Source organism: Dama dama, chromosome X (genome assembly GCF_033118175.1).
Source record: "Dama dama isolate Ldn47 chromosome X, ASM3311817v1, whole genome shotgun sequence".
NCBI classification, from domain to species: Eukaryota; Metazoa; Chordata; class Mammalia; order Artiodactyla; family Cervidae; genus Dama; species Dama dama.
In genome coordinates, this window is record NC_083714.1 from 164,461,887 (window position 1) to 164,533,633 (window position 71,747).

General features: G+C 50.2%; 1 protein-coding gene across 4 annotated transcripts; it reads left to right on the plus strand.

Moving 5' to 3' along the window:
• The first annotated feature begins 2,151 nt into the window (after window positions 1-2,151).
• On the plus strand, window positions 2,152-33,033 carry MXRA5 (matrix remodeling associated 5). Of its 4 annotated transcripts, none has more exons than XM_061137135.1 (7): window positions 2,152-2,299; window positions 5,879-6,100; window positions 8,842-8,971; window positions 9,745-10,135; window positions 13,076-18,043; window positions 23,020-23,920; window positions 29,969-33,033. In XM_061137135.1, exons 2-7 carry the CDS (start codon window positions 5,892-5,894, stop codon window positions 31,872-31,874), a joined length of 8,505 nt encoding a protein of 2,834 aa, XP_060993118.1. In that variant the 5' UTR covers window positions 2,152-2,299; window positions 5,879-5,891; the 3' UTR covers window positions 31,875-33,033. The 4 variants fall into 4 exon arrangements, with proteins under 4 accessions (XP_060993118.1, XP_060993115.1, XP_060993116.1 ...); XM_061137132.1 differs by having other exon boundaries at window positions 2,157-2,299; window positions 5,882-6,100; XM_061137133.1 differs by lacking the exon at window positions 2,152-2,299 and adding an exon at window positions 2,446-2,526.
• The last annotated feature ends 38,714 nt before the right edge of the window (window positions 33,034-71,747 follow it).

Below are 71,747 nucleotides of genomic sequence, written 5' to 3' on the forward strand. Positions count from 1 at the left end.
AATGAACATTGGGGTCCATGTATCTTTTTGAATTATGTTTCTTTCCCCCCCCGCCCCCGCCCTGGGTGGATGCCCAGGAGTGGGAATGCTGAGTCATATTCCATCCACAGAGGGATGGGTAAATATGTGGTGATGTGTGCTAAGTCGCTTCAAGTCGTATCTGACTCTTGGTGACCTCCTGGACTGTAGCCCGCCGGGCTCCTCTGTCCCTGGGGCTTCTCCAGGCAGGAATACTAGAGTGGGCTGCCATGCCCTTCTCTGGGGGATCTTCCTGCTCCAGGGATCGAACCCAGGACTAAGTCTCCTTAAGAGTCCAAAAAGAACCTGGAGCCTTTAAAGAAGCTGACAGGCAGGTTCTTTAGCACTTTTGCCACCTGGGAAGCCCAAAAGCAACTAATGTGTGTGTTAGTTGTTCAGTTGTGTCCGACTCTTTGCGACTCTTTGGGACCCCGTGGACTGCAGCACGCCAGGCTTCCCTGTCCATCAGCAGCTTTACGCCAATCCAATGAAACAACTATGCTTCAATACAAATTAATCAACGAAAGTAGCCTGATTATACACCCTCCCTTCTCAGATGGAAAAAAATGAGTTCAACTACACAGTATGACTCTGCTACAATATCACCTCTTTCCTGATCCCAGCGCTCTTCACTGCTTTCTGAGACCACGCCCAGGGATTTATGTTTAAAACCTGTGGCGCATGTATGCAATGGAATATTACTCAGCCATGAAAAAGAAAGAAAGAATGCCATCTGCAGCAACCTGTAGGGACCATAGAGTATCACGTCGTCGCTCAGTCGTGTCCGACTCTTTGCGACCCCGTGGACCGCAGCACGCCAGGCCTCCCTGTCCATCGCCAGCTCCCGGAGTTTACTCAAACTCATGTCCATGGAGTCGGTGATGCCATCCAACCATCTCATCCTCTGTCGTCCCCTTCTCCTCCTGCCCTCAATCTTTCCCAGCATCAGGGTCTTTTCTAGTACATCGGCTCTTGGCATCCGGTGGCCAAAGGATTGGAGTTTCAGCGTCAGTCCTTCCGATGAATATTCAGGACTGATTTCCTTTAGGATGGACTGGTTGGATCTCCTTGCAGTCCCAGGGACTCTCCAGAGCCTTCTCCAGCACCACAGTTGGAAGGCATCCGTTCTGCAGCGCTCAGCCTGTCTTTCTCTCTTCCCAGTGACTGCCCGTATCCTGTCTTACCTCTGCCCAGGTGGCCTCACTGGTGACAGTCCTCACCTGACCTCTTGCCCGTTTTTCCCAGTTCTCCTTCCTCCTGGAAACCAACACAGGTCCTTCTCTCCCCGCTTCCCCTTCTGCGTTACAGACATCAGGGTCCTCTGCAGCCTCGATTTCCCCAGCCCTCCCCTCCAGTCCAACATCACACTTGCCCCAGCCAGTACCTTGGGGCTCCCCAAAGCGCTCATTCCGGCGCAGCCCCTTCAGGCTTTCCAAAGGGGGACGAGGGGAAAAAAAAAAGAAAGAAAGCATTCCACCTTTTTTTTTTTTTTTTTGGCAGGAGGATTCAGGCTGGAGGAGGGATGGTGGCTGCCAGGAGCCAGAGGAGAGGCGGGAGGGCGTGGCCCGGGGCTCGGGTTGCAGCCTCGCCCGCGGCTCCTGCGGAGATGCCGGCGGGCGCCCCCGGCTGCCTGCAGCCTGCGCTCGGGGTCCGGAGGCGCCGCCAGAGAAAACTCTAGCCCGCCTGGGGGAGCGCAAGTCGTATTCCTTCTCTCTTCCCCCGCCCTGAAAGGAAAGACAGTCTTCCTCCCACTCTTGCTGGGAAGGGCGCTCCGGGCGCAAACCTCGGGAGCTGTGCGCTCCCGGGTTTCTCTCCATCTCTCGGGTACCCCCCGGAGTTCCTCTCGGGAGTGAGGGGGCCCGGATACTTCCCCCCGCCCACCCCCACCCCGCACCAGTCCTTCCAGCTTCCCCCAGCCGGCCGTGTGTGCGCGGGGCCCCAGCGGTTCGCCCCGCCGGCGTGGACGAGGCGTGCCCACCCGGGCCGCGGCGCCATGCGGAGCCGAGAGGAGGGCTGAGCGCGCGGCGGCGGCGCGGCCAGGGTCCCCCGCGCCCAGTCTCCCCGGGGTGGGGCAGGGTGGGGCTGGGCCGAGGCGTGCTCTCGGGGAAGGCTCTCGGCGACGGGAATAAAAGGGCGCCGCGCTGGGAAGCCGAGCCGCCTCGCCTCGCCCCCCGGGAAGCAGGACATGGCCCCGGCCGACCCCCGGCGGTGACTCGCGCGCCCCGGCCCGGTGGACGCTCTGGGCGCACCGCTCCCGTGGGTCGCGGCTTCCGACGGACAGGTGAGGACCGAGGGCTGCCTGGGCGCCCCCGGCGGTGGCTGGGGAGAGGGGCTGGGGTGGGGGTGGGGGGCTCTGTCTGCAAGGGGTGGAGAGAGTTGAAAAGGGGACCGGTGTTGCCTTGGTGGGAGCAGGGGGGCGAGGGCAAAGAAGACTTCTGGAAATGTTTCCTGGCGCTCCGTTAAGGGTCCAGCCGCCATCCAGAACGGGCTTCCCTGGTGGTTCAGCGGGTAAAAGAATCTGCCCGCCATGCGGGAGAACCTGGGTTCGATCCCTGGGTGGGGAGGATCCCCCTGGAGAAGGCAATGGCAACCCACTCCAGGATCCTGGCCTGGGAGAATTCCATGGAATTCCGCGGGGTCGCCAAGAGTCGGACACGGCTGAGCGACTAAGCCCAGCACAGCACCATCCGACACAGAAGCTGAGCAAAATCATCCGGGAAGATGCACAGAGTAGACTAAGGTCCCCTTTCCAAAGTGCCCGCTCCCCGCTCCATCCCTGGTTTCCTGGGAGCCCCCGACCGGACCCTCAAGTGTAACCGGCTGCGCTCCTGCGTTGGTGGCGAGGGGCAAACCACAGTGGCAGGGCTATCTCCCCCGTTTCTCCAGATCCGTAAGACTCTCCACCCCTAACCCCCCGCCCACCGCCTTCTTTTGCCTTGCAAAGCGGGGAGACGCAAAGCAACCCCCTTCCTCTGCCGGGGGACGGGGTGGGGGGGCGGGGGTTGGAGGGGTCTCTGAGCCGCGCGCAAGCTGGGGAAGTCATGGTTTGGGGGAGGGAGATATGCCCTTTGGTGTCCGAGTCTCCGGCCTCGGAGACCCTCGGGGTAACCCGAGCTGCGCTCTGGGAAAGCTAGTTCGTGAAGTTACGGCGCAGCCTGCCCGGGCGCGTCCGGAGCGCGCGCTGGAAGCCGGCCAGGGGCGCAAGGCCGCGTGCCCGGCCCCTCCAGACTCTTCCCTCGCCGGGTGGACCTCCGCCGACCGCCTCGCGCCCCGAGTCCAGCTTCCCGGGGTTCGCCGGGCTTGCCCGGAGATCGTGCAGGCTCGGGGCGGCTTCCCCGCGAGGCCTCGGGATTGGGGTTCCCCGGGGAGGGAGAGCGCGTCCCTGCGGTCTTCTGCGGGGGGCGGGAGAGGGGTACTGGGTGGAAAAGCGACCGCGGGGAGCGAGGCTTCGGGACGCCGCGTTCCAGGTCCGCCTGCGGACACAGGGCCTGGACATGAGCCTGTGTGGAGGGTCAAGCGCGCGGGTGAGGGGCCTGGAGAACCGAAAAAGGCTCTGCAGAAGCCGGTCGGTTCCAAGGCGGAGAGGAGGCGCCTGGAGTCGGTGTTTGCAAAGCTGCTTGCACCGTCAGCTGTTTAGGAGCAGCTGAAAAACGAAACGCGTCAGGGCTTCAGAAGACGTCTGTCCCCAGGTCCCCTAAAGGGCGGGAGACGCTGTGCATCTGGGGTGTCGCTACAGCGCGCGAGCAAATGGAGTGTTTATGCAGAAGTCAGGGTTCGCGCAGAGCAGGGAGCCGTGGGGAACGCGCGCGATTCTCTAATCATGTTTCTCCACCTTCCCTCTGTGGTTACTTACTGATCCATAAACTTCATGCAACAGTTGGCGAAAGTGCGATTTGATGACTGACGCATGAAGAAATAGTCACTGACTTTCTGAAGGATGTTGCGGCTGGTGCAACCTAATTATTTTATCTGATCTTTTCCTTCCCTTTTTCTCTTTTTTTCTCTTTCCCTCTTTTCCTTCTGACCTCCCTTCTTTCCTCTCCTTTCTCCTTCCTTCCTCTCTCTCTCTCTCTTTTTTTTTTTTTTTTTTTGGTCTTACTGACGTTTTTGTCTCTAGATTCCTCGTAAGGCTGTATTCCTTGCCTCTTTCTCTCATGGCAGATTTTTCAGAGGTTTCTCCAAATGTGCTCCCTGGTAAAGAATGATGTTTTGCCCTCTCAACATTTTGGTTCTTCCAAGGGGGGGGGGGGGGAAATTAAGGAGAGGAGACACACCCACATAAATGGAATACATTCTGCTTTAGTGAACATCTCTATAAGCCCTTGAAGATGGTATGAGGAAAACTTTAAGGAATGCCATGAAAAGAAGGAAATACTTCTGGTCATAATGGATTTCCTAAGAAGCTTGTTATTCAGTTATGTACAGCATGTAACGGCTCGAGATAAACATTAGAGGCGGACAGATAACAAGTTACTTTTATGACTTGAAACATGAATGTATCTGTCATCTATATGCGTAGATGTTAGTTGCTCAGTCGTGTCGGACTCTTTGCAAGCCCATGGTCTATATAGCCCATCAGGCTCATCTGTCCATGGAACTTCTCATCTCTCTATATAAGCACAAATATATATATATATATATATATATATATATATATATATATATATATATGTGTATACACATTTATACAAGTATATACTTGTGTGTATATATACATTATTGTTTAGTTGCTAAGTCATGTCCAACTCTTTTGTGACCCCATGGACTGTAGCCCGCCAGGCTCCTCTGTCCATGGGATTCTCCGGGCAAGAACACTGGAGTGGGTTGCCATTTTCTCCTCCAGGGGATCTTCGTGACCCAGGGATTGACCCCTGTGTCTCCTGACTTTCCTTCATTGGCAGGCAGGTTCTTTACCACTGAGTCACCTGGGAAGCCCTTATATATACATTTGTACAAATACATATTTACATATAAGTATATTTGTATATTTGTGTATATATATACATTTTTACAAATACATATTTATGCATATAGGACTTCCCTGGTGGCTTAGACACTAAAGAATCTGCCTGCAATGCAGGGGATCTGGGTTTGACCCCTGGGTCAGGAAGATTCCCTGGAGAAGGAAATGGGAACCCAATCCAGTAGTCTTGGCTGGAGAATTCCATGGACAGAGGAGCCTGGCGGGCTACAGTCCATGGGGTTGCAAAGAATCGGACATGATTGGTTGACTAACCCTTTCCTTTCACCTTTCATACATTTGTACAAATATATATATTTGTATATATACACCCATTTGTGTATTTGTCGGTATGGACAGGGCTTCCCTGGTAGCTCAGCCAATAAAGAATCTGCCTGCAAGGCAGGAGACCCTGGTTGGCTTCCTGGATCAGAAAAGTCCCCTGGAGAAGGGATAGGCTACCCACTCCAGTATTCTTGGGCTTCCCTGGGAGCTCAGCTGGTAAAGAATCCGCCTGCCATGAAGGAGACCTGGGTTTGATCCCTGGGTTGGGAAGATCCCCCTGGAGAAGGGAACAGCTACCCACTCCACGGGACCTGTCAATTTCATACCCTCCCTTACAACCCAGCGGCATTTCCGAGTCGTCAGATCGATGTCAGGAGTGAAGGCTGTCTTCTACAGTAGCATTAAAATGAGTGGCGAACGACGATTAAAAAAAATTTTTTTTTTTTAATTTTTGTGTTGCTCCGTGCACACGCTTTGCGTCACCCAGATATCCCATGCCGACGCCTTGGGAAGCCTAGCACCCTGATGCACAATGCAGGTAAAAAATAAATAAATAAATAACCAGCTGGCGGTCCGGAAGGGCTGTCTGACACCCGCCTCTGCCTGGCTCCCCAGCAGGTGTGCCGGGATGACCCAGCCGGACGCGATGCCGACGACGTGGGCGCGGTGGCGAGCTCTCTCCGTGGTCCTGACTCTGCTCTGGGGACGCCCCCACGTGGCGCTGGCCTGCCCCCACCCCTGCGCCTGCTACGTCCCCAGCGAAGTCCACTGCACGTTCCGCTCGCTGGCTTCCGTGCCCGCTGGGATTTCTCCACATGTGGAAAGAATCAATCTGGGGTTTGTATCACATTCCTTCGAGCGATCTTCAGCCTCCTCGCCAGCCGGCGGGGGCGGGTTTCGTCTTTCGTGTAAGGGTGTGTGCGCGCACGTTCGTGACTGTGAGTGTATACTCTTGTGGGGGTCACCGTGTCTTGCATGATGTGGCCCGAATCAAGAGGACATTTATAACTCTACTGCATGTGGTCCTTTGGGGCTAGTATCTGAGTTAATTCATCAGTACCAATCTCTGTCACAAAGCTTGATTACGAACCATCAGAGACAGCTTCAGCTCCGTGATAAATTTCCGTTGATAACAGTTCTTTAATACACGGCAGATGCAAAATATATGACGCTTGCATAAATATGCCAATAGTATTTGAATAGATTTCAGCAGTTGTTACAAAATAATAAATAGAATAAGTGAGACACATCTTTGACCCTGTAAATTATCAGTATGATGCAATCGTGACTTTGATGAAATAAGAGTTCTTTCAGGTTTTGCCTATTTAAAATTTCACTGTCTTTTAAACATTTTTTTAAATGTATTTATTTATGTGGCTGCATCAGGCCTTGGTTGCAACATGTAGGATCTTTAATTGTCTCATGCCAACTCTTAGTTGAGGCATGTGGGGTCTAGCTCCCAGAACACGGATTGAACCTGGGCCCCCTGCATTGGGAAGGAGCATGAAGTATTAACCACTGGACCATCAGAAAGTTCAAGTGTTAGTTGCTCAGTCTCGTCCAACTCTCCTCGACCCCATGGACTGTAGCCCACCAGGCTCTTCTGTCCATGCGATTCTCCGGGCAAGAACACTGGAGTGAGTTGCCGTGCCCTCCTCCAGGGGATCTTCCAGACCCAGGGATCGAAGCCCCATCTCTTTCATCTCCTGCATTGGCAGGTGGGTTCTTTTTCACTAGCACCACCTGGGACCACCAGGGAAGTCCCCTAAACAAATATTTTAGTGCAGCATTTCAGGTAGAATTTTTATGTTTCAATTTTCTTCTATACCCATATATGCTTTCTATACCCAAGTGTCAATTTCCATGAATTGTAGGTACTCATAAAATTTTCATACTAAACCATGATTTGCACAATTCTAATAGTAAACAATCATCTGGAGTTCTTCAGCAAAATATGCTAGCTACTTCCTCCCACCTATAAAACAATGAAACTATTTAGGGTTTGATGAATAGACATTTTAGTAAGACAAAATGACCGGTAAGACAAAGTCCTCTTTGACTACAGAGCCTCAAAAATTCTTGCCTTTACCGATTAGAAGGTCCAGTAGAAGAGGGCGGTTAAGACTGAAATAAACACTTCAAAAATCCATAGCAATGGACCATGAAATAGCTCTCTCCAAAAAAAAAAAAAGAAGCTTGGCAAACTTGACTGTCTGAAAAAAAATCTAACCACGATGATGATCACTCCACAGGGAAAAGACATTGGCTTTGCCAGAAGAGTGAATAACTGTTTCCTTTTTATAATCTTTAAATTGTTTTACAATTTAAAAACCCGTTTCCTTTTCACAGTCTTCCAATTTATGCAGAAGAGGAGCTGAAGCTGCTTTGAATCAGGGTCGAATGGGCTCTGCGAGTTTGCAGAAAGGAGAACAGAGTTGATCTGTGATCACTTTTGTCTCTCGGGCTTCCCCGGTGGCTCAGCGGTAAAGAATCTGCCTGCAGTGCAGGAAACACAAGAGACGAAGGTTCATTCCCTGGGTCAGGAAGATTCCCTGCAGGAGGGCATGGCCACCCACTCCAGTCTTCTTGCCTGGGGCATCCCATGGACAGAGGAGCCTGGCGGGCCACAGTCCATAGAGTTGCAGAGTGGGACAACGGCTTAGCGTCTGAGCACGCAAACACTTTGCCACTGGAAGCAAAAACAGATATAAAAATGACTCTTTTTCCTCCTTCCGCCAATAGTATCTTGAGATGGTTTTGTGTCATATTAAAGAAAAATAAAAAAATAAAAAAAAAAAAAAACAAGGACGGGTTTCATGGCACCAACACATAGGACGTCCATCTGGCTTAATTTGTAACTTGATTCAACGGGCCACGTTTTTATTGTCTGATTCATGTTGATGTATGGCAGAAACCAATACGATATTGTAAAGCAGTGATCCTCCAATTGAAAATTAAAAAAACCATTAAGTACACATAGTAGAAGAATATCACTCGTCATCTCCCAGCACTGTTTCTGGAGAGTGTTAGTCGTTCAGTCGTGTCCCATTCTTGTAACTCCATGGACGGTAGCCTTCCAGGCTCCTCTGTCCATGGGATTCTCCAGGCCAGAAGACTGGAGTGGGTTGCCATGCCCTCCTCCAGGGGATCTTTCCCACCCAGGGATCGAACCCGGGTCTCCTTCACGGCAGGCGGCTTCTTCACCTTCTAAGCTGCCAGGGAAGTCCAACCTCAAAGGAGAAAAGGAGGCTGGCATGGTGCATTTTGTTGGGAAAAAAGAAAAGAGACAATAGCAATGTCTAATACAGATAGAACTCAGGGTCTGAGTTGCCTGTTAGCAGTCTGCAAAGGGTGGAAAACCCTCGGGGAATGACCGATTATTGGCAGAGCGCTCCTGATTTTCATTCCCACACAGATGTTTTTTTCAGGTTCTCATTCATCACTGAAAGAAAAAGAGTGGCTCTTTCCTGTTTTGAAAGAAAGAGCTGCTCTTTCCTGTTGGGACAGCCCCAAAGATTTTTTTTTTTTTCAGAAATGACTTTCCATTTCAATTTTTTTTTTTCTTTTTTCTTTTCTAGGTTTAATAGCATACAGGCTTTATCGGAAACGTCGTTTGCCGGACTGACGAAGCTGGAGCTGCTCATGATCCATGGCAATGATATCCCCAGCATCCCCGACGGGGCTCTGAGAGACCTCATCTCGCTCCAGGTAAGCCGGGCATGGCGGCTTCCCAGGCGGCTCCCCAGGCGGCTCAGTGGTAAAGAATCCCCCTGCCAATGCGGGAGACATGGGTTCGATCCCTGGACCGGGAAGATGCCCTGGAGGAGGGCATGGCAACCCACTCCAGTCTTCTTGCCTGGAGAATCCCATGGACAGAGGAGCCTGGCGGGCTACAGTCCATAGGGTCGTAGAGTCGGTCACACTTAGCTACTGAAAACAAACAAACTGGACATATATGTCTGACCCTAGTTGCAACCTGTATCACCAGCCGTGGAGAGAAGGAAAACTTTAAAATGCTTTTCTTCACGATGAATGAAATGGCCACTTTTTTAAAACGTGAACCAAACAAGCTTCAGGTCTTTCCTTCCCTGCCCTCTGTTCTGCTTTCTGTTCCTGTGTGTGGTGTTTTTGTTTTTAATTATAAACAGGGCTTCCCTTGTGGCTCAGCTGATAAAAGAATCTGCCTGAAATTCAGGACACCTGGGTCCGATCCCTGGGGTTGGGAAGATTCCCCTGGAGAAGGGAAAGGCTACCCCACTCCAGTATTCTTGGGCTTCCTTGGTGGCTCAGCTGGTAAAGAATCCGCCTGCAATGCGGGAGACCTGGCTTCCATCCCTGGGTTGGGAAGATTCCCCTGGAGAAGGGAAAGGCTACCCCACTCCAGTATTCCGGCCTGGAGAATTCCCTGGACCGTATAGTCCCTGGGGTCACACAGAGTCGGACGCGACTGAGCGACATTTGTCCACCTTCGGTCCTTGCAGGTTTTCAAGTTCAGCTACAATAAGCTTCGCGTCATCACGGGCGAGACCCTGCAGGGGCTCTGGAACCTGGTGAGGCTGCACATGGACCACAACCAGATCGAGTTCATCCACCCGGAGGCGTTCAGGGGCCTGACCTCCCTGAGGCTCCTCCACTTAGAGGGGAACCGGCTTCGGCAGCTGCACCCCGCCACGTTCTCCAGCTTCGCCTTCCTGGACTACTTCCGGCTCTCCACCGTGAGACACCTCTATCTGGCCGAGAACGCCCTCAGCCGTCTCCCCGCCGGCATGCTGCAGAACATGCCACTTCTAGAGAACCTCTACCTGCATGGCAACCCGTGGGCCTGTGACTGCGACATGGCCTGGCTTCTGGAGTGGGACGCCAAATCCAAAGGTAGGAGCCGCGCAGGCGGCCCGGATGGTCGAGTGTCCACCTGCAGTAGGGAGACCCAGGTTCGACCGCTGGGTCGGGAAGATCCCCTGGAGGAGGGCATGGCTACCCACTCCAGTGTTCTTGCCTGGAGAACCCCCATGGACAGAGGAGCCTGGCGGGGCTACAGTCCATGGGGTCGCAGAGAGTCAGGCACGACTGAGCTTTTTCAGGCACGACTAACACTTTTTCAAGAAGAGCGGAGAGGCAGCGTGACTCTTAGCTGCCGACCCTTAACGTTCTGGACAAATAACTCCACCCTTCTGCTGTTGCTTCCTCTTGGGTTGGGTGAAATCACATCCTCCAGTCAGTGAGGCAGGAAGTGTTATAACTGAAATGTCAAGACAGATCCATAGCGTAATTCAGATGTACGTTGTTGTGGTTCAGTTGCTGTGTCCGACTCTCTTGTGACCCCGTGGACTGTAGCCCGCCAGGCTCCTCCGTCCATGGGATCTCCCAGGCAAGAATACTGGAAGGCATTGCCCTTTCCTTCTCCAGGGGGAATCTTCCCGACCCAGGGATCGAACCCAGGTCTGTAGCCTGAGTCTCCTGCACTGGCAAGGCAGATTCTTGACCACTGAGCCACCAGCTGCTGCTGCTAAGTCGCTTCAGTCGTGTCCGACTCTGTGCAACCCCATAGACGGCAGCCCGCCAGGCTCCCCCGTCCCTGGGATTCTCCAGGCAAGAACACTGGGGTGGTTACTTAGCCAGCAGGGAAGCCCTCAAATGCATGTTTACTTTAGTAAAGACGTGCAGTAACTGTCATGAAATCAGTTTTAGACAGTTGAGCACGGTTGCCACAGAATGGATGTCTGGACTATTCTTTTCGACCTTGGGTTACAGCTAGAGGCGGCATTTTCTGTGCATCCGTGTTCTACGGGAAGCATTCAGGAATGCTTCGGGACTGATGAACCTGTTTGCAGGGAAGGAATACAGACACAGACGTAGAGAACAGACTCACGGACACAGATGTGACGAATTGAGAAAGCAGCCTTGACGTATATACAGTGTGCTATGATGTGCTTACTCGCTCAGTCATTTCCGACTCTTTGCACCCCCGTGGACTGTATAGCCCGCCGGGCTCCTCTGTCCATGGGATTCTCCAGGCAAGGATGCTGGCGTGGGTTGCCATTTCCTACTCCAGGGGATCTTCCCCACCCAGGAATCAAACTGGGGTCTCTTGCACTCCAGGCAGATTCTTCACCAGCTGAGTTACTAGGAACCCCCATCTATATGCCACCCTGTGTTAAATAGGTAGCCAGTGGGAAGCTCTCGATAGCACGGGAAGCTCAACTCAGTACTCTGTGATGACCTAGAAGGGTGGGATGGGAGGTGGGTGGGGTGGATGCTCACGGGGATGAGGTTTATAATACTCCAAGTCATCGATGATGGCAGCTTGGCTGGTTTATTTCCAGTGGGAGTGGAAAGAAGGGGGTAGAGGCCACAAAGACTGTCACTATACATCATAGTTCTCCAATCTCCCCAGCGGGAGAGATGCTGGCACTGGTTATGAATACGGAAAGCTCTTCCCAGGTGGCGCTGGTGGTAAAGAAACCCGTCTGCCAACACACAGGATGTAAGAGGCGTGGGTTCGATCCCTGGGTCAGGAAGATTCCCCTGGAGGAGGAAAGGGCAGCCCACTCCAGTCTTCTTGCCTGGAGAATCCCCATGGACAGAGGAGCCTGGTGAGGCTACAGTCCATGGGGTCATAAAGAGTCAGACACAACTGAAGCGACTTGGCACGGATGAATACAGAAAAGCCATGAGATGCTTAGCAGGGAGAAAATATAGTTTGATTCTGTCTATATATAGACATCAGTTTGGGGAGCCTTTGTACCATCTGATGGACTTGTCAAGTAGGGCGTCGAGTGCCTCTCATGGGATGGGTTTGGGCTGGAGAAGCATAGACGGAACTGGTTGTCGGCCAGTAGACGGTAATTGAAACCACCCCCGTGGGCGAGACCCTCCATGACAGGGCAGGGCCAGAAGGGAGGGAGCTTAGACAGAGTCCAGGAATGGTTCATCCATAATGAGTTGGGCAGAGGAATGCTGAAAGAGTCAGTGTTGGCCAGAGACGGACAAAATTCTGGAGGACTGAGTGTCCAGGAAGCCAAGAGTAAGAAAGTGAATCCAAAAAAAGAAAATACTGCCTGAGATGAATAATTGTTGCAAAAGAAAATGTAGTTATGAAAGGTTAGCATGATATGAGTCATGCCAACAGTTGGTCCTCAAGTGTTAGTCATTCAGTCGTGTCTGACTCTGCAACCCCGTGGACCATAGCCCGCCAGGCTCCTCTGTCCGTGGGATTCTCCAGGCAAGAACACTGGAGTGGGGTGCCATGCCCTCCTCCAGGGGATCTTCCCGACCCAAGGATGTCTCCTGCATGGAAGGCAGACCCTTTACCATCTGAGCCGCCAGGAAAGCCCACAGTTGGTTCTAGGACCTGGAAATACGTTCGCGCGTTGCAGAGACTTACGTAGGTTCTCCTGGACCTTCACAAAAGGCAAATTGCATCATGTGTACGAAGAGAGATTCTTTGTCAACTTAAAAATACCTTTTCCTTGCTGCATGTGGGATCTAGTTCCCTGACCAGGGATGGAAGCCCAGCCCCCTGCATTGGGAGCATGGTGTCTTAGCCACTGGAGCACCGAAGAAGTCCCTAAGAGCATCTTTTTAAAAAGTACTCATTGCTCCCTGTCAGGAACTTCCCAGATGCTGGTTAGTTACCACACAATGGGGTTAAATGGATTTAAGCTCCTAGGTGACAATACAGACACAGGTAGGTAAGGTCTTGAATCTTGGTTGAGATGCACCCAGGCGATAAAGATCCACACAGAGGCTTCATCCTCTGTCCATTCTTGGGGTCGTTGACTTAGAGCACATTTGTCTGATGCTGTGTTCCAGGAGTCCTGAAGTGCAAGAAGGACAAAGCGTACGAAGGGGGTCAGCTCTGTTCCACGTGCTTCAGTCCCAAGACGTGGCAGAAACAGGAGCTGCAGAAGCTGCAGGACGTCCCCTGTCAGAAGCCCTCTATCAAGTCCCCGCTGAGACAGAACGGGAGCCGGAGTAGCGAGGAAGATCAGGATGAGGACGAGGATGCCCGGCACCCCTTCTCCCCAGACGGGTTCCAGTTCCCCGCGTGGAACGTGTCCGTGAACATGAGCGACGAGCACGGAAACACGGTCCACCTGGTCTGTGACATCAAGAAGCCCACGGACGTGTCCAGGCTCCACCTGAACCAGACGGACCCCCAGGAGATAGAGATCAACGCCACGGTCGCCTTGGACTTCGAGTGTCCCATGACGCGACAGAACTACGAGAAGCTCTGGAAGCTGATCGCCTACTACAGCGAGGTCCCCGTGAAGCTCCACCGGGACCCCGCGCTCGGCAAAGACCCCAGGCTCGGCTACCAGTACAGGCAAGATGCCGACGACGACGCCACGCTGTACTACACGGGCGTCAGGGCCCACATCCTCACCGAGCCGGAGTGGGTCACGCAGCCGTCCATCGAGCTGCAACTCAACCGGCGTCTGAGCTCGGCCAAAGCGGTGGTGCTGTCCTATTCGTCTCAGCACGACCTGGTCGTGTCCGCCAAGGACGCGAGGCTCTCTCGGAGCAGAAGCTGGGTGATGATCGAGCCCGGCAAAGCCGTGCAGAGAGCCCGGACCGTCCTGGAGGGGAGCCCCTGCCAGCTGAGCTGCAACGTCAGGGCTTCCGAGAGCCCCTCCATCTCCTGGGTGCTCCCGGACGGGTCCGTCGTGAAGGCGCCGATGGAAGACCGTGACGGCAGGTTCTCCGTCCTCACCAGCGGCTGGCTAAAGATCAGGTCGACGCAGCCGTCGGACGCTGGTCTGTACCAGTGCGTCGCTCGGGTGAGGGATGAGATGGACCGGATGCTCTACAGGCTCCTGGTGCAGCCGCCGGTCGTTCAGCCTCCCGATGCGTTCACGGTGACCGTTCACAAGAACCCAGGGGAGCCCGTGACGCTGCCTTGCAAGGCGCTGGCCGTACCGGAAGCCCAGATCAGCTGGATCCTTCCACACAAAAGGATGCTGAATGCGATGGCCAATGCCTCGCACGCCTATGTGCTGGCCGACGGCACTCTTTCCATCCCCAAGGTTCAAGGCCGCGATAGCGGTTACTACAGATGCGTGGCGGTCAACCAGCGAGGGGCGGATCATTTCACGGTGGGGGTCCAGGTGAGCAAGAGGGGGTCCGGCGGGTCTCCGAAAAGAGGCGGGCGCCCAGGAGGCAGGACTCTTTCCGGAGGGCGAGGCGGGATCGTAGAGGATGAAGGCGGATCCGGCATGGGAGATGAAGAGAACGCATCGAGGACAGTCCTCCACCCACAGGACCAAGAGGTGTTAATCAGAGCAACAGACGACGCCGTCGGCAGAGGTACGAAGACCAGGAAAGGGCGCAGAAAGCTGAAACCCTGGAAGCACCCCGCAAAGGAGCCAGAGACCAACGTCGCTGAAGGCCGCAGAGTCTTCGAGTCCAGACGGAGGATAAACGTGGCCAACAAGCAGATTAATCCAGAACGCTGGGCAGACATCTTAGCCAGAGTCCGTGGGAGAACTATCCCGAAGGGAACGGAAGGACCGCAGGTCATCACAGTCAGCTCGCCTTCGCTGACGAGGCAGGACGTGACTCCACCTCTGCCTGCCATCGCTCCCGGCTCAGTGCCCCTTCAGACCACAAGCAGTGCAGAAGAATTCTCAGGAGATACGTCCGTATTTGGCGAGGAGGAGCAGGTTTCCAGTGCTGTCTCCTCCCCTAGGACTGTTCCGCTCCAGCCTGGTCACGACGGAGTCATTGGTAGTGAATCCAGAGTGACAACGACACCCGTGGAAGAGTATATTGAAGAGGACTCTTCTGAGAAGACCCTGGGTACAACTCCCACTGAGGTTGACTCCAACCAGATCCCAGCCACGACACCGTCATCTGTACTTTATGAATTTTCTACTCTGCAGGCCCTAGAAATGGAGCACAAAGGGCCCACCAGTGAAAAGGTAGCCACAGACAGCTGGTCTACCCTCGATGTTGGATCCGTGCTGGAGTCCACATCCCCTGACGATGAATCTCCGATGGACGCCGTACCCTTGGCTGAGTCTGAGACTGTGACCTACTTTTACCCCGATCTGGGGACAAATCCACTACCAGCTGAGCATACCGTGAAAGAACAGGCCTCCGCACACTTCACGCCAACTCCCGTCTCATGGGTTGCCGAGGCCAGGACATCTGAGCCGCTTGAAGACCCCACCTTAGGGGACCCCGACGTCCCAGCTGAAACACGCCTCCAGGAACAGACAGACAGCCCGCAGCTTGTGAAAACTGGTTTAAGCACTCCGGGCCACCCAGTAATTCCTGAGGGCATGAAGGGGACTTCTCAGACGCTGCAGGAAGAGGGTACACTAGAGACACACCCCATGGACTCCCGACACATTGAGGGAAATGGGCAAGCCGTAGACCCGACCACTCCACTTGATTTGACTCTAGAAGTGGTGAACAGCGTCACTGATTTGAAGCATCCCGAGGAGTCCACGCTTGGCGTCGTGTTTGGCAAGGACATGACCACGGCACTAGTGACCACGCCAGCCCCAAAGGACACTTCACCGTCGGCGCTGACCATGCATCCTTCTCGGAAGAGGCCCCATGGGAGAAGGCGATTCCGACCCCACAAATTCCGACACCGCCATAAACAGACCCCGCATACGACGTTTGCCCCGACAGACACTTTCTCGACTCTGCCGACCCAGGTCCCCGAAGTGAAGACTGCCAGCCAAGGGGCGAGTTCTCTGCGTCCTACCACGTGGGCTAACAGCGCCGTGGGTACCCCGGGACGCTTGGACACGGAGGAGCATGCCGAACCCGTATCCAGGGGCAGCCCACGTAGGAAACAGGGCAAGAGACCCAACAGACACCGATACATCGCTTCCACCCTCAGCTCTGCGGCTTCTGTGTCCAAGCCCAGCCTTTCTCCAGAAGATAAAGCTGCGCTTTCCCCTATGATCATCTCTTTCACCACTGGAGACCCACGGGAGATAACCGGCGTGGAAGATCACAGCACAGCCAGCATCAGCAAAACACATTTATCACGTGACAGATTCCGAGAGACCGTTCCCGTCACACGCGAGCCCGTGTCAGACAGAAAGGAAGTGAAGAACCACAGTGTCACAGACCTCGGGGACTATCAAACCGACGGTGTGGTCCCTGGAGCCTCAGTCACTCATGCGGCATCACCTTCTGGGGCCAAGGTCTCCCCTGCGAGAGGATTTAAGGAGGTGTCTCTGACGTCTCCCTTTCCAGAAACGATGAGCTGGGCAAGCCAGCCTGCGATGGAACAGACAGACCCGCCTGTTACCAGCCCTCCAGAAGCGCTTACAGAATCACCCTCTGTGAGAGAGGCAGCGGATCTAGGTTTGCCTACTGAGTTTTCACCTTCAGCAGCGGTCTCTACGCTGTTTCAACCCCAACGGACAGCTCCTTCAACGACTCTCCCCTTCCTAAAAGTAGAGGCATCCTCAAGTCCGGCGGAAACCACCATCCGTGATCAGAGAAGCCGTGAAACCGCTCACGCTACCATCCCTTCTGAAATCGGGCCCCAGAGTCGCGTGTCCACTCCCACCCCGGTGGAGGAGCCAGAATCGCCATTCCCACCCACGACTCTCATATCCTCTGCAGAGACCACCACAGAACCCACACCACCTCTTCTTTCAGGAACGTCCCCAGCCTGGAAAGCTTCCAGGGACCACGTCTCCTTCCATTACGTGGGGACCCCAGAAACCAAAGCGCCTTTGGTGAATAATGAAGTAACTCGGCATCTGGCGAAGCCAGACCAGTTATCCACGCCCTCTTCCAAGCAGGACACGTTTACCTTGACTCCAGAGGAGGTGTTAAGAAAGGAAGCATTTGATGGTACAATGAAAAACATGCTTCCCCGTGCTCCAGATGGTCCAAACGAGGCTGGGAGGGTCCCGGTTTTCCACCAACCAGCCGGAGTTCCCGCCACACCGATCCCGCCGAGAGGAACCGTGAGACCCCCGCACGCAGTCACACAAAGCCCCTTCAGATACTCCGTCACCTTCCAGCCCCCTCATCACCTGACCCGCAAACCGGGAGTCTCCGCGTACCCGTCGAGGGTTTGGCCGGAGGGCAGGCACACGACGACTCCAAGATCAACGAGTTATCCGACAACTCCCGTGGTGGTTTCGTGGCCTGTGTCCAAACCTAGCATTCCGGGTCTGGCGATCGGCCAGGGAACTGACCGATTCCAGGGCAACTCCAGGTCGCTGGGAAATAACCACCTGCCCGATCTAAGAAGAGACCCCGTGGGCAAGCTTCCAAATTCGAGAGCACCTCCTTTTCCCGGTGGAAGATTCCCTTTCTTTATCAACAGGACCCTGTCTTTCCCCCAGTTGGGAGGTACTCCGAAACCTCAGGGACCCAGCTCTCCAGCCCCGGCGTTGAGAGACAGAAAGGTCAACACAGGTCCCTACACTCGGATCCACGCTCAGAGCATCTTCCACATGGACCTGGGGCCCCCAGCGCCTCCCGTCTTGCATCCCCCCAGGACCACAGCACCCCCCTCCATGAATGTACGGAACATCCCCCCGGTCTCCTCCACCCGGAGCTCCATCCCCTTCTCGACGTCTTCCGTCCCGCCCTCCAGAAGCTTCCATCACAGCAGCTCAAAGCTCTTCTCTGCCGGAGGGCCGCCTGCATCCAAATTCTGGACGCTGGGGGAAAAGCCGCAGATCGTCACCAAATCGCCGCAGGCCGTGACCGTCACCGCGGAGACGGACGTCATGTTCCCCTGTGAGGCCACGGGGAAACCCAAGCCCTTCGTGACTTGGACCAAGCTGTCCACAGGTACGGCGTTTACACGTCGGGCATTCTAACCGGGGCTGGTAGGTGGAGAGGGGGAGTTCCTTTAGCCTAAGAAGTCCATGTAGAACCAGAGACTCTCAGGACGACAGGTAGATGGGATGGGAAAGGACTCCAGAGAATCTATTGATGGGTGTATCCCATTACAGGGATGGGGGAGTGAGAAATGAACAAGGGTGTGAAATGAAAAGGGTGCTTTTTTTTAAAGCAGCAGTGGAAACACGTAGCATTCCTAACCGGGACTTAGGGCTTCTCAGGTGTCTCGGAAGTAAAGAATCTGCCTGCCAGTGCAAGAGAAGTGGGTTCCATCCCTAGATTGGGAAGATCCCCTGGAGAAGGTTGTGGCAACCCACTCCAGTATTCTTGCCTGGAGAATCCCATGGACAAAGGAGACTGGCAGGCTATAGTCCATGGGGTTGCAAAGCATCAGATGTGATTTATCGACTGAACAATGACGAGAAACCTGAGGCTCAGAAATATTCCGCAAAGGAACCTCTTGCCTTACCCCAGCGAGGTTCGGTACAGAAGTCATCAGCAAGGCGCGTGGGGCTTGCAGGAAGGGAGGGTGAGGGGAAGTCCCTCCCTCTGCATCCTCCCACTAGCTTGGAAGGTCGCTGGAGTCTGGTCTGAGCTCAGCGGGTGTTGGTTTGTGTTGAACCTTCAGCTGTGATTTCTATGAGTCAGCCCCGTCTGCCATCACTGAGCATCCTACATGGGTGGCTGGAGCAGCCAACCTCTTTTCTGACCATTTGGGAGGTTGGAAGTCCAAAAGTCGCGTGACAGCAGGACTGGTTCCCCCTGAATCCTCTTCGGCGCGTCAACGGCCGTCTCCTCACGCGGCCATCCGTCCTTGTGTCTGATGTCCCCATCTCCTCTTCTCATCAGAACCACGGTCCTCTGGGATCAGGACACACCCTCGCAGACCTCATTTTTTCACCTTCATCCCCTCTTTAAAGACCGTCTCCAAGCACAGCTGCATTCTGAGCCTCTGGTGGCGGGGGGGGGGGGGGGGGGGTCCCAACTCCAACATAGGAATTGATGGTGGAAGGACAAAATTCAGCGCACATAACAAGGGTCCATACAATGGTCTCTACTTGGCAGGCTGGGCTGCTGCAAAGACCGCTTTGCTTCATCCAAAACAACCCATCTGCTTGGATGTCCAAACAGATTGACGGCGACGCGGGGAACTAAACGTGATGACTGCCCCTCTAGGTCATCGCAGAGCACCACGATGAGCTCCTTATGATATTCAGAAGCTTCCCAGTCGTGCTCTATATTTTACACATGTAGGGTATATATATATGTCAGCGTTCCTCTCTGTTCGTGCCAGCCTGTCCTTGCCCCGCTGTATCCACAGATCTGCGTCTCTCTTCCAGCCCTGCAGTCTGTGAGAATGTACCTCCCTTTTCCTCTTTGTCTTTCTGTCTTTCTCAAGCACAGCTGTGTCCCTCAGGCTTGGATTCTGTTCAGAGGGTTGGGGTTTTTTTTTCCCCCTCCATCTGCCGTGTAGATAACCCAGGAAGTGACCGGCGCTATTACACTGGAGACAGCTGTATGTTCTCTGCTGATCTCACACACGCTGGATGTTTTCCAGTCGTGAGAAGAGGCGCTGGGCGCAGGCAGATTACTGACCTCTTTGATAGGCTCCACGCTGGACGCCAAAGACTTCCCTAATGATTTAATGAGGAATTTGCTGGAGAAAGCCAGCAAGGGGGACCCTGCGGGGCTTTTCGTTCTGAAAGGACTCTGCCTCGGATGGAAGCCGTGTCCCCCCAGTGAAGAGACCCCTTTTGCATTCGCCCTTAGCGTCCTCTGTCCCTTGTTCCATCATAGCGTGTCCTTGGGCCACGCCCCCGCCTGGGACCATCATGCATCTTCCTCCACCTGACCGGGATTCTGCTTCTAGCGCCAGCTTTTCCTTGGTTTGGAGAAGGGCATGGCAGCCCACTCCAGTATCCTTGCCTGGAGAATCCCCATGGACAGAGGAGCCTGGTGGGATACAGCCCGTGGGAGTCGCAAAGGGTCAGACACAAGTGATCAACTTACACTTTTCCTTTCTTAGTTAGCTCCGGTTGGGTTTTTTTTTTTTTTTTTTTTTTATTGGAATATAATTGCTTTACATAACGCTGTGTTGGTTTTTAATGTACAACAACGTGAATCAGCTATAAGTATCCATGTATCTCCTTCCTCTTAAGCCTCCCTCCCAGCCCCCATCCACCCCTCTAGGTCATCACAGAGCCCCAAGCTGAGCTCCCTGGGCTAGACCCCAGCTGCCCTCTATCTGTCTATTTCACACACAATCTTGTATATATGTTAGTGCTATTCTCCCGATTCACCTTTGGCCGCTGTGCCCACCTGTCCCTTCTCTCCGTCTGCATCTCTGTTCCTGCCCTGCAAACAGGTTCCTCAGGACCCATCTTTCCAGATTCCATATGCAGGTGTTAATGTGCTCGATATCTGATTTTCTCTTTCTGACCTCCTTCACTCTGTACGACAGACGCTAGGTTCGTCCACATCGCTGCAACAGACTCAGGCACGTTCCTTTTCATGGCCGAGTAATGTTCCACTGTGTGTATGGGTGTGCGTGTACCACATCTTTATCCATTCATCTGCCGATGGACACTTAGGTTGCTTCCATGTCATTACTATAAATAGTGCTGCAATGAACACTTAGGTGCATGTGGATTTTTTTTTTTTTTTGAGTTATGGTTTTCTCAGGGTATATGCCCAGGAGTCACATTGCTGTATCATATGTTAGTTCTAGTTCAAGAGGGTTCCCTTCTCTCCATACCCTCTCCAGCACTTATCATTAGTTCAGTTCAGTTCAGTAGATCAGTCGTGTCCAACTCTTTGCGACCCCATGGACTGCAGCACGCCAGGCTCCATGTCCATCACCAAGTCCTGGAGTTTACCCAAACTCATGTCCATCGAGTCGCTGATGCCATCCAACCATCTCATCCTCTGTCATCCCCTTCTCCTCCTGCCTTCCGTCATTTGTAGCATCAGGGTCTTTTCCAGTGAGTCACTTCTTCGCATCAGGTGGCCAAAGTATGGGAGTTTCAGCTTCAGCATCAGTCCTTCCAATGAACACCCAGGACTGATCTCCTTTAGGATGGACTGGTTGCATCTCCTTGCAGTCCAGGGGACTCTCAAGAGTCTTCTCCAACACCGCAGTTCAAAAGCATCAATTCTTTGGCTCTCAGCTTTCTTTATAGTCCAACTCTCACATCCATACATGACCACTGGAAAAACCATAGTCTTGACTAGATGGACATTTGTTGGCAAAGTAATGTCTCTGCTTTTTAATATCGTTTGTAGGTTTTTTTTTTTCATTGATGACCATTCTAACCGGTATGAGCTGATACCTCACTGTAGTTTTGATTTCCCTTTCTCTGATAATTAGTGATGCTGAGCGTCTTGTCGTGTGCCTCTTGGGGTGCATAGATGGTGGGAAGAAAGAGGAACAGGAGCCCCCCCAGCTATAGAGGCGGGGGTGTCAGGAAGCATGTGTGGGAGCTCAGCTCAGCCACATGGGACAGAGAATGACCCGCCCAACCTCGCTCTCGGGAGCCTGGCCGGGCCAAGGGGGACGGTGACTGCAAACCTGGAGCGTCCCTGCCGCCGACCTGGGCACCTGAGGAGGACCTGAGCGTCCGCTCGGGGAGGCAGGGGCTGAGCAAAGCAGAGCTGCCTCTCCAGTAACGTAAGTGAACAAAGAGGCCACCTTGGGAGACCCTGGGGCTCATGGTACCTTCCAGAACCCTCTCTGAAAACCATACCCGCTGCCCAGGCGGGAAGGTGGCATTTACCCTGATTCGGGGATTTCACGAAAGAGTCAGGAGGAATATCGGAGGTACTGGCGGGGTGGGTCTTTTGCTCTTTGCCGTGTGGACGTAAAGAGAAGTCGATCAATTAAAGGGCTTCACAGGTGACTCATTGGTAAACAACCCACCTGCCAATGCAGAAGACTCCAGTTCCCTGGGTCGGGAAGATCCCCTGGTGAAGGGCCTGGCAACCCAACTCCACTATTCTTGCCTGGAGAATCCCATGGACAGAGGAGCCTGGAGGGCTGCAGTCCATGGGGTTGCAAAGAGTCAGACAGGACTGAAGCGACTTAGCAGGCACGCAGGCGATCCTGGAGGTACTGGGGGTGGGTCTTTTTGCCTTTGCCGTTTGGTGTCACAGAGAGTTGGACACAACTTGGCACGCAGCGCTACGCCATCTCTTTCTTTCCCACTTAAAATGTGTGCATTGAGGAAACAGGATGTTTTTCCCTCTTATAATTCTCCACGGCCTGAGTGTATATTCATGACACCCTGTACGTACACTGCAATGTGAAGAATAGATCTCTAGTGGGAAGCTGTCAGTGAGCCCAGCTCGGGGGTCTGTGATGACTTAGCGGGCTGGGGCGGGGGGGCGGGACGGAGGTTCAAGAGCAAGGGGATGTATCTATACTTGACGCTGTCTCCATATTTCTTGCCTGGAGAATCCCCACGGACAGAGGAGCCTGGCGGGCTACAGTCCACGGGGTCACAGAGCGTTGAACACAACTGAAGTGATTTAGCACACACACACGCGCGCGCGCGCGCGCGAGAAGATTATTGCAAGTCCTGGGGGTTGGGCCTTTGGCTTTTTTGCAGTTTGGACATAAACAGGGGAAATGAGATTAAAGAGTTTCCCTGATGGTTCAGTGCCAATGCGGGAGACTCAGGTTCAATCCCTACATCGGGAAAATCCCCTGGAGGAGGGAATGGCAACCCACACCAGTATTCCCTCCTGGGAGAATCCGATGGACGGAGGAACCTGGCGGGTAACACTCCAGCGGGGTCGCAAAGGGTCGGGCAAGACTCGGCGACTGGGCGGCTGCAGGCAAGAGATGCATTAACTAATCGTCTTTATTCCATCCTTGTGGAAAGAGGCTGTGTGCATCGCAGCTGATGGCAGCTGTTTTTGAATTCCAGGCGCTCTGATGACCCCCAACACCAGACTGCAGCGGTTCGAGGTCCTGAAGAACGGCACCTTCGTCATCCGGAGCGTCCAGGTTCAGGACCGCGGGCAGTACATGTGCACCGCCAAAAACCTGCACGGGGCCGACCGCATGGTGGTCCTGCTGTCCGTCACGGTGCAGCAGCCCCAGATCCTGGCCTCCCACTACAAGGACGTCACCGTCTACCTGGGCGACACCATCGCCATGGAGTGTCTGGCCAAGGGGACCCCCGCGCCGCAGATCTCCTGGGTCTTCCCCGACGGGCGCGTGTGGCAGACCGTGTCCCCCGTAGAGGGCAGGGTCACGCTACACGAGAACCGGACGCTGAGCATCAAGGAGGCGTCGTTCCAAGACAGGGGCGTCTACAAGTGCGTGGCCAGCAACGCGGCGGGCGCCGATAGCCTGGCCATCCGCCTGCACGTGGCGGCGCTGCCCCCGGTCATCCACCAGGAGAAGGCGGAGAACATCTCGCTGCCGCCCGGCCTCAGCATTCACATCCACTGCACGGCCCGCGCCGCGCCCCTGCCCAGCGTGCGCTGGGTGCTCCGCGACGGCACCCAGATCCGCCCCTCGCAGTTCGTCCACGGCAACCTCTTCGTCTTCCCCAACGGGACCCTCTACATCCGCAACCTGGCGCCCCAGGACAGCGGGCGCTACGAGTGCGTGGCCGCCAATCTGGTGGGCTCGGCGCGCCGGACGGTGCAGCTCACGGTGCAGCGCGCGGCCGCCAACGCGCGCATCACGGGCACCTCGCCACAGAGGACCGACGTCCGCTACGGAGGGACCCTCCGCCTGGACTGCAGCGCCTCCGGGGACCCCTGGCCGCGCATCGTCTGGAGGCTGCCGTCCAAGCGGATGATCGACGCGCTTTTCAGGTACGTACGTATGGGGGCGCTCCGGGCTCGCCATCATTCCCCGGGCACCTCCGCGCGCTCCCGGGGACACCTACTAGCGCCGCCTCCGCGGGCACCTACCTATGCCTCCCTTTGGAGTTTTCTTCTCGGGGTACCTCCCTCCGTCTCCCCTTGGAATTTTGTCGCTCAGTCGTGTCCTACTCTGGGACCCCATAGACTGCAGCATGCCAGGCCTCCCTGTCCATCACCAGCTCCCGGAGTTTACTCAAACTCATGTCCATCGAGTCGGTGATGCCATCCAACCATCTCATCCTCTGTCGCCCCCTTCTCCTCCCGCCTTCAGTCATTCCCAGCATCAGGGTCTTTTCCAATGATTGGGATTTGGGGGTGGACACCTGTTTGTGGGGTCGGACAGAAAAGGGAACGACTCCTTGTCTGGAATGAATGGGCTTCCCTGGTAGCTCAGTTGGTGAAAAAGCTGCCTCCAATGCAGGAGAGACTCTGATTCCATTCCTGGGTTTGGGACGATCCCCTGGAGAAGGGATAGGCTACCCACTCCAGTATTCTTGGGCTTCCCTGGTGGCTCAGAAGTAAGGAATCCGCCTGCAATGCGGGAGACCTGGGTTCGATCCCTGGGTTGGGAAGATCCCCTGGAGAAGGGCATGGCAACCCACTCCAGTGTTCTTGTCTGGGAAATCCCATGGACAGAGGAGCCTGGCGGGATTCAGTCCATGGGGTGGCCAAAGATTCAGACACGACTTAAGGACTAAACAGAAACAACAAAAGGATAGATAAAAACAGTTTGCCTTCTCTTTCTATAATCGAATCTCAACAAAACACGTAGGAGCCCCACACGTGATATTAAGGTGTATCCGCAACAGAAGGAAAGGAGGGAAAGCCAAATAACTGAAAGGCATGGTGATACACAAAGGTCACACATCTGGAGTCCTTTAAGTTCATTTTGGCTACAAGAAGAAGCACCTTGCCTTGTTGCCCTGTGTCCGAGTCCCAGGCGTATGAATCTAGAGCAGTGGGTCTCAACCAAGGGGGATTTTGTCCCCAGGGGACTTTGGGCAATTTGGGGAGCCGTTTTTGGTTGATGTGACTTCAGAAATGGGGAAGCGGGGCTCCCGGCATGTGGTGGGTGGAGACCAGGGGTGCCACTCCACACCCCACGGCGTGGAGAATGTGTGCTCAGGATGACCCACGTCAGAGAGTCGTCCAGTCCCAGGTGTCTGTAGTACTGAGGCTGAGAAACCCTGAACTAGCGTGAGAGACTGTCTAATTATCTATCCATACATACATACACACATACATACATCTATCCATCCATCCACACATACATACATCTATCCATCCATCCATATGTCTATCTACCCATCCATCCTTCCATATATATGTCTGTCTATCCATCCATCATCCATCCATTTACCCATCCATCCTTCCATACATCTATCCGTCTACCCACCCATCCATCCATCCACCCACCCATCCATCCATCCATCCACCCACCCATCCATCCATCCATCCATCTACCCATCCATTCATCCATCCATGTCTATCTACCCATCCATCCACCCATCTCTCTATCCATCCATCCATCTCTCAATCTATCTCTAGCTGTGGTTCCAAACCAGGAATGACTTGGCCCTCGGGGGACATGTGACAATATCCAGAGACATTTCTGCTTGTCACACCTTGGCGGGGGCTGCTCCTAGACCTGATGGGTGGAGATCAGGGATGCTCCTCCACACCCCACAGTGCAGAGGATGCCCCACATAAGAGAGTCGTCCAGCCCCCAGGTGTCAGTAGGGTTGAGGCTGTCAAATGCTGACATAGCCTAAGTGACTGTCTAATTATCTATCCATCCATCCATCCATCCATCCATGCATGCATGCATCCATCCATCCATATGTCTCTCTACCCATCCATCTATCCATACATGCATGCATCCATTTATCCATCCATCCATCTATCCACCCATCCCTCCATCCATCCATCCATCCATCTATCTATCCATCCATCCATACATGCATGCATCTATCTATTCATCCATCCATCCAGTCTATCTATCCACCCATCCATCCATCTACCCATCCATTCATCCATCCATATGTCTATCTACCCATCCATCCATCCACCCATCCATCCATCCGTCTACCTATCCACCCATCCATCTATCCATCCATCCATCTACCCATCCATCCATCCATCCATCCATCCATCCATCTATCCATCCATCCATCCATTCATGCATCTATCTATTCATCCATCCATCCAGTCTATCCATCCATCCACCCCCCCATCCATCCATCTATCCATGCATCCCTCCATCCATCCATCCATACATGCCTGCATCTATATCTATTCATTCATCCATCCATCCATCCATGCATCTATCTATCCATCTATCCCTCCATCCATCCATCCATCCACCCATATGTCTATCTACCCATCCATCCATCCATTCATGCATCTATCTATTCATCCATCCATCCAGTATATCCATCCATCCACCCCCCCATCCATCCATCTATCCATGCATCCCTCCATCCATCCATCCATCTAACCATCCATCCATACATGCCTGCATCTATATCTATTCATTCATTCATCCATCCATCTATCCATCCATTCATCCATCCATCCATCCATCTATCCATCCATCCATCCATCCATCTATCCCTCCATCCATCCATCCATCCATCCACCCATATGTCTATCTACCCATCCATCCATCCATCCCTCCCTCCATCCATCCATCCTGCATGCATGCATCTATCTATTCATCCATCCATTCAGTCTATCTATCCATCCATCCATCCATGCATACATGCTACTGTTTAATCAGTACAGACCAGGAGAGCTGCCCCAAACCCTGCCATGCACAGGAGACGCCACCATGGACAGTCATCCAGCCCCTTACATTAGGTGCTGAAGCTGCAAAACCCTGGGTGCGTTCCCCCAAAGCCACTGTCTCTTTATTCAGTGTTTCCAGCTGCAGAGGAAAGAGACAGTGGTTGGCAGCAGGGAGGCAAAGCCACACCCATGACGCCGTGTTGAAACCCCACCCCCTCCCCGGCTCTTCAGCCTCCAGGGCCGGGCGGTTTGGTGTGGGTTCCTCCCCGGGGACAGGACCAAAAAAAAAAAAGCAGCACCCAAGATTCTGTGCGGACACCCAGTTTCCTTCCAATGCAGGAAAAGGTTGCTGTCACATTCTCCCAGCCTGTCTATTTTAACTTCAGGCGGCTGGGTGGTACCTCATGAACTTTTGCACAGTCCATCCGGAATACCACGTACCCAGTTTTCCCCAGAATATCTTCCAGCTGGGCCGGTGTCCTGCCACGTGGAGGCCTGTTTTCCACTGACGTTGGCAAGGCTAAGGGAAGTGTTGAACGGACGCTGAAATGAAGGATGGTCATTCCAGCGTCGACGGGGGCCGTCCAGAGCTCCTCGCTGTAAATCATAAACGACGGTCTCTGTAGCTTCATTATTCCTAGCTTCTGACTAATTACATTCTCAGGAAAAAAAAAAAAGTGTCATTAAACGGCCCATGGGAGTTTTATAAAGGAGCGGGCTCTCTGCCCCGCCTACACACTGGGATTGTTTAAAAAACAGAGGTATTGGACTTTGGTGTCTTGAAGCCAAGTCTCCTGTGCGGTGGAGCCAGGCACCTTTTTCAGGCTTGCTCTGTGGATTCTGATGGTGACCAAGACTAAGATTCGTTGCCATAGGCATTTCTAAATGTTTTTCAGACGTATGCTACTGTATACATTTCTGCAGTCTGACTCCAAGACACATTAAAGCATCTTTGTCTTCTCCACTGCTATCCAGTGACCGACTGATTCACATAGACTTGACTGTCTTTCTCGTGGCCAACAAGACAGTTTATTTGGCCCTTGTCAATAGGTGCTTATAGCTCAGTCGGTGAAGAATCTGCCTGTAGTGCAGGAGACCCGGGTTCGATCCCTGGGTCGGAGAGACTTGCTGAAGAGGTAAATGGCACCCCACTCCAGTACTCTTGCCTGGAGAATCCCATGGACAGAGGAGCCTGGCGGGCTACCGTCCATGGGGTCGTAAAAGAGTCGGACACAAGTTAACGACTAAACCACCACAATCGGTGCTTTGATGAACAATGATCAGGTGGCCCAGTGGTTAAGAATCTGCCTGCCAATGCAGGAGATGAGGGTTCGATCCCTGGGTCGGGAGGACCCCCTGGAGAAGGAGATGGCAACCCACTCCAGTATACTTGCCACGGGAAATCCCACGGAGAGAGGAGCCTGGCGGGCTACAATCCATGGTGTCTCTAAGGGGTCAGCCATGACTTAACAACAACAGCAATCAGGTTTTAAGGTATTCCATCATAGGCATTTTTTTTTAAATGAACCATTCCATACATGCTATGAGAATGATGCAGTGTGCAGGAAATATTTAGGGATGAATGTTCAAGTTCCCCCTACGGAGGCCAGAATGATCATTTATAAGTAACTGAGATGTTGGACACTTTTAAAGTAGGAAGTTCCCAAATGTCTTAACCCGTTATTCAAAGCATTAGCTCTGCACTGCTGGAGGAGATGCCAATACCTATTTATAAAAATGTCCCGTACGTAGGGTAGCTATTTCTGTCTTTCTTTCCGTGTTGCCCCTTTATGCTGAAAAACTTTTTTTCTTACATATTAACTCAGCAGCGTGTGAATGTAGGTCTACTGCATGGAGAAATGGCATGTAGCATAGGCGCAAACTGGTGAGGCTCTGTAAGCTTTAGTGGAGCAGGAATTGGCAACCCACTCCGGTATTCTTGCCTGGAGAATCCCATGGACAGAGGAGCCTGGCGGGCTACAGTCTATGGGGGTTGCAAATAGTCAGACACGACTGAACCACTGAGCACATTGACACTGACACATTCCAGAGAAGAAACTTGTAGACCAACAGCATCAAGTTCTGAAGCATGCCACCTTAGCATCGAAACCATTCCGATCACCACACCTCCGTGATCCATGGCGTCGCCACTTTGCTTCCCGTTTGATTCACAGTTCAGTCCAGCCGCATGAGAACTGTCAAGGGTAGAAATCGTCCGTAAAGTGCTTTTTTTTTTAGGAAAAATTTCACCTCATCCTAAGGTTAATGCATATTCATTCTGTCCGTGACTGTAGCATTTGATCTGATTTTATCATTACCCTAAGCACCGCACTGGCCAGCATGCAAATATTTGATCCACACACACACACACACACACACACACACACCCCTCCCCCCCACACACGCACACTAACGGGGTTGATGTTGTAGGCTGCATTTCACATCTTTGAATCCGTGGCCAGGCCAGCCAGAGGGCAGGCTCCACCGGGAAGTTCTTATTCATGGTAAATAAATTGCTTCTGTGTTTGGGTTAGTGTCCCCTTTCGGCTGCAAAAACCATCTGACGTTTTGAGTGGCAGTCTTAGGTACTGGTGGAGTTTCCCTGGTGACTCAGCAGTAGAGAATCCGCCTTCCAACGCAGGAGAGTCCAGTTCGATCCCTGGTTAGGGAAGATCCCCTGGAGAAAGGGCACGGCAACCCACTCCAGTATTCTTGCCTGGAGAATCCCATGGAGTAGGTGACTCAGTGGTACAAAAATCTGCCTCTGATTGCCTGCGATGCAGGAGATGTGGGTTCGATCCCTGGGTGGGGAAGATCCCCTGGAGAAAGGGCACGGCAACCCACTCCAGTATTCTTGCCTGGAGAATCCCATGGAGTAGGTGACTCAGTGGTACAAAAATCTGCCTCTGATTGCCTGCGATGCAGGAGATGTGGGTTCGATCCCTGGGTGGGGAAGATCCCCTGGAGGAGGGGCATGGCAACCCACTCTGGTATTCTGGCCCGGAGAATCTCCTGGACAGAGGAGCCTGGCGGGCTACATTCTGTGGGGTGGCAAAGAGTTGAACACGCCTTAGTGACTATAAACAACAGCCTGACCACCCAGTAGTCCCTCAGAACCCCAAGTCTCTGTCTTGCTTCGGTGATCTCGAGCCAGGCCAAGAGAGCGTTTGGGAGACTGACATTCTTCCTCCTTTTCTTCTTCCCCGCCAGCTTCGACACCAGGATCAAGGCGTTCGCCAACGGGACGCTGGTGGTGAAGTCGGTCACCGACAAAGACGCGGGGGATTACCTGTGCGTCGCCCGGAACAAGGTGGGCGACGACTTCGTGGCGCTCAAGGTGAACGTGGTCATGAAAGCCGCCAAGATCCAGCACAAGGAAGCCAACGACCACCGGGTCCTCTACGGGGGCGACCTCAAGGTGGACTGCCTGGCCACGGGGCTCCCCAGCCCCGAGATCTCCTGGAGCCTCCCGGACGGGAGCCTGGTCAACTCCTTCATGCAGGCGGACGACAGCGGCGGGCGGGCCAAGCGCTACGTGGTGTTCCACAACGGGACGCTCTACTTCAACGAGGTGGGCCCGCGGGAGGAAGGGGACTACACGTGCTTCGCCGAAAACCAGGTCGGCAAGGACGAGATGCGGGTGCGCGTCAAGGTGGTGAGCGAGCCGGCCGCCATCCGCAACAAGACCTACTCGGTGATCCAGGTGCCCTACGGGGACGTGGTCACCGTGGCCTGCGAGGCCCAAGGCGAGCCCGCGCCCAGGGTCACCTGGCTGTCTCCCAGCCACCGGCTCATCCCCGCCTCGTCCGACAAGTACCAGGTCCACCAGGACGGCACGCTCCTCATCCAGAAGGCCCAGCGCTCCGACAGCGGCAACTACACGTGCGTGGTCAGGAACAGCGGCGGCGAGGACCGGAAGACCGTCTGGATCCACGTCCACGTGCAGCCGCCCACCATCAATGGCTACCCCGAGGCCATCACCACGGTGCGGGAGGTGGCCCCCGGCGGGAGCCGCAAGCTCATCGACTGCCGGGCGGAAGGCGTGCCAGCGCCACGGGTGCTCTGGGCCTTCCCCGAGGGCGTGGTCCTGCCGGCCCCCTACTACGGAAACCGCATCACCATCCACCGCAACGGGACGCTGGACATCAAGAGCCTGCGCATGAGCGATTCGATGCAGCTGGCGTGCATCGGGCGCAATGAGGGCGGGGAGGCCCGCCTGGTGGTCCAGCTCACGGTCCTGCAGCCCCTGGAGAAGCCCGTCTTCCACGACCCGGTCAGCGAGAAGATCACGGCCATGGCCGGCCACACCATCAGTCTCAACTGCTCGGCCGCGGGCACCCCGACGCCCGCGCTGCTGTGGGTCCTCCCCAACGGGACGGAGCTCCGGAGCGGCCAGCGGCTGCACAGATTCTTCCACAAGGGGGACGGCCGGCTGCACGTCAGCGGCCTCTCGTCCGAGGACGCCGGCGCCTACCGCTGCGTGGCCAGCAACTCGGCGGGCCACACGGAGAGGCTCGTGTCCCTGAAGGTGGGGCTGCGGCCCGAGACGAGCAAGCGCTACCACAACCTGGTCAGCATCGTCAACGGGGAGACCCTGCGGCTGCCCTGCGTCCCGGGCGCCCGGGGGACGCGCCCGTCCTGGACGCTGCCCAGCGGCCTGGTGCTGGACGGCCCCCAGGTGCGGGGGCGCTTCGCCCTCTGGGAGAACGGCACCCTGACCGTGCGGGACGCCTCGGTCTTCGACCGGGGCACCTACGTCTGCAACGCGGAGGGCGAGCACGGCCCTGCCGCCGTGAGCGTCCCGGTGATCGTCATCGCCTATCCCCCGCGGATCACCAGCGAGCCCACGCCGGTCATCTACGCCCGCCCCGGCAGCACCGTGAAGATGAACTGCATGGCCATGGGCATCCCCAAAGCCGAGATAAGCTGGGAGCTGCCCGACAAGTCGCATCTCACCGCGGGGACTCAGCCCCGTCTCTACGGCAACAGATTCCTGCACCCGCAGGGGTCCCTAACCGTCCAGCAGGCCAGCCAGAGAGACGCGGGCTTCTACAAATGCACTGCAAAAAACCTCCTGGGCAGCGACTCTAAGACCACCTACGTCCACATCTACTGAAACGCCAAATCGGACGGCGGGGTCTCCACGGCTGTCGCCTGAAAGCGAAAGTGTTCGCGGCTCAGTCGTGTGGGATGCTCTGCGACTCCCCGCTCCTCCCCGGACTGTGGCCCGCCAGGCTCCTCCGTCCGTGGGATTCTCCAGGTCAGAATACTGGAGTGTGTTGCGATCGCTTAGGAAGTTAAAATGAAGCTTGATGACGAGAGGAAACCACCGCATGCGCTGTAAAGGGGGTGTCTGCCACGACGGGGGGACGGGGGGACTTTGTGACAAGTTTACAGAATGCCAAACGCCCTGGTCTTGCTTTCCACGGGACTTGGGTGCGGATCTCAATTTTCTGAGTCGCGGGCACCACCCCTGCCGCTTGAACCAGCGTCTGTAGGATCCCCGAGGAGCACCCACTGCAAATAAATCATAGAGATTCACCACGCCTCTGCTACCCGGCTGCAAAATGCGTTCCCCTAGTTAACCTGCTGCAGTTTCAACACGATAGAACCTTCTAGAACGAGTATCCATCTTTCCGTTATTTCAGCATTCCACTTTGCCCAACAAGGCCTGAGAACCACAAAGATTTAATTTTTTTTTTTTTTTTTTAACCCACCTACATGTGTCATACAATACATCTCGTTTTATAAGAATGCTTTGTTCCTGGAACTCACTTTTTATATAGTGTTTTTTATATATATATATATATTTTTTTTTTTTTTTTCTTTCTAATCAGACGATGAGAGTAGAAAGCAAAAGACGTACTTTCTGCCTCGTTAAAAATAATAAATTATTGGTCTTTACAAGACTTGGATACATTAGGGCAGGCATGGAAATGCAGTTGAAGCAAGTTTCCTCATCTTCCTTCAAATTCATGAACCACGAAGATATTACTGTTCCCACGGATCCTGTGGGTGGGGGAGGGAGTGACATATAGAATTTCCTTGTTTATAATAAAGTTTATCCCGTGAGAGTTGCAGGGAGATGAGAGGAGACGGAACAGAAAGCAAAGTTGTGACCCCAGAGAATAAACCCACTGTCTTCCGGACGAGCTCGGAAATCGCTTTCCTCCTGTCTGCCACTGAAAGTTGATCTGTTATTTCCATGACTGCTTTACTGTATTTTTAAGGCCCATATAATGTACATTGGATAATAAAATAATATTTTCCAAAGAGCCAAGCAGTCATGACAGTGGTATTTTTTCAAGGGCAAAAGCACATGAGTTACGTTTGAGTTTTAAATCAGATTGGTTGGTTTAACTTCCCTGGTGATCCAGTGGTTAAGACTTTGTAGATCCCACATGCCTCAGGGCCAAAAAACCTAAACCTAAAATGGAAGTAGAATTATAAGAAATTCAATAAAGACTTTAAAAATGGTGGGCCACATCCAAAAAAAAAAAAAAAAATCTTAATAAATCAGATTGGTTAAAAATTGCTTTTATCCACCACACTGGAATTACTCCTTTCTCTGCAACTCTTTTTATTACAAAGAAACGGAGTCCAAGTTGGTGGCCCTGGCGACCCCTTTGACAGGAAGAAAGGGTGGAAACAGTTCTGATCTGAACCAAGATAATTTGAGACTGAAAAAAAATGGTGTCGTGGCAATCCTTCAGCTAATTTTCTTTAGGAAAGAGGCATCTTGGGTGCACGTCCCATGCATGTTTTGGCTTTCCATACCGAGAAGCGGGTAAAAAGCAAGATTAAATATTTGGGAAGAAGGTGAGTTTTGACCATGCCACCAATTTGGAAAGAAGAGCAGTCATTGAAACTAAGCAGCTTGGCTTCCCACCGTTCTGGGAAGCATGGATGCTGTCTCGTGTATGAATTAGTTTATGGGCTTAAGGGTACCTCCACAGCCCTTAGGATGTGCTAGGCAACCAGGATGGGGTACCAGGGTCCCCAGATGTGTTGGAGACATGTCCTGCTTGAAACGTTCATGCTCCAGAGACCAACGCTTTTATCTCAGACAGGGTTTGTCAACATTAGCAGCAAGAACTTTGGGGGCTGGGTCATTTTCTGGAGTGGGGGCCGTGGTGTGCGTCCTGGGGTGCTTGGCAGCATCTGTAGGCTACACCCACGGAGCGTCAGGAGTGTCTTCCACTCCAGGTGTGTGGCAGTCAAGCCACGGCTCTAAATATTTTCAATGCCCCCCCATCACCCTTAGTTGAGAACCACCATGAGAGATCTTAAGTCGATACGATTTGATAGATCGACAATACATTGATAGCTAGATAGATGATACGTAGATGATAGATGAATGTGTAGCTGGATGGATGGATGGATAGATGGTTAATAGATATATGCATATATCAGTTCAGTTGCTCAGTTGTATCCACCTCTTTGTGACCCCATGGACTGCAGCACACCAGGCTTCCCTGTCCATCACCAACTCCCGGAGCTTGCTCAAACCCACGTCCACCGGGTCAATATATAGTATATGTATATGGTAGATGATACAAAATAGCTAGATGATAAAAGTTTATTGCTGAACTACAAAAGACGCCGGGATTCTTGGCCTCCGGAGGAGAAGAATTCAACCCGGGGACAGAGACGAGGCTTGACCGCTCAGAGCTTTTATGTAATAGAATTTTATTAAAGTATAAAAGAGATAGAGAAAGCTTCTGACATAGGCATCAGAAGGGGGCAGAAAGAGTGCCCCCTCACTAGTGTTAGCAATGGGGTTATATACTTTTTGATTAGTTGTTACAGTGAATCAAAAGAATGTCTGGAGGTTGTAAAGACCTTACTAGACCCACTCCCGTAATTTACATTTTAAGATAACAGGATTAGCCAGAAAGTTTTTTTTTTTTTTTTTTCCAGAAACTGTCCTCAAGCAGGACACATTATTGTTATATAATCCTAAGGAATGTAGAAGGGGAAAAAAAGTTTGTCCTTTCCTCCTCCTTGAGAATTCCAGACACCCCTCTCTCCTTGGGGACCCCCAGACTTCTTATCAACCTGCCTAGGAGTTGACTCTCTCAATGATATGATAGATCAGATAGATAAATAGGTATGTGGGTAGATGAATGGATAGATGCTTGACAGATACATGTATAGGCATGTATGTATAGATAGATATGATTGATTGATAGGTGGACAGTACATAGATACCTAGATGAAACATTGAGACATAGATGATATATAAGAGAGACGTGTGGATGGATGGATGGCTAGGTGGACAGATGATTGATAGACACATAAATGCATGCCTGCGTGCTAAGTCACTGCATTCATGTCCGACTCTTTGTGACCCTATGGTCTGCAGCCTTCCAGGTTCCTCTGTCCGTGGGGCTTCTCCAGGCAACAATACTGAAGTGGATTGCCGTGCCCTCCTCCCTGGGATCCTCCCCACCCAAGGACTGAACTCACAGATCCTGCGGCTCCTGCATTGCAGACGGGTTCTTTGCCAGCTGAGCCACCGGGGCGGGGGGGGGGGGGCACCGATACATAAATATATATTAGGTAATAGCTAGCTAACTAGACGATGATAAAGATGACAGAAAATAGGTAGATGTGATAGATACGATAGCTACATGATAGATGAGACAAATAGGTATGTGGATAGATGAATGTACAGAAAGATAGATGATAGATACATAACTATATAGTAGATGATACATATGATTCATAGGTAGACAATATATGATATATAGATATAGATGTGTGGATGGGTGCATGGATGCATTATGGAAATATAGCTATGTAGACAGATGATTGATACATATGTAGTAGATAGATAGATACCAGCTAGCTAACTAGCTACATGATAGATGGGTATCTATTATCAAGGATGGATGAATTTCTTGTTTTAAGCCACCCAGTTTGGTGTAATTGGTTATAGCATTCCTGAAAAACTCACCTCTTAAAAACTTTCTAGTAAAGACAGTCACAGTGAGATGTACTTGGATACTTCGAAACTGGATCAGCAGATAAAGAATTTGCCTGCAGTGCAGGAGATACAGGGGATGTGGGTTCGATCCCTGGGTCGGGATAGATCCCCTGGAGAAGGGCATGGCAACTCACTCCAGTGTTCTTGCCTGGAGAATCCCGTGGACAGAGAAGCCTGGTGGGAGCTACAGTCCACGGGGCCGCAAAGAGTCAGACAGGACTGAATTGACTTACACACGTGCACACGCATGCAAGTAGGCATTGCTATTTCCAGAATTCTTGCTGTTATCCCCCACCCCGGGTTTAAAACGGCCATGGTTTGCAAAGCGCTTTCAGGCACTGTATACCACTGAGACCTCCACACTGTCCTTGGAAAGGCCGATGCTCCACGCTCCCCAAGCAGGGGACGCCGGGTTCGATCCCTGGTCAGGGAACTAGGTTCTGCATGCTGCCACTGAGAGTTCAAGTGCCACAAGTCAAGATCCCGTGTGCCTCAGCTAAGACCCCGTTGCAGCCAGACACACAAATATTTTCAAAAGAACAGAACGAATAAGCTGTATTTTGATTTTTACAAAGTCATAAAAAGATTGGCAGCAGAGACGCACTGCTAGTGAGAAACCTCATTCAACTTTCCATTATGTAAAAAATAAACGCACACAGGCGGCTTTTGGAAGGGAAAAAAAAAAAAGCAAGGCTATTTTCTCCATTTGGAGAAGGGCATGGCAACCCACTCCAGTATTCTCGCCTGGAGCATCGCATGGACAGAGGAGCCTGGTGGGCTACAGTCCATGGGGTTGCAGAGAGTCAGACATGACTGAGTGACTAACACATTTTCTCCATTAGGGTCTGGCAACGTGATTTTAAAAATAATGATAAAACAAAACAAATCCAAGAGACTTCCTGTGTACCGTGAAGGTTCCCGCAGTCTCTCTCTCTCTTTTTTTTTTTGTCTTTGTGGTATATAAGCATCTGCAAAATATGCCAAGATAATTCAGTGATACTTTTCCTGGGTCTGGAGGAAGGCTGGGAGTTTATGGGCTTCCTCGAGATCTTTCTGTCAATGATTATAAAAATAGATTCCATGTAAAAACTTTTTTTTTTTTTTCTTTCTATTTTTCTTCCTGGACAATGGCAGGAGCCGGAGGTCTATTTTAAATTACTAGTTAAAAGAGGAGCTTTAAAGCACAATTTTCAGGGGACAGGATTACTGTCCACTGCTGTTTCATTTTCTTTTTGTTGATTCTGGAAAGTGAGACTCTTTGTCAAAGCCGGGATTTAAAACTAATAATTAAAAAAAAAAAAAAAGTAACCGCTGAGATTTTTCCTACAGAAAATACCGCACTGAGTCCATTTCAAAATGGGGGGAAAGTGATCTTTCTTGACGTCTTTCCAGCAGAAACCAGGAAAGTGCTCACAAGGCCACCCACCGTGAGGCCAGGTTTCTGGAGAATTAGCCAGAAACGAGAAATCCCACGGACAGAGGAGCCTGGTGGGCTACAGTCCGTGGGGTCGCAGAGACTCAGAAACGACTTGGCAAACTAAACAACAATAACAGTGAGACACAGATCTGATGGGGGGCTGGGGGAACTTTGGGGAGGAGAAGATCAAGTTTCTACTGTTTCCACACAGCAAGCTCATTCTGGACTGAGTTTTTCTAAAGCCTTAATTCTGTAGTATAAATAGCTATAAATAACAAATATAAGGAAAAATGAAACTAAAAACACAAAAGTTCACAATCATACTGTGTTGTGTGTTAGTTGCTCAGCCGTTAGTTGCTCATCTCTTTGCAACCCCACGGACTGTAGCCCGTCAGGCTCCTCTGTCCCTGGGATTCTCTAGGCAAGAATACTGGAGTGGGTTGCCATTTCCTCCTCCAGGGGAATCTTCCCCACCCAGGGATCGAACCCAGGTCTCTTGCACTGCAGGGAGATTCTTTACCGTTTGAGCTATGAGGGACCAAGGGGAAAAAAATACTTTGAACATACTCAGATTTTGGTAATAGTATGCAAAAAAAAAAATACACACACACATTGGAAAAGACCCTGATGCCGGGAAAGACTGAAGGCAGAAGGTGAAGAGGGTGACAGAGGATGAGATGGTTGGATGACATCACCGACTCAATGGAGATGAGTTTGAATAGGCTCCAGGAGATGGTGAAGGACAGGGAAGCCTGGCGTGCTGCAATCCATGGGGTCCCAAAGAGTCGGACACGACTGAATGACTGAGCAACAATTATATCATGCACACACACACATATATGTTCTGTTTATAAACGAAACTATATGATATTAGGGCTTCCCAGGTGGCACTGGGGTAAAGAACCCACCTGCCAATGCAAGAGACTTAAGAGACCCGGGTTCGATCCCTGGGTCAGGAAGATCCCTTGGAGAAGTGAATGGCAACCCACTCCGGTATTCTTGCCTGGAGAATCCCAAGGACAGCGGAGCCTGGCGGGCTGCAGTCCATCAGGTCCCAGAGAGTCGGACATGCCTGAAGCAATCGCTGAAGCCTGCTGAATCAGCAGGCACATGTAGTGGTCGGCGCATTTATTTCCCACATGAACAATATGACGTGCATTTCCCCCAGGTCGTCAGTCAGACTAAGACCCCCATTCAATGCATGTGTCATTTAGAGTTGAATCCTGTCTTGGTGGCCGTTCACGGTATTTTCCGTGTTTGGCCGTCTCTGTAAAGGCTCTCCCATAAATCTCTGAATCGCGAGATAGATCACTGCAACCCTGAAGGGTGTGAACATTTTTAAGATTCTTGCCAAGCATTCTGGAAGTGCCTTACAAAACCCTACAAGGCTTTCCAATTTCTGTTGCCACTGTACTGGCATAGAAAAATACTGTGTTTCCACACGTTCTGCCCAAGAACTGCTCCCATTTTAAGAACCCCTAATTTCATACTCAAAGATACCCACGTATTTTCTTTCATGCTTCTTCATTAACAGTCAAAATACATAACTTGTCCATTTCATGACGGAATTATTTATGGGTTTTTGAGCTGTTTACACTTTGCTGTCTGAGTAATGACAATAACTTATTTAACAGGGCATCCACATGTCCTAAATACCGCAAATACACAAGGCATTAATACTTGTTCTAAGCATCAGAAATACTTGTTATTTTTAGTCACCCTGTTTTCCAATTTTGTTTGCAGAACAGCAGTTTTTGAAACAACAGCATTTTTAAATTGTTTGTAGGTTGAGAAATAAGAAAATATCTCTCATTTTTTTCCTCTTGCATTCATTTTTTTCATTTTTTAAAAAATTCTTTTGCTGTGTTTAGAAAGTGCTTCATTCTGAGATTAAATATTCTCCTCCGAGCTTTTAAGGTATTTTTCACTTTCAAATATAAAAACTGAGAACATTTGTAACTCACTTAGCTCTAAGGCATGAGATGAAAAATCTTATTTTTTGACCAATTAAACCATTTTTTTTCTAACACCAGGTATTGATGTGTTATTTCTCCAGCGATCAGAAGTTTTGCTCACATTAAATATGCCTGCAAGTGTCTGTTCTCTGGCTTATCATATAGTGTTTTACACCATATTTTAATGACAATGCAAATCTCATATTTTAATATGGCCGTGCAAGTCTCTTAATATTTTCCATACTGCCATCTGCATTCTTGCCCAGTTTTGCTTGGAGATAAATTTCAAGGACAAAGATCTCATCATGCAGAGTCATCAGTGTTTCAATTGGAATATTTTGAAAACACAGATTAGTTTTGCAAAATTTATATATATATTTTTTGAGGTTGAATCTTCCCACAGAGGGATGTGAGTTGCTCCTCCCATATTTTTTAAAACATTTTTTAACTTTTTCAATCTTAAAGTTTCTTCCTTTATTAATTAAAAATTCATTATGAGAGAATCACTGAGGTACTTCCCCGCTGGCACAGTGGCTAAGGAGCCCCCTGGCTGGGGAACTGAGCTCCCACATGCCGTGGAGCAGCTAAGCCGGTGTTCCAAAACTAGACAGCGTGCTGCAAGGAGAGATAACTTACGCCCCAATGAAAGCCCGATGCAGTCAAAGAAATAAATATTAAAAAAAAAAAAAAAAGAATCACTGAGCTAATTCAACAAGTGAGCAGCTAAAAATTTAAGTAGAGTGATGTGTGGCTGTTACATGTCTTCGATGTGTTGGTATGCATAGAAGCAGATAGTAAGCATCTTTTCACATCTACCAGAATCGCTGTGACCTTTTCTTCGTGGACGTCTCGGACCCTTCTGCTACATCTTCTCCTGGAGGTCTTTTTTACATACATCGTTTTCAGCGTAGCTACTTCATCGATCAGATGGTCTGTGGAAAAAAATATAGCTTATTCTCTTCCTCAGTTGTTTGACTTCTTCTGTGTGTTTTATTTCTGTTCCACTCTACTGGTTGTCCCAGAGGGGCGCTAGTGGTAAAGAACCCGCCTGCCAATGCTGGAGACATAAGAGACGTGGGTTCAAGCCCTGGGTCGGGAAGATCCCCTGCAGGAGGAGATGGCAACCCCCTCCAGTATCCTTGCCTGGAGAATCCCATGGACAGAGGAGCCTGGTGGGCTACAGTCCGTGGGGTCGCAAAGAGTCGGGCACGGCTGAAGCTACTTAGGCACGCATGCACTGCTGGCTATACATGCCAAAGTCGTGGCTGACAACAAAAATCCTGATGGTTCATAGAAGGATAACGTGTCTGGAGGAGCTTTACCAACGTGGAGCTCAGAACTCTACTTCTGCTTCTCATTCTGGCCGACGCTCTGAAAAAACAAACAAGGACTTTTCTTACTCAAGAAAATTTGCCTCAGGCCCCACAGAGCAAATATTAAGAAGGATCTTTCTAGAAATACAAATGGCCGATAAGCACAGGAAAAGATGCTCGGCTTTGCTAATTATAAGAGAAACGCAAATCGAAATGACAATGAGAAAAAAAAACTACAGTGAGGTTATCACCCCACACCAGTCAGAATGGCTATCATTTTTGTTTAAAAAAAGAAAAGCTACATATAACAAATGCTGAAGAGGGTGTGGAGAGAAGGGACCCCTCTTATTGTGTTGGTGGGAATGTTAATTGGTTCAGGCACTAGGGAACACAGTATGAAAAGTGAAAGTGAAAAATACAAAAGTATTTTCATATGAAAATACGAAAGTCAGTCATATCTGACTCTTTGGGACCCCATGGACTGTGCTTAAATACTGGAGTGGGTAGGCTTTCCCTTCTCCAGGGGATCTTGCCAACCCAGGGATTGAACCCAGGTCTCCCGAATTGTAGGCAGATGCTTACCATCTGAGCCACCAAGGAAGCCCAGTGAAGGTTCTGCTAAAAAAAAAAAAAAAAAAATACAGAAAAAATAGAACAATTATGTGATTCAGCAATTCTACTCCTGGGCATATATCCAGATAAAACTCTTAATTCAAAAAGACACATGCACCCTAATATTCATCGCAACACTATTTGCAATAGCCCAGATGTGGAACAATTGTAAATGTCCAGCAACAGAAGAATGGAAAAGTGTGGTACACATATGCAATGGAATATTACTTAGCCATGAAAAAGGATAAAAGACTGTTTTCTGCAGCGACACGGATGGATCTAGAGATGGTCACATCGATCAAAGTAAGTCAGACAGAGAAATACAAATACCGTATGATATCACTTATATGTGGAATCTAAAATATGACACAAATAAAGTTGTCCATGAAACAGAAAGAGACTCACAGGACAGACGTGTGCTTGCCCAGGGGGTGGGAGTTGGAGGATGGATGGGTTGGGAGTCTGGAATTAGATGGGATCAGAGTCTATGGGGGAGATGTCTCTAAAGACCTGAGTTTCCAAGATTTCCCCAAGGGTGTGAAATCTCAGCCGTGACCGAGTCACCCACCCAGGACCCTCCACAGACCCCGTGAAGATATAAACAACTGTTTCCTAACTGGAATTCCCTACATCGAATGCAGAGAGACCACTTTTTCTTTAAACAGCTTGCCACAATAAACAGAAGCCGCTTCAGCAAGAACAGCCAAGCCTCAGAATTGAGTAATAAAGAGTCACTCGTATGAGAGAAGTCTGAGATGAAAGCAGCAGGCTGTATGATTTATAGTGGAATCCACACTAGAGCCTCTGAACCCACCAGTCTCATCAGTAACATTCTCTGGGTCGAAGCTTCCCGGGTTCTGCTTCTTCCTCCCATTCCTGGTGCCTTTTGGTTTCCAGATTATATTATTGTTTCTGTGTAGCAGAGAACTCCAATGGAAAAGAACTCTTAACCAGTTCCACATGGGTTTGAAAAGAAACAAAGTAATAAAAAGCAAAACTTGGAATAATTCATAGCCTCTCACTTCCCACCCAAACCCTGCATATGTGTGTGTGTGTTTAGGAACTTGGAAACTTTTCTTTTCCTCTCTGACTCTTAATGGCTTGGGTTTATAAGCGGTGCAAGGTAGCAATAGGTTTTGCTTTTACCCAGCATTGTTTATGTCAGCTTCATGCGACCGAAATGCTGTTTTTATTGTGCTTGCTGTTAAAATAGCCGCGGAGATGGCATGCCAGCGTGTTTATGAACTGAGTTACAAATGCTTAGCTGTTGCATTCCACCAGTAGTCCGCTTGGCATGGAGTTCTTAGAGAGAGATGAGAATTTCATGTCCTTACCTATACATAAGATTTCTTCATTTGCATCTTCTCATGCTTCGTGAAGATTTACTATTGGTGATCAATAAGTGTGTTGGCACGAATGAGTGAGATGTACCAGGGACCCCAGGGATGAAATAGACCACCGACTAAGTGTTCGTTAAGAGGAGTAGTTGAGTTTTCTTTTCCCCTTTTTTTAAGACTTTTTATTTTATACTGGAGTATAGCCAGTTAATAATGTTTTGATAGTTTCGAGTGGATAGTGAGGGGACTCAGGTACACATATACACGGATCCCTTCTCCCCCAAACTCCCCTGAAAGAATTTTTAAACTTTATTCTATTGAAGTATAGTTGATTTACACAGCTGTGTGCATTTCTGCCCTGCGGCAAAGCGACTCGGCTATACACATATAAATATCCTCTTTCATATCCTTTTCCAAGACGGTTTATCAGAATGCCGGACGGAGCTTCTTGCAGTATACAAGAGAATCTTTCTGTTTATCCATGCTGTGTACGTTCAGTTCAGTTCAGTTCAGTCGCTCAGTCACGTCCAACTCTTTGCGACCCTGTGGACTGCAGCACGCCAGGCCTCCCTGTCCATCACCAACTCCCGGAGCTTGCTCAAACTCATGTCCATCGAGTCAGTGATGCCATCCAACCCTCTCATCCTCTGTCGTCCCCTTCTCCTCCCGCCTTCAGTCTTTCCCAACATCAGAGTCTTTTCCAGTGAGTCAGTTCTTTGCATCAGGTGGCCAAAGGATTGGAGTTTCAGCTTCATCAAGTTTGCATCTGCTAGTGCCAAACCAAAAGTGGGGATCAAATTGGATGAGAAAGAATTCTTAGAAGAAGGGTCAGTCCCAGAGGGTTGTGATTCGGTCAAGCAGAGACGGGGCTTCCCAGGTGCCTCAGTGGTAAAGAATCCGCCTGCCAACGCAGGAGACGCAAGAGACGCAGGGTCAATCCCCTGGGGGTAGGAAGATACCTTGGAGTAAGAAATGGCAACCCACTCCAGTGTTCTTGCCTGAAAAATTCGATCCCTGGCATAGGAAGATCCCTTGGAGAAGGAAATGGCAGCCTACCCCAGTGCTCTTGCCTGGAGAATCCCCATGGACAGAGGACCTTGGTGGTCTATAGTCCGTGGTGTTGCAAAGAGTTGGAGACGCCTGAGCGACTAAACGCCAAGAGGTGCAGACAGTGGGCAAACATCCCTGCCAGAACATTATCTTAAGGAAGATACAGGATGTGGGTCCTGGGTCTTTGAGAAACAGCGAATGGTTGGATTTAGCTTAGAGCTGAGCCTCACGGAGTGTGGGGTGGAAAAGAACTCTGACAGAGCCCTTCTGTTGTGTCCTGGCAAATTGCCCCAATAGAAAGAAATGCATAGTCAGTATAGAATAGCCGTGGGCTTTTCTGTTCACTTTAAACTTCATGTCATCAATTATTTGCCCACCAAGGACCTTCAAGGAAACTAATTGGGTGGGGAGGGACGTCCCTGGCAGTCCAGTGGTTAAGACTTCGCCTTCCAATGCAGGGGGTGTGACTTCAGTCCCTGGTCAGAGGGCTAAGATCACACCTGCCTTGTGGCCAAAAACCCAAAACAGGAAACAGAAACGGTACTGTAACAAATTCAATAAAGGCTTTAAAAATGGTTCACATCAAAAAACAAATCACCTAAAAAAAAGAAAGAAAATTAATGTGAATATGGTAAATTGGATTGATTCCCATTGGGAAAAATTAATGGAGTTCACGGGTTCGATCCTTGGGTCAGGAAGATCCCCTGGAGAAGGGAATGGCAACCCACTCCAGCATTCTTGCCTGGAGAATCCCATGGACAGAGGAGCCTGGCGGGCTACAGTCCTTGGGGTCGCAAAGATACACAACTGAATCGACGTAGCCTGTACCCACAGGCACGTCCTTTAGTAAGAAGGAGGAAGCTGAAAGATGCCGTTATTTCTTTTCCAGATGTTGAATTGAAAGCATCAGGCCGATTTCATTAGAAATGAACTAGATTCTATTCACTATCACCAGATTCAGAAATAATTGCATTAAAAAAATGTATCTCTTCTGTTATTTCAAAGTTTGACTTTTATGACTATTAGATACTTATCGGTGTGATCTGAAAGATCCGCTGGGGAAGGGATAGGCTACTAACTCCGGCATTCTTGGGCTTGCCTGGTGGCTCAGCTGGTAAAGAATCCACCTGCAATGTGGGAGACCTGGGTTCGATCCCTGGGTTGGGAGGATTCCCTGGAGAAGGAAAAGGCTACGCACTCCAGTATTCTGACCTGGAGAATTCCATGGACAGCATCGTCCATGGGGTTGCAAAGAGTCAGACATGACTGAGCGACTTTCACTTGAGCTAAACACGCCAAAAGAATGGGTATACGACAAGGCCCTGGTATAGAGCACAGGGAACTATATGTAATATCCTATGATAAATCATCATCGGAAAGAATACGTATATATGAACTGAATCTCTTTGCCATATAGTAGAAATGAACAGTGTTCCATTTCTACTGTAAAGTAAGCCTGGCGTGCTGCAGCCCATGGGGTCGCAAAGAGTCAGACATGACTGAGCGCCTGAACTGAATGTAAAAACATGCCAGGCACATTCACAGACAGAAAGTCAAGCAGTGGTCGCCAGGGGCTGAGGGTGGAGAGGAATGACGACGGATTGTTCAGCGGGTACCAAGCTTCAGCTCGAGAAGATGAAAAGGTTCTTGAGATGGATGACGGTGATGATTTTGCCATGCGAACATATTAAATGTTGCTGAACTGTGTGCTTTAAAACAAAAAGTGCTTGAAAGGGTAAATTGTATGTTGCATTTTACCACAGTAAAAATGTTTTCAAGGCCTTCCCTGGAGGTCTGGTGGTTAAGACTCTGCAGTTCAAATGCAGGGGGTCGGGCTGAGGGTCAGATCCCTGCTTGGAGAACAGGATCTGATATGCTTGGTAGTGCAGCCAAACAAACAAACAAAAAAAACCCACTTTCAGTTATAAAACGGATACATGTGTGCACGCTCTGTCGCTCAGTCGTGTCTGACTCTTTGAGACCCGGTGGTCTATAGCTCTCCAGCCTCCTCTGTCCATGGGATTCTCCAGGCAAGAACACTGGAGTGGGTTGCCATTGCCTCCTCCAGGGGAACTTCCCCACCCAGGGATCGAACCCACACCTCCGGCCTTGGCAAGTGGATTCTTTTACCACTGAGCTATCAGGGACGCTAAAACTGACACGTGCCCTTGATTTAAAAAAAAAAAAAGAAAGAAAGAAAGAAAGAAAGAAAAATACATACACTGGGGGAAAAATATTTCCAAAATTTTGAGGGCAAAAATCAAACCATAGCTGGCTCCGTGAGAATTTCCAGCATTCACCAGTACATGCTATGCTATTTTATGCTCAGTTGTTTTGATCGTGTCCGACTCTGTGCGACCCCATGGACTGTAGCCCTCCAGGCTCCTCTGTCCATGGGATTCTCCAGGCGAGAATACTGGAGTGGGTTGCCATGCCCTCCTCCAGTTCGGCCGATGCATACAAAGACATAAAACGGAGATTCTTATTTTGATCTCAAGATGCTTCATCACAACCCCAGATATGTGCTGCTTGTAGACTGGGGAAAGGTTTATTAGCCTCCTATAAAATCTCTCACTTGGCCCGAGTGGAGGCCATAAAGACCCCCACCCAGAAAAACTGTCCCTTGCTACAAAAGCCGGGAACGTCCAGAAGCTAAGTCCTGGCTGGCCTGCAAAGCTGCGTGTCTGGACGTGGGGGACCCCGAGGGACTGCTCGCAGAGGTGGCTGCCCGGGAGGACCTTGGCTCTCCACCAAGGACGGCCAGAGACAGAGCCCACCGCATCCCTCCCGGGAGTCAGCAAGAAAGAATCGCAGACGCAGAAAACGACAACTCCAGAGCACAGAGAACAGGGCAGTGATTCAGGCGATGTTGCTCTTGCTCCTGACCACAGGAGCCAGTGAGGGAAATGGGCAGGAGATGGGGAAAGAAAAAAAGGCACACTTTTCCTTTGTAAAACCAAGCGAAAGAGAAAAGACGCAGTTGTGGCCGTTAAGTCACTCAGTCATGTGCGACTCTTTGTGACCCCACAGACCGCAGGGCACCAGGCCTCCCTGTCCATCACCAACTCCCAGAGTCCACCCAAACCCATGTCCACTGAGTTGGTGACGCCATCCAACCATCTCATCTGCTGTTGTCTCCTTCCCCTCCCGCCTTCAATCTCTCCCAGCATCAGGGTCTTTTCCAATGAGTCAGTTCTTCACATCAGGTGGCCAAAGGATTGCAGCTTCAGCATCCGTCCTTCCAATGAACACCCAGAACTGATTTCCTTTGGGATGGACTGGTTGGATCTCCTTGCAGTCCAAGGGACTCTCAAGAGTCTTCGCCAACACCACAGTTGAAAAGCACCAGTTCTTCGGTGCTCAGCCTTCTTTATGGTCCAACTCACATCTGTACATGACTACTGGAAAGACCCCGTGGGTATACACAGAAGACTCTCAAAGCGCGAATGTTCAATGCGACGCATGGAAATCTCATTAGTCTAAACCTTCCAGCGACTTTGATGCCGTCTCCGAGCCAGCAAAGCCGTAGCCGACTGCCAGCCAATCTGCCAGGATAAATAAAGCCGGTTGGACCCCTCCAGCCTCGGAGAACCAGTTTTCTGCTCAGGGTGGTGCCTAGGAAAGCTTGGGCTTTGACCAAGAGCTCACCGGAGCCACATGTCTATAGAATGAATCACGCCGAGGCCAGACTCTCGATAAACCCACCGGCAGAGCGAGGAACGGGGTGAACTATGTGCGTGGGCCGCAGCAGCGAAGTCTGTTAGGTTTGTATTTTCTTTTTCACCGGCTGTAACCAAGGGAGCCCAGAAGGAAGGGTCAGGCCCAACCGCCAACACTGCCGTCAGTTACGGGAAACCCTCCATTATCCTTTTGTTTGCTTTTGTTTTACTCTGAGAGTAAAGTGTTGCAGAAATAGCAGAGGTCACATACACCAGGGATGCAGAAACACTTAAACCAAGGTCCTGGGACACGGCACGTGGAGATTAAATGCAGGATAAAAGGAATTCTGTGATTAAAGGGCTGCCCGGGGGGGGGGGGGGGCTTGGCTAGGGGTCCAGTGGTTAAGACTCTGCCCTTCCAATGTGAGGGATGTAGGTTTGATCCCTGGTGAGGAAGCTAAGATCTCATATACCTCCAAGGCAAAAAAAAAAAAAAAAAAGACATAAAACAGAAGCAATGTGTGTGTGTGCAGGCTCAGGCATGTCTGACTCTCTGTGACCCCGTGGACTGTAGCCCGCCAGGCTCCTCTGTGCATGGGATTCTCCAGGCAAGAAGACTGGAGTAGGTTGCCATTACCTCCTCCAGGGGGTCTTCCCGACCGAGGGATCGAACCCAGGTCTCCTGCATTAGCAGGAGATTCATTACCCATGAGCCACCTGGGAAGCCCCAAACAGAAAGAATATTGTAATAAATTCAAGAAAGACTTCAAAAAGCAATTCACGTTAAGAAAAAAAAAGAGAGAGAAAAGGAATACACTGTTATTATTCAGAGAAAAACTTGCATCAACATCATACCTATCAAGACTGCTAATATCTTGAGGCTTCCCTGGTGCCTCAGTCAGTAAAGAATCTGCTTACCAGTGCAGGAGACCTGGGTTGGATCCCTGGGTGCAGGAGACCTGGGTTGGATCCCTGGGTTGGGGAAGATCCCCTGGAGGAGGAAATGTCAACCCACTCCAGTATTTTTGCCTGGAGAATCCCATGGACAGAGGAGCCTGGCGGGGCTACAGACCATGGGGTCGCAAAGAGCTGGACACGACTGAGCGACTGACGCTTTCACTTTATGATGTTGGGTTTCAATTAATGCAACAAGTCTGCAGGGCTGGAGGTGCATGGTGATGTGTGCAAACATATCCAAGTGTAGACAACAGAACAAGGGTCTCTGCAGACACTTGGATGGGGAAGATGTAGTCACTAGCAGACAGGTAACTGTTACAGAGAGAACGGGAAATAGCAGGTAACTTGTGAGTGACGCATACGCAGGAAGGAAGGAGGGCAAGTTGCATTTGGGGTCGGGGAACTTGGTAAGGTGTCAGGGGCAAAATGACTTTTGGGAGCTGGGGGCTTCTCACTGAAGTAGTCGGTCATCCGGAGAAGGCAGAGAGGGGGTCAGAGGCGAGAGTGTGGTCACAGAGAGGCAGCGGGTTAGCGGAGAAGCAAATGGACCCGGAGGACTTGCAGAAGTAAGACTGGGGGAGAGCCAGCAGGAGATCTACCAAGGCAGGCGCAGGCCAATGACCCTTTCATCCGGTGGTGTTGTGATTCGGTCGCTCAGTCGTGTCCGACTCTTTGCGACCCCAGTGGACCACAGCACGCCAGGATTCCCTGTCCATCACCATCTCCCGGAGCTTGCTCAAGCTCACGTCCATCGAGTTGGTGATACGTGATGATAACTTTTGGGTGTGTTTGTCTGACCTGGGAATCAAGTCCCCAAAGAACCGCTTTTCAAGGCTGGAAAACGCCCTAATTCGTTCTAGCATCATCTTTGAAAAGAAGAACAACAGAAGAGAACAACAGTAGCGACTCTTCCACGGGGTCTGTGTGCAGTGAGTAAAAAGCAGACAAAATATGGCCGGTAAGACGCTCAGCCCCACGACTGTCGGACAGCTCGCTTCTCAGGAGATAATGAAACACAGCAACACGTCAAGGTGTAGCAGCGACTGACGACCCAGAGAATTAACGATTTCTGTTTATAGAGGTTGACAGACTGGAGCTTTATAAACATTCTCTGGTTGCTTTCTAAACTCAGTGCCTCTTTGGGGGAGAATGAATAGATGTCTATGTTTGCCTGAGTTCCTTTGCTGTCCATGTAAACTGTCACGACATTGTTTATCAGTCATATTTTTGTTGTTCAGTCACTCAATCATGTCCGATTCCTCGTGACCCCATGGACTGCAGCACGCCAGGCCTCCCTGTCCATCACCAACTCCCAGAGTCCACCCCAACCCATGTCCACTGAGTCGGTGATGCCATCCAACCATCTCATCCTCTGTCATCCCCTTCTCCTCCCGCCTTCAATCTTTCCCAGCATCAGTCTCTTTTCCAATGCATTGGCGCTTTGCAGCAGGTGGCCAAAGGATTGGAGCTTCAGCTTCAGCATCGGTCCTTCCAATGTATATTCAGGGCTGATTTCCTTTCGGATTCAGTTGGCCACACCCACATACAAAATAACAAGTTTAACAAAATAAACACAGTGCCTCCTTGTTATTCACAGATCTCCTGTTCGCAGTTTCATCTACTTGCTGAAGTGGATTCGTAATCCCCAAGTCAATACCCCTGGTGATTTTGGTGTCATTGGCGGGGACTCTGAAACCGGCTGAACAAAAACCAGAGAGTCTTCCCGACACAGACGTTTCCAGCTGATGCAGAACAGGGCAATGTTCTGCCTCCTGGTTTTGGCTCTTAGATTGCAAACAAGTATCCTTTTCATGGGTTCTCGAGCACCATGTTTTTCTCATCATGGTAGCTTTCTGTTGGAGATTAGGCTGTTTAAGACAGTCCCACACTTAACCGCAGAAGAGCCCGCTGCTGTTTTTAAGTACAAAGAGGTTGCTGTGTGCCGAACGGAGAAAATTCACCCAATGGATGAGCTTGGCTCGGGCTCGAGGGGCTGTCCAGCACTGTGGGGACTTCCAAGGTCGTGCTGGTGATAAAGAACCCGCCTGCTGATGCAGGAGACATGGGAGACTCGGGTTCCGTCCCTGGGTCGGGAAGATCCCCTGGAGGAGGGCATGGTGACCCACTCCAGTGTTTTTGCCTGGAGAATCCCACGGAAAGAGGATCCTGGAGGGCTACAGTCCACGGGGTCACAAAGAGACACGGCTGAAATGACTCAGCACACACACACACACACTCATTACCACACTTGCCCATAAAGGCAACATAGAGGAATCAATCACGTCTAGTGAAAGCATCCCACTGGAGTGACAAAGTAAATCCCTACATCCCCAGAATTTATTTAAAACAGCACTCATTCCACACACACAAAAAAACTCATTCAATGACAGCGTGTTAGAGTGGATGGGATGGATGTAAAAATTTGCATTCCATCAAAAGTCTCCGAGAAACACACATGGACCACTTCTTATCATCAGCATGTCACAATCGTGTCTGACAGACAGCCTGTGTGAATCACATCCTTCTTTTTTTTTTTTTTCTCAAAGATGATAATGGAGAAACTCAGCTAACACAAGGTGAAGACAAGACAGAAGGGTCTGGGAAGAGAAAGATAAAAATGTGCACGTGTCCTCATTGTGGGCAGTACATTTAGAGAGTGCCTGGTGAATAATTTTACATGCTTGGTTTCTTGCAAGGAGCATGTCTGCACGTTGGGTCGACAAGCATGAACGTTGAACGTCATGCGTGGGGGTTTACAGGTGGTGTCTGCAATGCCTTGAGATGGGTGGATTGTTCTTGATGTTGTTTAGTCGCTCAGTCGTGTCCGACTCTTTGCGACCTCATGGACTGTACATGCAGAGGACCTGCAGGACACAGCTGGAAAGAAGCAGAGAGGCAGGCAGAATCGCAGGACAAGTTTCTCAGGGAAAGAGAGAAGGCAAAGACCTATTTAGTCGCTCAGTCGTGTCCGACTCTTTACAACCCCATGGACCACAGCACGCCAGGCCTCCCTGTCCTTCACCATCTCCCGGAGCTTGCTCAAACTCATGTCCATCACGTGGGTGATGCCACCCAACCATCTCATCCTCTGTCGTCCCCTTCTCCTCCTGCCCTCAATCTTTCCCAACATCAGGGTCTTTTCCAATGAGTCAGCTCTTTGCATCAGGTGGTCAAAGTGTTGAAGCTTCAGCTTCAGCATCAGTCCTTCCAATGAATATTCAGGACTGATTTCTTTTAGGGTGGACTGGTTGGATCTCCTTGCAGTCCAAGGGACTTTCAAGAGTCTTCTCTAGCACCACTGTTTGAAAGCATCAATTCTTGGGTGCACAGCCTGCTGGATGGTCCAACTCTCACATACATATGTGACCACTGAAAAAAGAAAAAAAGGCCATAGCTTTGACTATATGGACTTTTGTTGGCAAAATGATGTCTCCACTTTCTAATACACTGTCTAGGTTCATCATAGCTTTCCTTCCAAGGAGCAAGCATCTTTTAATTTCATGGCTGCAGTCACCATCTGCAGCGATTTTGGAGCCCAAGAAAATAAAGTCTCTCACTGTTTCCATTGTTTCCCCATCTATTTGCCATGAAGTGGTGGGACTGGATGCCATGAATTTTTTTGTTTTTTTTTGAATGTTGAGTTTCAAGCCAACTTTTTCACTCTCCTCTTTCACGTTCATCAAGAGGCTCTTTCGTTCCTCTTTGCTTTCTGCCGTAAGGGTTGTGTCATCTGCATATCTGAGGTTATTGATATTTCTGTCATAATGTAGGTAGACAGATGATGAGATAGACAGATGACATTGATAGGTAAACACAGAGATAGATGGCAGATAAATAGGGGAATAATAGATAGGTGATAGATGATAGACAGATGACATTGATAGGTTAACACTCAGATAGATGATAAATAGGTGAATAATATATAGATAGGTGATAGATGACATTGATAGGTAAACACAGAGATAGATGGCAGATAAATAGGTGACTACAGGTGGATGATATAGCCAGAGAGACATAGATAGATGAGAGATAGGGAGATAGACAGATGTGATCTCTAAGTCAGGGTTTCTCAGCCTCCACACTACTGACCTCTGGGTGCCGGACGACTCTCTGAAGTGGGGCGTCCTGCACGTCATGGGGTGTGGAGCAGTGTCCCAGGTCTTCCCCCCTTCCCACCCATCCCGCCGGAAGCCCACAGCGGTGATAACCAAGAGCGTCCACAGACATCGTCAGAGGTCTCAGGGAGGATGTGGAGATGCCGGGGAATCACTCCAGCTTGAAGGCTGCTCTCTGAGACCGCAGAGGGCTCTTCAACAGCCGTAGACACCGTCGGCCTGAGCCTCTCCCTTCTCTTTCTCGAAACGGCAACCTGAACTGGCTCAGCCCTGTGGGCAGAATGGAGCTTGTCAGAGTCCTCGTGAGGGTTTCATATGCCTGCCGTCCTCAGGCCGATACGGGGTCAACTCTCGCCCCTCCTAAAAGTTTCCTGGGTCCCCTAATTTGATTCTGTGTGACCAGAAACGGGGCTCAGTGGTCAAGAATCCACCTGCCAATGCAGGAGAAGCCGGTTTGATCCCTGGGTCGGGAAGATCCCCTCGGAAGGAGGAAATGGCCAACCCACTCCACTATTCTTGTCTGGAGCATCCCCATGGACGGAGGAGCCTGGTGGGCTACAGACCACGGGGCCGCAAAGAGTCGGCCACGCCTGAGGCTGCACGCACGTGACCACAAACACATCTAAATGGGGCTCGCCTTCCAATGGGTGTCTCTGAGGGGACTGAGGACGCTCCGCTGCGCCACATCGGACAAGGCCCACAAGCCCGACACCGCCGCTCAGCGTGATCAGAGCGCCTTACGATTTTCACGCTCATTATTAGCTCCTCTCTCTGCCTGCCAGGACAACGGGCTTTCAGGACAGCTAAACACACCCGAGTCCAGATGTTGGCTCAGCCCTGCAACTGAACTCCTTCCTACCAGGATGAAAGAAACGCGCAGGATCTGCTTGAGTCTGACGGTTAAACCCAGGGGGCAGTACCTCTACCGAACCCCTGAGCGACGGATTGGTACGGGCCGCCGAGGGCATTGGCGAGTCGGCAGTTTTCCGTGCGACCCACCCTGGGCCACCGAAGTGAATGACTCACCAAACTGAACAATAAGGCCAGAGTGAATTCACGCTGCAGTTTAACAGCATGGGCTTTTCCTTCTGAAGATGCCCGTGTGTATGATCTCCATCTTATGGAACTTGCTCAGCTGTGAACTTCCTCAGTCGTGTCCGACTCTTTGCAACCCCATGGACTGTAGCCCACCAGGCTTCTCCGTCCATGGGATTTTTCAGGCAAGAGTACTGGAGTGGGTTGCCATTTCCTTCCAGGGATCTTCCCAATCCAGGGATTGAACCCGGGTCTCCCGCATTCAGGCAGATGCTTTACCCTCTGATCCACCAAGAGTTTTAATAGCGGTGTGATTATTTTTTCACTTCCCCTTGTGGCTCAGCTGGTAAAGAACCCACCTACACTGCGGGAGACCCTGGTTCGATCCCTGGGTCAGGAGGATCCCCTGGAGAAAGGAAAGGCTACCCACTCCAGTATTCTGGCCTGGAGAATTCCATGGACTGCATTGTCCATAGGGTCGCAAAGAGTCGGACCCGACTGAGTGACTTTCACTTACTCTTTCACAAACAAAGTCTACAATGTGGATGCACTGATAAATTCAGGGGCTCTGGCTGAGAAACACCCCTTCCTCATTATATCTCTACAAATTTAGCTTAAGTGAAGAAGCATCTGTCGAGAATCCACCCAACAGGGAAAGACATCCTTTTTTTCCCATTGGGTTACTCCGATGCTAGGTAAGCTGGTAGAAGCCACTGATCCTCAGAAAACTGGTGTTTTGTTTCTTTCTTTAAGAGTCCATGATCCCAGCAGGTCATTATTCCATAAAATAAGATCGTTTTCAGCCCCTAATCATGTGGCCAATGCTTTTGCTATGCTTTTCTTTTTTTAACGCAAGAAAAAAATATACTCTCATATATACACTCAGGAGATAGATATTTGGGCTTCTCTGATAGCTCAGTTGGTAAAGAATCTGCCTGCAATTTGGGAGACATGGATTTGATCCCTGGGTCAGGGAGATCTCCTAGAGAAGGGACAGGCTACCCACTCCAGTTTCTTGGGTTTCCCTGGGGGCTCAGCTGGTAAAAAAAAAAAAAAAATCTGCCTGCAGTGTGGGAGACCTGGGTTCAATCCCTGGGTTGAGAAGATCTCCTGGAGAAGGGATAGGCTACCCACTCCAGTATTCTTGGGCCTTGCTTGTGGCTCAGCTGGTAAAGAATCCACCTGCGATGCAGGAGACCTGGGTTCAATCCCTGGGTTGGGAAGATCCCCTGGAGAAGGGAAAGGCTACCCACTCCAGTATGTTTAGACAGGCAGATAGAAAAATAGAAAGATATAGATGATAGGATGGATAGATAGATAGACAGATATAGATAATTGATAGAAAGATATAAATGATAGAAATGTCAGTAGTTAGATACAGATAGTAGATAGGAAGATAGATACATAGGTAGAAAGATATGGAAGATACAAAGACAGAAAGATAGATACAAAGATAGACAATAGATATATATACAAAGATAGGTAGATAGACAGACATAGACAATAGATAGATAGAGATTATGGAAAGATAGAGATGATAGATGACAGATATGATGGGGTGCCTCAAATTGCAAAAAATATCTCATGTGTCTCTTTATTCTCCATTTTGAAAACCACAACTTGATTTCAATATAGATTTTTGTTTGTTTGTTTAAGAAAAAAATCCAGCTTGTATGTTACAATCTATTTAGTAGTTAAGGTTGCCAGCTTCAAGAGCTGGAAGTAAGGAACTTAAATCTGCTTTTATGGACAGGAAGTCTCAGATGGGTTAGAGATTCAGCTGCATCTGAGACAACCCCCCGAAGCGTGAACCCCAGAGCTGAAGGCAACCATGGGTCGTCAAAAAGGCAGCACGCTCTTCTGTTTGGGGAAATGTCTCTACATGGCCCTGAAAAAATAAGCACTGTTCCCTGAGAAAGCATTGCTTCTAATGTTACAGACACACAGTGTATCTGATTTAGTGAAACAGAAGCAAGATAGCTCTCAGGGTCGAAAGGAATCGTGTAAAACAAGAAAGGTGTGCAAAGGTTTTAGGTTCTTGGTGCATGTCCCAAGGAAGTTTGGCTTCCTCTGGGTTATATTTAGTCTGCGACTTGTAATTAAAATATCATCTTGCCTGCAGAGTTTCCACCTGAACGGGTTCCTCGGGAATCTAATATATGCCCAGCATGGGGACTAGACCACGGACCATCCTGTCGGCTGTCGCCAGGTTAATCTCATGAATAGCATCCTTTGGATCGCCTTCACGCGGGGATAAACCCTTAATCACCACCCACAGTCAGCAGGAACACCACCTCAACAGAACCCAACCATTAACCCACACCCACCATGGCGGGGTCGAAACCATCTTTGAAGCATCTTCCGTTTCCTCCCAAACAAAGCTGACCCCAGCAAGGTCTGTTGTGGTTTAATCGCTCAGTCGTGTCTGACTCTTCTGCGACCCCACGGACTGTAGCCCCGCCAGGCTCCTCCGTCCATGAGGATTCTCCGGGCAAGAACACTGGAGTGGGTTGCCATGCCCTCCTCCACGGGGATCTTCCCAACCCAGGGATTGAACCTGTAATCTCATGCGTCTCCTGCAATGGCAGGCAAGTTCTTTACCCCTGAGCCACTAGGGACGCCCCTAGCAAAGACTGCCCCCCCACAATAAAACAGAAAAGGGCTCTGAAGACCACCAGGTTTGAGCTTCTCACTTTTATTTTCTCCCAGATGAGCTTTCACCACTGTCTTTCATCACAGGGCCTGGGCGGAGGGGAGTTGGGCGTGGGGAAGTCGCCTATGATTCTACCACCCTTTTTCCCACCCCGACACCATTCTCTGTGAAATCCAACTGATTACAACATACGCCTGGTATGTCTTGAGGACTCTTCTGAGGGCAGCGTATGTAACCAGTGTGTTGGACAAGCATGGTTCACGGGGGTGAAAGCAGAAAGCAATTCCGTTTTGTCTCCTAGCATCCCCTTCTGGGCTTCCCAGGTGGCCCAGGGGTGAAGAACCCGCCTGATTATACTGACAACCCACGTTCGACCCCCTGGGTCGGGAAGATCCCCTGGAGGAGGGCATGGAGACCCACTCCAGGATTCTTTTTGGAGAATCCCATGGACAGAGGAGCCTGGCGGGGCTACAGTCCAGGCGGTCGCAGAGAGTCCGACGAGACTTACACTGTACAACAATCCTCCCTTTCAAATAAATTTGGAGGTGAGAAGGGTTTTCTTTTGGAGACGTCTGGAGGAAATCGCAGGTCTCCTGACTTTTTCTTGCTGGCTTTTTCCTTTTTTCCCCTCTTTCCTCTTCTTCATCCTAACTCCTTCTCCAGTCGAATCATCTCTTCACAAGGTCTCAAAACTAAAGACACAGTCTTGCCACATGCCAGGCTGTACGCCCACTCCTGCATACTCACAACCTCACACACACACACACACACACACACACACACACACGCAGCCGTTCTCATCCGCAATCCGACAGACTGCCTGAGACAGCCAAATTCGAGCCGCTTTAGACGTGATTCGTACTCCAACTTACGTGCCCGCGGGATCAAGGGATTTGAGTTAGCTTACGATGAAATCACAGCCCCGCCTGGTCGCGCCTCCAAAGACAGGGCAATGCCCAGCAGGTGTGCGACCGGAGATACCCCCGCCAGCTTCCCAGGCGCCTGGAGGAATTTGCATCTCAGTCTTTTAAAACCTCTTAAACGCACACATCTGAAAGCCTTGCGATTCCTCCCATATCCTTGGGGGCTCTGCAGGGCTGTATTTTTTTCCTTGCTGGAATCTTCTCTTCTCCATTACGCTATGTACAAACACGTCCTTAAAACCAATCTGTATGTTTACAAGTGTTGGATTTATCTTTTTTAAATGTTCATTTTGCTTTTTAGCTTTCAATTTTGTCTTGAAGTATGTATGAAAAGCCACTTCGCAGGTGATTCTAGTAAAGAACCTGCCTACCAACACAGGAGGCATAAGAGAGGGGGGTTCTATCCCTGGGTCGGGAAGATCCCCTGGAGAAGGGAATGGCCCCCCACTCCAGTATTCTTGCCTGGGGAGTCCCATGGACTGAGGAGCCTGCATGGGCTACAGTCCAAGCCTGTGGGCTACAGTCCAAGGGGTTGCAAAGAGTCGGACACAACCATAGTGACTTAGCACACACATGCCACACGTAGCCGATTAACAATGCTATGATAGTTTCAGGTGTGTGGTGAAGGGACTCAGCCAGGCTTATGAAACCCTCCCCAGAAATGCAAGCCCACTCTGTCCACAAACCTCACACAGCTCTCCCCAACAGGTAGTAACAAATGCCAGTCTTTGCAGGAAACCAAATGCCCAATCAGCCTTCCGCGTCACAAAAATTATCAGTGGGTTCATGCCTAAGAATTTCTTCCCTTGGGAATGTTAGGTGCGGGGGAGAAACCCCAACTTAAGCACTTTCCTGGTAAAAGAGCTCTCAACTGCTACTGTGATGTCTGTGTTTAAGCATCACCGACTCGATGGACATGAGTTTGGGTGGACTCCGGGAGTTGGTGATGGACAGGGAGGCCTGGCATGCTGTGGTCCATGGGGTCGCAGAGTCGGACACGACTGAGCGACTGAACTGTATTTATCTGTATTGAAATATAGTTGATTTGCAATGTTGGGTTAGTTTCAGGTGTATAGCAAAGTGATTCATTTATGTAGGTATATATGAAAATGGATATTGTTAGTTGCTCAGTCATGTCCGACTCTTTGCGACCCCCATGGACTGTACCCGCGAGGCTCCTCCGTCCATGGGATCCTCCAGGCAAGAATACTGGAGTGGGTTGCCATGCCCTCCTCCAGGGGATCTTCCCGACCCAGGGATCGAACCTGGGTCTCCTGCGTTGTGGGCAGATTCTTTACCATATGAGCCACCGTTTATATATATAGTTCCATTTTTATTTAGTCGCTAAGTCATGTCTGATGCTTTTTTTCAACTGCATGGACTGTAGCCCACCAGGCTCCTGCGTCCGTGGGATGCTCCAGGCAAGAACACTGGAGTGGGTTGCCACGCCCTCCTCTAGGGGATCTTCCCAACTCAGGAATCAAACCCATGTCTCCTGCATTGGCAGGCAGATTCTTTACCACTGAGCCACCTGGGAAGCCCATATATCAGTTCAGTCGCCCAGTCGTGTCCGACTCTTTGCGACCCCACAGACTGCAGCTGGCCAGGCCTCCCTGTCCATCACCGACTCCCGGAGTTTGCTCAAACTCATGTCCATCGAGTCGGTGATGCCATCCGACCATCTCATCCTCTGTCGTCCCCTTCTGCTCCTGCCTTCAATCCTTCCCAGTATCAGGGTCTTTTCAGATGAGTCAGTTCTATATATAAACTATATATGAGCTCATATATAGTTTATATATATGTATGTAATTCATACATGCAAATAATTTCTCAGAATCTTTCGTCATATAGGTCCTTGCAAGATACATTGTATAGTTCCCTGTTGTGTAGAGTAACTCCTTGCTGTTTGTCTATTTTGTATCTGGTCGTATGTGTTTCTGTTAACCCCACAGTCCTACTTTATCCTCCCCTCCTTCCCTTTTCATGACCACAACTCCACTCTCTGCATCTGTGAGCCTGCTTCTGTTTTGTAAACGAGCTCATTTGCGTCATTCTTTCTTACACTCCACACACAAGCGATATCATCCGATGTCTGCCTTTCTTTTTCTCTCTCGCTTCACTCAGTAGGACCATGTCTGTCGATGATCAGAGTCACCTCTCTCCAATGTCTAGAGTAAACACGTCTCGGTTAATCGGATCCTACCCTCAGATGCTACACAGACGTCACCCCGTTGAAAGAAGGAGAGAGAAATGGAACAGGACTCAGAGGTCAGGAATCTTGCGATCAGTCACCCAGACGTCTTTGAGCAACGCGGCTGCTTTCCTGGCCCTGACATGGAAACCTAGCGCGAGGTTATCAGAGTAAAGAGCAGACGAGAGACCCGGCTCGTCTGGCAGCAAGACCACAGACTCTGCAAGGACTCGGCCCGAAGGATGATGCAAAGTGTGGTTTGTTTGTTTTTTTTAAATCGCAAATGTTCACAGGACTGCTTTCAACTTCAGCTAAAGAGAGACCACGCAGTAAACAGGCTTTTCAGCAAAGAAGAAAAGAACTCCTCTGTGGTACATGAGGTTCCGTCCAAACGCTGGGCGTCTTTTTCAGAATAAACAAACTTCAAAGGACCTTTTCCTAATGCCAAGGAAAAGCGCTGTGGAGAGGCGACATTTCACAACCTGGGTCTGCGATTTAAAATATAAAATAATGCTAACCATTAAGGAGAAAGAAAAAGAAGACTGTGTCGGGCCTGCCATTTGGAATCACTCGTGTGTGTGTGTGTAAACATACTAAAAAATGAGGATCTTACTAGGAAGAAAACAAGAAGGAATGTGCAGGAAGCAAAGTATTGTCTCTTAAGGTTAACTGGTTAGATTCCCCCGTGATGTGTTGTTGAGTTTAGGAGCTAAGTCGAGTCCAAGTCTTTGTGATCCCATGGAGTCCTCTGTCCATGGGATTCTCCAGGCAAGGATACTGCAGTGGGTTGCCATTTCCTCCTCCAGGGGATCTTTCTGACCCAGGGATCGTACCCAAGTCTCCCGCATTGCAGGTGGATTCTTTAGCATCTGACCCATCAGGGAAGCCCAGATTGTGCCATAGTCATGTTCTTTTCAGGGAACCCCTGGGTATTTTATGATAGTCCAGGGGGATATGCTAAAGTCCATCCTAAAGGAAATGAGTCCTGGGTGTTCATTGGAAGGACTGATGCTGAAACTGAAACTCCAGTCCTTTGGCCACCTGATGTGAAGAACTGACTCACTGGAGAAGACCCTGATGCTGGGAAAGACTGAAGGCAGGAGGAGAAGGGGACGACAGAGGATGAGATGGCTGGATGGCATCACCGACTCTATGGACCTGAGTTTGAGTAAACTCCAGGAGTTGGTGATGGACAGGGAGACCGGGCGTGCTGCAGTCCATGGGGTCGCAAAGAGTCGGACACGACTGAGCGACTGAACTGAACTGAACTGAACTGATGGGGATATACAGCTTTTCTGGGGAAGAGCCCCTGGATTAGGACATGGCAACACAGTCCAGTATTCTTGCCTGGAGAATCTCACGGACAGAGGAGCCTGGTGGGCTACAGTCTGTGGGGTCGCAAAGAGTCAGACACAACTGCGCGACTCACACACAAAGTTGATTTACAAGCTGTGTTGCTCTCCAGCGTAGAGGACCTCATTCTCGGGCACACGTGTGCCCGGCAGGGACCCTCTCTGCGTGCAGCGAGGCTCTCTGGCCTGGAGTTCTCTGCGCCCGTGGTGGTTGGGATGCTGGCTTCAGCACCCACAGCACCTCTGAGCTGCTTCTGCCAGCGGCTTTGAGGCGGAGAAGGATGCCCACTAGACCTAAAGTGAGAGATACAGCCAATGCCCTGCTGAGGTGTCCTGGTCCTGTGAGAACTCAGGAGAGCCAAAAAAAGAAAACTTGAGTCCATATTATTATTTTTTTTAAATTTTATTCATTTTATTTTTGCTTGCACTGCGTCTTCACGGCTTCCCATGGGTTGCAGCGAGTGGCGGGCCACTCTCTGGAGGCAGTGGGCAGGCTTCTCACTGCAGCGGCTTCTGTTTTTGTGGTTCCCAGGCTCTAGGACACACGGGCTCAGTAGCTGTGATGCATGGCTTTGTTGCCCTGCGGTGGAGCATGGGATCTTGCCGGACTGGTGATCGGACCCACATCCCCTGCATTGGTAGGCAGGCGGATTCTTATCCACTGGACCCCGAGGCAAGTCCTCGAGCCCATCTGCAAAGATGCTGAGGGAAGTCTGCATGGACAAGTCTATCTCTAAGGAAGCACGATGTCTCTATACACAATGGAATATTACTCAGCTCTTAAAAAGGATGCACTTGAATCAGTTCTAATGAGGTGGATGAAGCTGGAGCCTGTTAGTGAAGCAAGTCTGAAAGAAAAACACCAGTACGGTATACTAACACATATGTATGGAATTTAGAAAGATGGTAATGATGACCCATGCGATACAGCAAAAGAGACACAGATGTAAAGAACAGACGTTTGGACTCTGTGGGAGAAGGCGAGGGTGGGATGATCTGGGAGAATAGCATTGAAACATGTATATTATCATATGTGAAAGAGATCACCAGTCCAGGTTCGATGCTTGAGACAGGATGCTCAGGGCTGGTGCACTGGGATGACCCAGAGGGATGGGATGGGGAGGAAGGTGGGAGGGGGTTTCAGGATGGGGAAGCCATGTATACCCATGGCTGATTCATGTCAGTGTATGGCAACCCCCCCCCCCACAATATTGTAAAGTCATTAGCCTCCAATTAAAATTTTTAAAAATGTAAATAAATATCCTTGGACATACAGAAAAAAAAAAAGAATGCACAACGCTTCATCTCCATGCACGTTTGGGGAAACCAAGTCACGTTTTTCTCGTAAAGCACAGGCTTCTTGGCTAGACTGAGGCACGGAAGGTCTGCGTTCCATGATCGCTTGTCAAGGAAACCGAGATGGCCCCTCGTCTGAAACAGCCATTGAATTAAAGTAAGATCAAAGTCAAGGTCTTGGGAAAGATTTTTCAACACACGTGTCCACTCATCGAGTTTGGCTTTGCCATTTGGGACCTTAACAGGCACGGCCTCCTTGGGATTGTTTGAAGAGTTTGTTAACTGGAAAAAAAAAAACTACATCGTAAGAGCTGCAAGTCAAGTTTTATTTGGGGGCAAAATGAAGACTGCAGCCCAGGAGACAGCACCTCAGACCGCTCTGAGAGTCTGCTACAAAGAGGTGTGTGTGCACGCTCAGTCGTGTCCGACTCTCTGCAACCCCGTGGACTGTAGCCTGCCAGGCCTCTCTGTCCATGGGATTCTCCAGGCAAGAATCCTGGAGTGGGTCTCCATGCCCTCCTCCAGGGGTTCTTCCCAACCCCAGGGATCAAACCAGTGTCTCCTGCATCGGCGGTGGATTCTTTACCACGGACCCACCAGGGAAGTCCAAAGCGGCAGCGGGGAAGGTCAATATATATGTGATTTTGGTGCAGCCGTGAGTTCACGCCAGCAAGCAACAAATCTTTCCAAAGAGTTCCTCCCCGTCTCCAGAAGCCTTTACTAGTCATCACCGGGAAGGATTTTCGGGCTTTTTTGGATATTAGGCGATACAAGAATTGGGCTCGTGAAGTGGGCTCCTGAGAACATCTAACCATCTGAAGACCTGTCCTGGCAGTTTTTAACCCAGAACACAGATGCCTCTCACAGATGTCTGCTCTCCACCCAGAACGCCCGTCAGGGGGTGTTGAAGGTCAGCGGCTGCAGCAGCAGCTGATTTCATCCTTGTAGAGGTGGACGGCAGGTGCCCCCAGCAAGGGACAGTGTGTAGTGGACAGTCTAATGGAGGCAGACAAAATCCTAGGCTCCTAAGTGGACATAACAAGGCTTGAAGGAACATGCTGGCTTCTGCCGGCACTGTGTAAAATTGTCAGTGGAAACACTAACCTCGTTAAAAATCATCCTCTCTTCTACAGGGACTGTTCTCTCCCTTCTTTCCATCTCAGTTCACAGTGTCTCTTCCCAAACGAGCCCTTGCTTGTTCACTGACCTCTTGAAAAGACAAGAGGGAAGGATTTCAGAATTGGTCTCCTACAAGTGATGGTTGCTTGACCTTCTGCTCTGGGTTTTTTTTTTTTTAAACTTATCTGGTTACAAAGTCTGATGACAGATGTCTGAAACACTGCATTTATTTTTATATGCCCGCATTACACATTTGGCAGAACACAGCCCTCTGAGCTCCGAGACAAGAAATGAGGCAGATTTCTTCTTCTGAGAGGCCTTAAAGCCAAACGTCAGCTTGCAGCAGTTCATGTTGCATGTTTCACTATAATTCTGTTGTTCAGTGGCTCAGTCATGTCCGACTCTTTGCGACCCCATGGACTGCAGCATGCCAGACCTCCCTGTCCATCACCAACTCCCGGAGCTTGCTCAAACTCATGTCCATCAAGTAGGTGATGCCATCCAACCATCTCATCCTCTGTCTTCCCCTTCTCCTGCCTTCAGTCTTTCCCAGCATCAGGGTCTTTTCAAATCAGTTGTCTCTTCACATCAGTGGCCAAAGCATCAGAGCTTCGGCTTCAGCATCAGTCCTTCCAGTGAATATTCAGGACTGATTTCCTTTAGGATGGACTGGTTGGATCTCCTTGCAGTCCAAGGGAGTCTCAAGAGTCTTCTCCAACACCACAGTTTGAAAGTAACAAATTTCACTACAGTACACTTGCTTCATAGGAAAAGATGTTTAATATAAATATTTTTAAAGAGCATAGTCAGCCTATGTCCTGGATCTTGTCCATAAGCCTGGGGTAACTTGGTAGTGAGAAATGGAATATTTGGATGAAAATGGGGGGAAATTTCTCTTTTCAAAAGTTAAGGAATTCTCTACTTGACAATCCCTGTTGAGGGGTAGAAAGAGCCTCTTCAGAAATAATAATATAGAAACAGTATTTCACATGATCAGAAGCTCTCCAGTTAATTCCATCTCCGCTTTTAACCTCTGTTTTTAGCATTTTTTAAAATTTATTTTTATTAGAGTATGCTTGCTTTACGATATTTATTGGTTTTTGCTGTACAGTAAAATGAATCAGCTATATGTTTACATACATCCCCAAATTTTTTGGATGTACATCTTTATTTGTGTCTTGAGAAATGGAATGAAAGTGAAAGTGAAAGTTGTTTGGTTGTGTCCAGCTCTCATCGACCCCGTGAACTGTACAGTTCAGGGGATTCTCCAGGCCAGGATACTGGAGTGGGTAGCCACTTCTCCAGGGGATCTTCCCGACCCAGGGATCGAACCCAGGTCTCCTGCATTGCAGGCAGACCCTTTACGAACTGAGCTATCAGGGAAGCCCAAGAATACTGGAGCGGGTAACCTGTCCCTTCTCCAGCGGATCTTTACCACCCAGGAATCGAACCAGAGTCTCCTGCATTGCAGCCGGATTCTCTACTAACTGAGCCATCAGGGAAGCCCAACAAATGGAATATTTCCTGCCACATCGGTAAACAAAGGATGTTAAGAGTTATCAGCGACTATAGCCACTGCAGATGGTGCGCTGGTGAGCCCTGAGGGAACCCAGGAAGGCAAGGACCCCCACCATCTAGCAGCCATCAGACTGCAGCCAACTCCCCATGAAGACCTCTGAGGACGCTCAGGATGTGGACGCATAGATAGGATGCTGGCCCCAGATAGCTGATGATGAATATGAAAGGAATGATTTCAGAGAGTCCAGATTCTTGCACCTTCCGCAGACACAGGAAAGCATTAAATTCCTTAACGTGGGATACCTGGTTTTCTTTAATTCACAGGAACGTTTTGACATTCAGACCACCTGCCCTTTGTTGCAAAACTTCTGTGTAACCTGGCGCTCCTCCGCCCCCCATCCCGTTGCTTTCTCAAACCAGTCTCTCTCAGAGCTGTCTGAAACCCGTCTCCTGGTCTGCGCTCTGCATTTTGCCCCAAATCAAACTTAACTCACAGCTCTCACATTATGCAATTTTTTTTCAACGGTGAAAATAAAATACACTAGAACAAGACGAGAAAGAATTATTGCAGAAATGCACTCTCGCTTTTGTGATGAGCGGGCAGTCTAGCATAACCTAGAGACGATGTATTAACAGTTTAATCGAGAGATGATGTATTAGCAGGATATGAAGTAAGAACAGTGGGCTCCGTCCAAAGATTCTGTTCCAGAAAGTGGTGAAACCAGTCCATCCTAAGGGAAATCAACCCTGAATGCTCATTGGAAGGACTGATGCTGAAGCTGAAGCTCCAATCCTTTGGCCACCTGATGCGAAGAGCTGACTTATTTGAAAAGACCCTGATGCTGGGAGGGATTGGGGGCAAGAGAAGGGGACGACAGAGGATGAGTTGGTTGGATGGCATCACTGACTCGATGAGCATGAGTTTGGGCAAGTCCTCCAGGAGTTGGTGAAGGACAGGGAGGCCTGGCATGCTGCGGTCCATGAGGTCACAAAGAGCAATCAGAACAAGAAAGTGGTGACGTGACCTAAACCGTTCAGAACTTTTCCAAATTGTTTGCTTTCATTCTTAACTATCCCTCTGGGTCAACCCAGTTAGAGAGTCCTACTTAGGTTTATTTAGCAAAGGAGTTTGAAGAGGAGGGTAGAAAAACCATCTGGCATTCCTCATGTTAAATTCGTTTTGATTGGAGCAGAGGTCATTTAAGAAATGCAAATCAAATCTATAATAGGATATCAACATCACACCAGTCAGAATGGCCATCATCAAAAAAAATCTACAAACAATAAATGCCGGAGAGGGTGTGGAGAAAAGGGAACCCTCCTACACTGTAATGTAGGAATGTAAAATTAGTGAATGTCATGTACGACGTGGTGACTTCATCCACGCCCAGAGCAGGAATGCCGTGAGATGGGATACAGATTCTGTCTTCAGAGCCTCCTGGAGAATCAGGGCTTTGGAGAAGGTCACCATCCTGACCCACCGGCTTGCTTGAATAAGACTCCCCAACATAGGACATCACCAATGGATGATAAACGCAGACTAAGAATATAGCTAAAACTCAGGTTTGTGTGTCTGCGTGCTAAGTCGCTCCAGTCATGTCCGATGCTTTGCGACCCCGTGGACTGTATCCCGCCAGGCTCCTCTGTCCATGGGATTGTCCAGGCGAGAATACTGGAGTGACTTGCCATTTCCTTCTCCAGGGGATCTTCCTGACCCAGGCATCGAACCTGTGTCTTCTGCTTGGCAGATGGATTCTTCACTGCTGAGGCATGCTAAGTCATCTTAAGTACACCTAAGTCTGATGATCTGACTCAGAGAAAAGTTCTTCTCCCTGCAAAGTTATATTTGTGCAAACGATCTCATGTTTTGGGGCTAGAAATGAGACACACAATTTATATCTGCTTATCTTGGTTTAGGTATTTTATATGCAATGTTTTTCAGAAAAGGCTCTGTGCGGAGAAGAAACTTGCTACAAACAGACCCTTATTAATAATGCTTTTGAGTATTTGTCTCTTTCTGCTTTTACTTACCGGACTGAGTTGGAAGAGATGCATCTACTTCAAATAGCTAGAACCTCAGAAGAGGACATTATTTGGAGAAAGGGTCTCTGCAGACGTGATGGAGTGAAGGGTCTGAGATGAGGGTCCTCCTGGATGGGGTGGCCCTAAACCCAGGGACAGGGTCCTTATAAGACCCAGAAAAGGGGAGAGAGGGACACAGAGGAGAAGCCACGTGGAGACAGAAGCGGGGATGGGAGGGAGGCGGCCACCAGCCCAGGGATGGACGCCCGGAGCCCCCAGAAGCTGGAAGAGGTGGGGAGGACCCTCCCTGGAGCCTCTGCAGGGAGCTCAGCCCTGGGACACCCTGACCTCAGACCTCTGGCCTCCAGGACTCGGGGAGGATGAATCTCCATTGTCTGGATCCACTTGGTCTGTGGTCATTTGAAGGCAGGATACAGACATAGAGAATAAATATAGAGACACCAAGAGAGAAGGGGAGGGATGAGATGAATTGGCCAATTGGGATTGACATATATACACTGTATGTGTATATGTGATACATTGCATGTGTATATATGTCCATTGTGCATAGCATATATGGGATCACAGTACATGGATACCATGTACAAAATAGGTAACTAATGAGAAGCTAGTGTATAGTCCAGGAAACTCCACTAAGTGCTCTGTGGTCACTTAAATGGGAAGGAAATTAAAAAAAAACAAAACAGAATATATGTATACATGAGGGCTTCCCAGGTGGCCCTAGTGGTGAAGAAGTGGGTGTTAATTGCTCAGTCGTGTCCGACTCTCTGCGACCTCATGGACTGGGCCCCGCCAGGCTCCTCTGTCCATGGGATTCTCCAGGCAAGGATACTGGAGTGGGTTGCTGTTTCCCTCCTCCAGGGGACCCAGGGATGGAACTGAGGTCTCCTGCATTGCAGGCAGATTCTTTCCCGTCTGAGCCGCCAGGAAAGCCCAGTGGTAAAAGAACCCGCCTGCCAGTGCCGGAGATATAAGAGACGCGGCTTCAATCCTGAACCTCTTCTCGCCTGGAGAGTCCCATGGACAGAGGAGCCTGGCGGGCTGCAGCCCACGGGGTGGCAAAGAGTCGGACACGACTGAGCTACTGAGCCAACAGGCACACCCATATGCATACGTATGGCTGATTCACTTTGCTTTACAGCAGGAGCTAACACCGCATTGTAAATAGAGCAACGATACTAAAAAAAAAAACACATTTTTTTTTTTTAAAAGATTTTGCCAAACTGTGTTCAGAGTCTGTATGCCCTACCAGCCTTTTGGCCAAGACTTGCATCATTTTTCCATCTCTCCCTGGAACACCCCCCGCCCCAGCCTCTCCAGGTCTCAGCTGGCTCACGCCCGTCTCTCAGCTGTGCGTCCACAAAGCCGGGGCGTCGTGGAATCTGGGATCTGAGGATGCCAGAGATATTCTGGAGTCTGCGAGAGCCCCGATGACGTGACTTGGCTGGGTACCGGGCTTGACCTCGCTCCAAGAAGCAGCTGATAATCCAGCGACAGGCACATGCTGATCTGAAAAGGTCTGAGCGCTTCAGAGTCACTCAGCACGTATCCAGTGCTCTGAGACGCTTTAAACCCTTAGGACCCGAGTTTACATTGTTTCTTTCAGTCCCTGGGTCGGGAAGATCCCCTGGAGGAGGGCATGGCAACCCACTCCAGCATTCTTGCCTGGAGAATCCCATGGACAGAGGAGCCTGGCGGGGTTACCGTCCATAGGGTCACAAAGACTCAGACACGACTGAGTGTAAACGCCCGTGGCATGTCTCAGCATTGAGGTTAACCTGATGGACTCCAATACCAGAGTTGTCCTTCTTGTATACATTTAGATTGTTGTATTATCGTTGCTTTGATTTTGACACCTTTTATGCAGTGAATTTGCTCAAATTCAATGCCATTGAGTTGATGATGTCATCTGAACTTCTCATCCCCTCTCACCTCTTTACCCCTTTTGCCTTCAATCATTCCCAGCGTCGGAATCTTTTTCCAGAGAGTCGGCTCTTCACATCAGCTGACCAAAGTATCAGAGCTTCAGCATCAGTCCTTCCAATGAGTATGCAGTCGTGATTTTCTTTAGGATGGACTGGTTTGATCTCGTTGCTGTCCAAGAAACTCTCAAGAGTCTTTTCCAGCACACTTTGAAGGCGTCAGTTTTTGGGGGCTCAGCCTTCTTTATGGTCCAACTCTCACTTCCATACATGATTAGTGGAAAAACCATAGCTTTGACTATACAGACCTTTGCCAGAAACGTGATGTCTCTGCTTTTTAATACACTGTCTAGGTTTGTCATAGCTTTTCTTCCAAGGGGCAAGCGTCTTTTAATTTCATAAAAAATTTAATTTAATAGACTTTTTTAAAAGGTCCGTGTCAAAAAATAAAAATACAAAAATACAAAACAGCACTAATAAGACAATGATGAATGTCTGGGTTGTCACTCAGGCATGAAATCTAGAAACAGACAAACATCAACAATAAAACAAAAACAGGGAAATCATGAGGCTAATGAACGGGGTATTTATCAAGCATGTTCCACCCACGGACGGGTCTTTCCACGTGGCTCAGATGGTAAAGAATCGGATTGCCTGCCAGTGCCGGAGATACGGGTTCGATCCCTGGGTCAGGAAGATCCCCTGGAGAAGGGAAACAGCAACCCACTCCAGCCTTCTTGCCTGGAGAATCCCGTGGATGGAGGAGCCTGGCGGGCTACAGTCCATGGGGTCCCAAAAGAGATGGACATGACTTAGCTAGTGAAACAACAAACAGTAACAAACCACGTGGACTACTGGGTTTAATCCCGATGTGAGTTCTGGAGAGGCTGTGGAAAACGCCCCAGAAGCCTCCCCACTGCGGGGTGAGGGAGGTGCCGAGTTGACCACCGAGACTACTCATTCTTTATGTGGGGGCTGCTTTGAAGGGACTCTCAGTCCCCAGACTACTGTGGCCTGCCTCCAGTGTGTCTATCTGGCTCCTACGGACAGATAAAGACCCCAGAAAAACAGACACAAGACCTACGGCTGGAAACGGTTGGGTCAGCACATGCTAACTTATCAGGAGAGGAGAGATTACTCACCGCTCAGTAAGTCAAGAGCTTTTGATAAAAACTGCAGGAATCACTGGCTTTCTATACGGAAAAAAGATGAAAACCATCTGGATACACACACACATACACACACTCATACACGTTCAGATGGACTAAAGTTAACTTCTGCAAGAAAGAAATATTTGTTTCACTCTTTCTAGTCCAAGGAGATTTTTGTTGAAAAAGAAGACACGAAAATGTGAACTATTATTTAATATGTTGGCCACCTGATTTGAAGACCTGACTCACTAGAAAAGACCCCGATGCTGGGAAAGATGGAGGGCAGGAAGAGACAGGGACGACAGAGGATGAGATGGTTGGATGGCATCACTGACTCAATGGACATGGGTTTGAGCAAGCTCCAGGAGTTGGTGATGGACAGGGAGGCCTGGCCTGCTGCAGTCCATGGAGCTGCAAAGAGTCAGACACGACTTAATGGCTAAACAACAACAAGAGAGGATGCATGTGACCAAACTTACAGTTAAGGACTTCTTTTTATCAAGTTAAAAAGTGAAAGTGTTAATCATTCAGTCCTGTCAGACTCTCTGTAACCCCATGGATGTAGCCCACCAGGCTCCTCTGTCCATAGGATTCTCCAGGCAAGAATACTGGAGTGGATTGCCATTTCCTCCTCCAAGAGGTCTTTCTGACCCAGGGATCAAAAGTATATTTCCTGCTTTGGCAGGCAGAATTTTTTTTTTTCTTACCATCTGAGCCATCAGGGAAGACCATGAAGATGTCTTTATTCATTAAAAAGCACTGGGAAGGATTTTCATGCGTCAAGAAGAGGCATCATCTCCAAATTCCTTTTACAAAGATCTGCCAAAAAATCTTCAGTCTGTGAACATTACACGTCAGCAGGACATGTCTTCACGAATCTGGGGTGAGGTGTGACATGTGCCCTGATACCATCAACAGCCTATTTATATTCTTAAATGGACTGCGGTGGGATGTGCAGAGGAGAGTCCAGAATGGCTGGCCAAGTTTTCTTTCTTAACCTGATGGTACTTCCACTGGGTCTGCCTTCCTTTCCGCCCCCCACCTCCCAAACTTTAAACTTTTTATTTTGCCTTGTGATATAGCCAATTATCAATGTTGTGATGATTTCAGGTGGACAACAAAGGGACTCAGCCATCCATATACACGTATCCACTCTCCCCCAAACCCCCCTCCCATCCAGACTGTCACATGAGATTGAGCAGAGTTCTCTGAGCTGTCCCGCAGGTCCTTGCTGGTTGTCCATGTTAAACACAGCCGTGTGTCCATGTCCATCCCAGACTCCCTGACTATCCCTTCCCCCATCCTTCCCCCTGGTGACCATCAGGTTATTACAGAGTATTGAGCAGAGTTCCCTGTGCTGTCCAGCAGGGCCTTGCTGGTTCTCCATGGTAAATACAGCAGTGTGTCCTTGTCCATCCCAGACTCCCTGACTATCCCTTCCCCCACCCTTCCCCCTGGTGACCATCAGGTTATTACAGAGTATTGAGCAGAGTTCCCTGTGCTGTCCAGCAGGTCCTTGCTGATTCTCCATGGTAAATACAGCCGTGTGTGCACGTCCATCCCAGACTCCCTGACTGTCCCTTCCCCCGTCCTTCCCCCTGGGAACCATCAGGTTATTACAGGGTATTGAGCAGAGTTCCCTGGGCTGGACAACAGGTCCTTGCTGGTTCTCCATGGTAAATACAGCAGTGTGTCCATGTCCATCCCAGACTCCCTGACTATCCCTTCCCCCATCCTTCCCCCTGGTGACCATAAGGTTATTACAGAGTATTGAGCAGAGTTCCCTGGGCTGGACAACAGGTCCTTGCTGGTTCTCCATGTTAAATACAGCCTGTGTGTCCATGTCCATCCCAAACTCCCAATCTATCCTTAGCAGCAGAGACACATATTTACTGAACCCAGACTCACAGCATCCTTACGACAGAAAGGAGAAAGCAGACAGAAAGGAGAAGCAGATGGAAAGGTGCCCACCCCATCGACGAGCCGGCATGGCTTGGTGAGGTAAGTGGAGAGTGGACGACACAGAAGTGGTCAGTTTGAGGACAGATTTTTTTCCTGACCTCAAAGTCCATTCTTCTCTCTGTGCCTGTCCCTGCTTCCTCCTGGTCTATGTGGGCGAGTCTGGTTAGGAAAATAAGGCCACCATGTTGCTGAAAAGGGCACAAAGATGAACTGGACCCACAGCAGAGATGTCTGGTTCACTCCATGTGTATTTTTCCTCTTGAGCTGAAAGGCTCAATGCTTTCATTTCAGATAAAAAAAAAAATAACTTTTTTTTTTCCTTCAGAGAGACGAGAAATCCCAAAAGTACCTGTCCTGGCTCTGTAAACCCAACATTCAGTTCATTTCAGTTGCTCAGTCGTGTCCAACTTTTTGCGACCC

Coding starts and splice junctions, on each gene's coding strand:
- MXRA5 (XM_061137135.1), top strand. CDS start 5,892: ATGACCCAGCCGGACGCGATGCCGACGACGTGGGCGCGGTGGCGAGCT. Junction 8,972..9,744: donor GAGACCTCATCTCGCTCCAG/GTAAGCCGGGCA, acceptor CGGTCCTTGCAG/GTTTTCAAGTTCAGCTACAA. Junction 18,044..23,019: donor TTGGACCAAGCTGTCCACAG/GTACGGCGTTTA, acceptor TTTGAATTCCAG/GCGCTCTGATGACCCCCAAC.